The 71,846-nt window shown below is 39.4% G+C and overlaps 3 protein-coding genes and 1 pseudogene across 6 annotated transcripts; 2 read left to right on the top strand and 2 right to left on the bottom strand.

The window, feature by feature from the left end:
- Positions 1-11,522: 11,522 nt before the first annotated feature.
- LOC148867918 (protein transport protein SEC23 A-like) lies at positions 11,523-19,487 on the bottom strand. Of its 2 annotated transcripts, none has more exons than XM_088978194.1 (7): positions 19,217-19,487; positions 18,797-19,028; positions 17,981-18,642; positions 15,964-17,784; positions 12,397-12,513; positions 12,206-12,306; positions 11,523-11,937 (listed from the first exon to the last, which is right to left on the bottom strand). In XM_088978194.1, exons 3-6 carry the CDS (start codon positions 18,455-18,457, stop codon positions 12,238-12,240), a joined length of 2,484 nt encoding a protein of 827 aa, XP_088834320.1. In that variant the 5' UTR covers positions 18,458-18,642; positions 18,797-19,028; positions 19,217-19,487; the 3' UTR covers positions 11,523-11,937; positions 12,206-12,237. The 2 variants fall into 2 exon arrangements, with proteins under 2 accessions (XP_088834320.1, XP_088834319.1); XM_088978193.1 differs by having other exon boundaries at positions 12,206-12,277.
- Positions 19,488-19,799: 312 nt separating this feature from the next.
- LOC148867917 (small ribosomal subunit protein eS28 pseudogene) lies at positions 19,800-20,099 on the top strand (annotated as a pseudogene).
- A 21,044-nt stretch (positions 20,100-41,143) lies between these two features.
- Positions 41,144-61,781, top strand: LOC148867916 (L-cysteine desulfhydrase-like). 3 transcript variants are annotated; one of them, XM_088978190.1, is made up of 2 exons: positions 41,144-42,973; positions 61,539-61,781. In XM_088978190.1, the coding sequence occupies exon 1, from the start codon at positions 41,593-41,595 to the stop codon at positions 42,967-42,969; it is 1,377 nt and encodes a 458-aa protein (XP_088834316.1). In that variant the 5' UTR covers positions 41,144-41,592; the 3' UTR covers positions 42,970-42,973; positions 61,539-61,781. The 3 variants fall into 3 exon arrangements, with proteins under 3 accessions (XP_088834316.1, XP_088834317.1, XP_088834318.1); XM_088978191.1 differs by having other exon boundaries at positions 41,234-42,973; positions 61,528-61,781; XM_088978192.1 differs by lacking the exon at positions 61,539-61,781 and adding an exon at positions 60,292-60,859 and having other exon boundaries at positions 41,234-42,973.
- Positions 61,782-64,077: 2,296 nt separating this feature from the next.
- On the bottom strand, positions 64,078-66,148 carry LOC148867915 (diacylglycerol O-acyltransferase 3-like). The gene is made up of 2 exons (XM_088978189.1): positions 65,654-66,148; positions 64,078-64,879 (listed from the first exon to the last, which is right to left on the bottom strand). The coding sequence occupies exons 1-2, from the start codon at positions 66,059-66,061 to the stop codon at positions 64,130-64,132; spliced, it is 1,158 nt and encodes a 385-aa protein (XP_088834315.1). The 5' UTR covers positions 66,062-66,148; the 3' UTR covers positions 64,078-64,129.
- Between the last annotated feature and the right edge of the window lie 5,698 nt (positions 66,149-71,846).

Here is a 71,846-nt window from a genome sequence, read left to right as displayed (position 1 = left end):
ATAGAAATGAAATATAAAATTTAATAATAATAATTATTATTATTAGTATTAGTATTAGTATTTGCTACAAGCATTTAAGTTTATTTTTAATAATATTGTTACTTTTGTTAATTTTCAATTTCTATCTTAACTATGATATATATCTAAAATTCAAGAAATTAATATGAAGAAAAATTTCCCATGTACCACACATATACCTAATTACTAATCTATCAAAAAGGCACCAACATATCAATAATAGGATGTCTATTCTAGTGGAATAAAAAGACAAAGGTAGAGCCCGGAAAGAAAAAGAAAAGGTGAGTTGCGATTTGTGAGTGTGAGACTGAAACTAAACATAAATAAGCCCCGCGAGTGGAAGAGACATTGGTGGGTCCAAGGTGTTGGGTAGGGTTGATTTTTGGTTCGGGCCATCATTGACCCAACACTTTGTTACAGAATAGTTAAGCAGTTTGTGTGATTCACCCGTCACCCATGCTTGGTAGCCCAACACATGCGTCTGTATAATCCATTCCAACACTACTCAAACTAAAAATGTTTTTTCAACACTCATCATCAACAGCCAGTGAGCCAACAAGAGCAATCATGTCTTCATGGCGGATCCTATGTTAAGCCGCTCTCTGGTTAGTCAATACTTGGTCATCACTCATCACATCTGGCCCCGCCCTCCTTCTTTGCAACCAAATAAGCCCATTATTTTCTTTAAAATTTAAACTTTAAAACCCCCTCCATTCGCCCATTCTCTAATCCAATCTATTTCTATGACTCCTTCAATGGAATATGGTATAATATTGTTTATTATTATTATTATTATTATTATTATTATTAAGGTTGTCTTTGGTTGCAGTGCAAATTTATTTGCACTGATACAAAATTATGACAGTACAATTGTTTTGGGTGTAAATTTTGATTTATTTTTGTTTCAAATTTTATCTTATTTTATTTGGTTACAGTATAAATGAATTAAAATAAGACATAAAGCAGAATAAAATAAAATCTAAAACAAAATTAAATCAACTTTTGCATTTTTTTTTCATCTGTACTGATGCAAATAAAATTGCACATCAACCAAACATAGTCTAAAGAACTCCGCCCTTAACCCTTCAATGGGTACCCATATGTCTAGAAGGGGATTGATCTCACTCTGACCTGTTCAATCCTCCCGTCAAAGTTGAATCTATTTAAAACACATAGAAAGGGTTTTTACAGTCAACGCTAGACCCATTCATTGATAAAGATTGTAGGGAGAGTTGTTTTTGGGCCCGAACTGCAACCAACTGGCAGACTCGAACTCGAATAGGAAACCCATTCATTCCTACTATATATAGAGAGAGGAAAGAAATAATTCAAACCACATTTGTTGTTTTGACTGTACTTTAGTATACAATTTGACAATAATAATAATGGGGGTATGAATCGCTCTTTCAGGCCCATAAATCATAAATGCATTAGCTTACATGGACACAACATTTTGGGTATTTAAATCAATGCATCTTCACTCTGTGTCCTTGTTACACAACACAATCACATGTGATTTTTCTTCTCTTCTTCCTCAAACTCAAACTCATACTCATACTCATTATGATTTTGCTTATTCTTTACTAAAATGTGTACAGTTTTGTTTTAGGCCCATCAGTTAATTGTTCTTCCAATTTCAACTTCCAATCCACTATAAATAATATAAATGCATGGGAGTGCAAATTCTCATTTCATTTTATTTTAGGTTTTACTTTATTCTGCTTTAGGTCTTAACTTACTTCATTTGTACTATAATCAAACAAAATAAGTTAAAATTTAAAATAAAAATAGATCAGAATTTGCACTCAAATCATTTGCAGTTTTGTAGTAGTGCAAAGTTATTTGCATTGCAACCAAATACAACATGAGTCGTAAATGCATTTCCTTAATATTTACATATTGGAACATATTAGGATCTTTACATCTTAATTTTATAGACGCTATGCCTTAATTTAAAGCATACTAGCGGGGACCCGTGCAATGCACGGGAAAATCTGAAAGATTTAATAATTTTATTTATTATTATCAAAACTTGTTGTTAATTAACTAAAAGTATTGAAAGTTGTTATTAATATCTAAAATTTTAATAATTTTATTTTTCATTTAATGTTGATTTATAGAAAATAATTATTGTTAATTGAATATGAATAAATATTTTTTAATGAATTTAGTGTTATTAATAATTTCTAATAATTCAATGATTTTTATTAGTTTTAAATGAAATTTTGATTAACTTTAAATAAATAAAATAATTACAAAATCTGACATTTTTTATTAATTCCACTAATAATTAACAATTATATAAGAATGACAACGGGGTGGGTTCATGGCGGGGCACCCCATCCCTATCCTTGCCCCATAGTCAAGACACTCTACCCCATCCTCGCCCTGTCCCAAGTGTCAGGCGGGTTCAGAGCAAGGCAACCACTCCTCATTAAGGATGGGGAATCCTTGAATTTCCCCGCCCCGTCACTGCAAATTGAATTCCCCCCCCCCCCCATCCCTTGAATTAATACTGAATTTTTCTAATACTATTAATCAATAAATACTATATTTTTTAATAAATATAGTATTTTTAATACTATTAATACTGTAATTAATATTTTTAGTTAATTAATACCCTAATTTTCTAATACTATTAATTAATTAATAATGTTATTATTATTATTATCATTATTTTGTTTTTATCGAATAAAATTGCAACAACAAATTGAAAATAATAAAATAAAGTTTACTTACACATCAATCACATAAATAACATAAATGATCCAAACATTTTGAAATAGATGGCAACATCAAAAAACACAAAGTATCTAACAAAATTGCAACAACAAATTGGAAACACATCAATCACATAAATAAAGCAAGTGTTTTCTATTATAGATGGTAACAACAAAAACACAAATAACCTACACCAAGCATTTTAAACACAAAATTATAATAAATAAATGCTGTAATTAATAAATAAAGCAAGCATTTTCAAATAAATAAACCAAGCATTTTAAACACAAAATTTTACTAAATAAATGTTGTAATTAATAATGTTAATTAATTAATACTGTTAATTAGTAAAAATACTATAATTTTGAAAAATACTATTAATTAAACCAACCCGTACCTGTACGGGTTGTAGAACCTCAAAACCCATTCTTCAAGCAAAAATACCTGCCCCGTTGCTATTGTTGGGGAGGGTAGGGATGGGTACCCACCGAGTAGGGTAGAAATTGCCATCCCTAGTTTAAATGTTGCATTTACTTGTCACTATATCAAAGCATGAATTGCAATACCTAATTATTAAAAATACTGTAATTATATAAATATAATTAAGTATAATTTTTAAAAATAATTACTGTTGATTATAAAATAATATATAATGTAATTAAATGTAATTTTTTAAAAATAATTACTGTTAATTATAAAATAACCATATGTAATGATTTTTTAATTATAAAATAATTACTGTTAATTATAAAAAAATAATTACTTTTAATTTTCTGATAATTACTGTTAATTAAATATTTTCATATTTTCAGAAACATAGTTACATTGTTTTTGGTTTTTTTTTTTGAAAATATTGTTATTTAGTAAATACATTTTTTAAACAAATACTGTAATTAACAAAATATTGTATTTATTGAAAATACTCTTAATTAATTAAATACTGTAATTATGATAAATAATGTTTGGTGACCCCCCCGCCCCAAAGTTCAAAATGCCTGTCAATAAGGCTACGTTTGGTTTGAAGGAAAAGGTAAGGAAATCTATACAAGGGTTGTAAAGGTTTTCCTACCTTTTCTTTCCTTTTCCTATTTTATCCTTCAAACCAAACACAGTGTAAGTGAAAAATCTTACTGCCAATAAAAATATGTCCTCGTTACTTAGACAGCCTTTAAGTAAAAAATCCAGAGAGCTCAAAATGCCTGTCAATAAGTCAGTTATTTTATTGTATTTTATTTTTGGATTGTCTGCAGTTTCTTTAAATAGTTTATCCGGAGTGTCTAAAAGCAGTTAAACCTAAGGGTGAACATTTGGTTTATTCAGCTAAAAATCGAATCAAATAAATCAAAAATTTTAAAACCGAAATAAAAATAAAAACCAAACCTAAACCAAAATTTTTTGTTTGAGCTTTGGTTATTTCGGTTAAAATTGAATTTTAATGATATATATAATATATAATATGGAAGTAAATTTCATTACATTATATATTACATATTATATATTACATATTACATATTATATTACCAAAGTTTGATTTATTCGGTTAACCGAATTTTTAATTCTAAAAACCAAAACCGAAATTGAATTATTCAAAAACCAAATTAACAGAACAAAAAAAGCACCAAAACCCAAAAAAAATCAAAACCAAAATTTTCAGTTCGATTTTTCGGTTTTAACCGAATTATGCTCACCCCTAATTAAACCAGCTTAGCTAAATGTTCGACTTAACAATCACAAACAGGTCCTAAAACGTCTTTTACTGGCTTCTCCAAAACAGCTTAACAAAGCTTTAGTCTACCCAAATGGCCAAATGGGCCCTTAAATCTTTGATTCGGCATTGCACCCAAGCAGTTGCTATACCGTTTGGCTTTCTATAATAGGGCCGTAGATGTATTATATACTCTATGCATGTAGATGTATCAAATTTATTCCGGATTTGCTCCTCGCACCGACGTCACAGCCACATTCAACGGTGTATTGAAAATATCTCCCCATAAATAATAATATATATGTACAGAAGATATTATTTATAGGGAGATCCATGGTATTAAAATCAGACCGAATTAAATGGTTGGACCAAAAAACCCAAGAACCAGTTAGGTAATTGATTTCATTTCACCCTAAAACCATTTTTTGGCTAAAAACCATTGATCTGGTCAGTGACCCATTGATAGGGGCGGTCAAATCATTGACCTGGATGATGATTTTTAGCCATTTTCATTTTTATTTTTTAAGTTAGAATGGGCCGTCAATTCGACCCATGAACCGGCCCCCAGAATGGATCCATGCCAGTCTGGTTTTAAAAAACCTTGGGAGATCCGGACTCCTCCCAAGAAGCGGTGTTGGTGTAGAACGTACCCTTCTTATAGTACTACTATATGCCAGATATCATAATCTGTTTAGTGTTTTTCTTTGCAGCGGTGTTTGGTTGCAATGCAAATTTAATTGCACTGATGTAAACCAAATGATTTTAGTGCAAATTGTGATTTATTTATATTTCAAAATTTATCTTCTTTTATTTGATTGCAGTACAAAATAAGGCCTGAAGAAAAATAAAATAAAATTCAACAAGAAGTTGTATTCTTTTCATTTGTATTCCTATTTAAATAAAATTGCACTGTCTGTAACCCAACACAACTGTTTATTGATAGGTGTAAGTGCAGTGAGGGAGATCTTACTCGTTTACTCAAATCCATAGAGAGGTATCATTGGTACGGTTCTTTGGTCTTTTCGTAAGTCAAAACTCAAAAGCATCGGATCGTATCTTGATTAAAATCATACTTTGGATAAAGGTTTGTCCAGTCCAGAATATATATATATATATATATATATCTGAGTCTGTCATGTAAAATTAATTTATTTCTGGGTTAAGATAAGATGGTTTGGTTTCTTTGGGTGTTGTAGCATTCACGTGACCATGCATGCTGGAATTGTTCTGCACTGATGATGTTATCAACAAAATCCTTCTGATATGTGTGGGGCATTATGCAGCAACAATTTTCAATCGGGTTCAATTATGCTCATTCGAGAAGTTCTCTTCAAAAGCTAGTCTTCAATATTAGTCTCCTCTGGACTCTTGTTGTAAAGGCTCCTTCAATTAAGCTTCAGGTCTCGGTTACCTCTTCTCTTTTCTTCTAGGTACCTCTTCCTCTTTTTTCGTGTATACTTCACTTTCTTTTGTCATCGTAAAATATCTGATCTACGTACTTGAACATCTAAAGCGTTCTAATTAGTCCCTTCCATTAGCAGTTTGTTGGTGGTACGTGCGATTTCAAGTTTTTTAAAATATCAAAATTATTTTTACAAGTAAGACATTGTTCTATCATTTTCTTCCTCAAGAATCAAGATTGAACTCAAGCAAAGGTGAACAACCACCAATTCAAAGATATTTGGGCATTTGGGTGGTTGACAAAGAAAAGCAGTTGACATTTTAGACTAAACTGGGACGTTTTGGGAGTTTAGGTACTGAATTGGCATATTTTGAAATTCATGTACCAACCAAAGTACAGGGTACTATGAAACATGCCTTCAATCACATTGATTTTGTAGTTTCCCATGTCTAAGAACATATCTCCAATTTCAGTTGATTAATCTCAAGTCACAAGGGAAACCACCCTTTACTTTACAAAGGCAATAGTTAGTACAGGTGGTTGTCAGTCAGCACACAAAAACATAGTGAAATCCTTATGGCAACTCCAAAGTGCAAGTGCACCGTTGCAACTGACACAAATATCCATAAAAACCATCTTGATTTCTTTGTATCGTTATTACAATTTTATTTATATATCACATTTCTATCATTCTTTGTCTTGCCATTCATATATCTTGATTTCACTCATCTTATAAACATGTTTTTACTTGATTACATGAGACTCCGTTCCAAAAAGAAAAACAAAAAATATAAACCAAGTATCAATGAATACATTGGAACCAAACTAGAAGATTGAGGTGAGGAGAGCCATGATATATAGATGAATCCCTTAATAAAATCTTTCACAGTCCACCTAGAAATTGACCAAATACATTCAATAGATTATTATTGAAGTTCTTTTCTAAATTAAAATATAATCAAGAAACTGATTTTAACTTCCTTGGACCCTCTAATTCTAATTTCTAATTTGCTCTTGTTATGGATGTCAACTGTACTGTTAGCATCAGATTGCAACCCAAGGTGGCTGACAAGGTATCTTCCAAGCTTGTCCTCTTCAAGGAGAAAGTCCCACTAATCTTTGTTAAAGATCAGAAAGGCGGTTCATTGAGATTAGGAGAACTTGTGAAGCTAAAGACACCTATAGCAATTGGGGTAAAGATTAATACTCACTTTATCCTGATCAGTACTGTTCCTTCATTTTTTTTTTAATATAAGGTTTTGTTGGTCTCTCCTGATAAGCTAAAGAAAGTGGCATTGATAAGTTCTTCAAGAAACAACAGCTGATGGGACGACTGGTTTGCCTGAAGTAGTGAAAGCTAGTTTAGAGTTTTGCAGAAGCTACCAATGGCCTGAACTATTTCTTCTGGACCTAGTATGCTTTGCATGCAAGAATGGAAAGCAGAAGCTGAGCCAACCAAACCGGGGATAATTCAATGAACCAAAAACATAAGCATAAATTTCAGAGTTCTAATGTTGTATATTTTTTTAAAGCACTCAAGTGCCAAGTCTGCATTAGTGCATTACCATCCGCTTCCCTGTTAAGGTATGGGATAGACTTTCCATGCTTAAATGGGCAGTCATCCATGAAATAGGATAATAATCTTTTTCACGACTTCACAAATGAATGGTACAATACTGTGTGCAAATCAATGAGCCTGCAAATGAATATATCTAGGTATCCTACGATCCATATGCAACCCCCAAGTAAAATACAGGCAATGAATGATTTTCTAAAAAAAAATAATTTTCTAAATTCCTAGTGTCTAGATTAAATTGGAAAACAAATGTTAATGGGATTAATTGGATAACAAATATTAATGGTTAAGAAACACAAGCGTACAAAGATGTGAGTAATGGTTGATACTTCACTTGGTTTCTACTCTGAATTGCTCTGCTCCACAGCTCTAGTTCTCCTCATTTAACAAAGTACTGTCATGAAATTCACTAGTAAATTAAAAAGAGAGCTCCAGTGTATGCTAGAAAGCTGGTTCTCCTGCAATGAAATAAATGACAGGAACCAGGCAAATACTTTGCTCCTAAGACCACCATTAGACAAGAAACAACTCTAAAATAGATCTACATCCTTTCCTAGTTTGACAAGGTTGAGAACTCAAAAGAACAATGAAGGAAAGTAATAAAATAGTGGTTTTGATGCAGCATGATCAGAGGATTAGGATATTAGCTGACAATATCAGAGGATTAGGATATTGGCTGACAATGTCTACATATAGAAAAAAATTAGGGAAACAAGTGGGTTGAATAACATAGCCTTGACCTAGAGTGTCATGCATCTGACTTAAAATTCTAATTCCAGATTGGAGTCATACCAATTTATCAAAGATGCCACACGTACGAGATAGTTTGATACAAGCTCCATTTTCATCGATTGAACTCAATCCTTCAAGAGCTTGCATCACAAGTATCAGCACAAAACACCATAGGCTTATGAGAATGATAAAGAAGTTCTTTGTTTGTGCTCCAAACAGCCGAGCAAGCTGCAAATCATAGATGGAACCATAGACCAAGTATTCAAGTACCTCACCTAGAGCCAATAAAAACAGAAGACCAAGACAAAATTACTTCCTGCACGTAAGGATATGACCATGATTTGTGACGCTGCGAACAAAGTAACCAGCATAAAAAGAAAGTGGCCAGACAAAAGAGGAACAAGTGCCACAGTGATTTCTCGGGCATTATGCGCATGGCACAGCCCCTATTACTTATATGATCTACAGTGAGCATTTTGTTAAGGAAAAACTCAGAAGAAAGCTTAGAAGAAATGAAGATGAAGACATTTTTAGATCAAAATCAGAAGACTCCATGACACTTCAAGCAAGGGCTATGTAAAAATACTTGACCAGAACTTCCCTAGGGGTTTCTCTTCACAAGTCACACCATACTATATCCCTAAAACCCCAGTAGATCAGTGGCTTCTCTACTCAGTAACAGCCTATACGAAAGCAGGAAGTCGAAGTGACCTTGCTAGCATAAACCATGAAGAAATCAAATTGTTCCTACCAGCTTAAGTAGACACCGTAAAGCCTTGAACACAAGGAACTGAACCTGCTAAAACTGCTGCAATCTATCTTCCCAAAATATGACTCTGGAACTTTCTCCCACATCAAATTAAGTCAAAGGAGTATAATCATCATAAATTTTCATAATAATCTTCTGAAAGCTAACAACATAAGATAAGTAACTAGCTTAGATGCTCATCCATTCATTCCTTGAGATTATCACAAGTTTGCAATTTCTATCTGCAAATATTCAAAACAACTAATCACCAATTCACTTGACAACATACTTACTCAAATCCTAATTCTGTTCCATTTGTATTGGGAATCTTATAATCTTTGTGGTGCTGTTCTGGAGCTATAAAAATAGTTGGAAGAAAGAATTGTTATCTGTAATTTGAACCCATATACAGCATGACTCTACAGCATAACAAGCATTGTTAGAATCCATAACCCATCTAAATGAAATAGTTCAATCCAACAGATTGCTTCTCCTAAAGTACATACTACTGGTTACTTTAAGTAAAGAATTTCTGAATTAAATCTGCAAAACCACTAGAAATTCAAATTCTGCACAAGCTTCTTTTTTCTTTTTTTGATAAATATCCTGCACACTAGAATATGTCAAAAAGGAAATAGCCATTATTTGGAGGTTGCTGAAGATTTACCAATTTGACACTGGAGGTTTTTGTCTGTGACAAAAAAGACAGATTGCCATATCTTAATAGTTAAAACAGAATATTTGAGTGATATTTCTAACAGAACTGAGAATCAACCATTTGGTATTTCACTAGCTATTGGGAGTTAGTTTATCTTGCTTCTTACTGTGTTGTTAATATAGAAATCATCTAAATGCATCTATAAAATTTGACAAAAGTTTATCCATATAACCAAAGACAATATCATCTCTAACAATATATTCATTGACTTATCCTTGTGGTCATACTTCTCAAAAGTTGTTAATATAGAAATCATCTAAATGCATCTATAAAATTGGACAAAAGTTTATCCATATAACCAAAGACAATATCATCTCTAGCAATATATTCATTGACTTATCCTTGTGGTCATACTCATCGAAGTCTCTATTTTGGATTATCTTTTTAATCAGCTTATCAGATATTGTTTCAAGAAAATTGTAGCTTCTAAAGTCAATCTAGAGCTATATTCTTTGAATTAATCTTTTGTGCACTATGGTCCTTGTTTATCTACTGACCCAAATATGCAGCTTTTGTTTGATATCTTGCATTTGTTGTTTTCTTTACATTTATGTTTATAAATTGTTTGGCAGGATTGATTTATTATGGTTACGGAACTCAAAATCTTAATATACTTTCTCTCTTGGCAGGTATTTCTAGCAACAATGGGTATCATAAAAAAGATTCAAGACATTGAAGCTGAAATGGCACAAACACAAAAAACAAAGCAACAGGTTCTTCTTTTTGGTCCCCATATATATATATATATATATATATATATATATATAGTACGAATGAGAGTGTGGAACTTTTCTTGACTAAAATGTCCATATTTCTGTATTTAGTCCATCTCTAATTATGAGGGTTGAAAATGTAATTTTAATTATGTTTTTCACCCTATTTAATCCCCTCTCATTAAGTCTTATATTTAAGGTATTAACTCCCACTATCTCTTATTAAATCCTATATTTAAGTTGAAAATGTAATTTCAGTTAATGCTTTTCACCTCATTCAACCCCCTCTCATTAAGTCTTATATTTAAGTTATTAACTACCATTCTCTCTTATTAAATCCTATATTTAAATTATTTTTTCACTAATAAATGCAGTATTAGATCTATGTCCAATACTTTTAACAATATAAATCCATATATTTTAAAACTTACTAAAAAACAAAACCATTCTTTATTCAAGTGATGACTAAGCAATTCAACTATCCAAATCAAATTGGTTAACTCATGAAGTCATAGTTAGATAATAAAATTTTTAAATAGAATTAAATATAAAAAAAAAAAACTACAAAAAAATGTAGAAAAATTAGACACATTTATGATATTTTTATTAATCGAATTAAAAATTAACTGTAATGAACAAGAATTATTCTTATTGATGATGAAAATGAAATACATAATCTAAAATTAACCAAAAATGAAATTATTTTCTTGTTTAACAAAGATCAATAGTTCAACTTTTGTGTCAAATATGTCAACCTTTAATGTCATAATTAAATAATAAAAAATAATAAAATATAAAAACACAAAAATGAAAAGAATACATAAAATTTACAAAAAAAAAACTTTTGGGCACATGTATAATATCATATATTTATCATATTAAACAAAAAAATGTGTACATAAAAGAATTATTTTTACACATAGAAATAAAAAAAAAATTGGACACATCTATAATTCTATATTTACACTACTATTAAAAATATGAATAAGACTGTTGAACTTTCTTTTGAATAAAATACCCATTTTTTTAATTTAATCCCTATTTAATTGTGAGGTTTAAAATGTAATTTGAACTACTACTTTTTACCTCATTCAATTCTCTTTAAATCTTATATTTTTTTGATAAATGAACAAAAAAGGATACGCTAAGAAGATAAAACATTACAAAAAGAAGAGTCCGGCCAAGCAAGTAGGCCTGTCAATGGTACCCAAAACCTTGCAGCCCAATATGAGGTGTTTACATACTCGGATTCGAATTTTGCAATCTGCATCCAATTAATAATGAAAAACAAAAAATATAAAAAAATAAAAAATACATGAATTTTATAGAAAATTTTGGATACATTACAGCCCTTGGCCATCATTCCTAGACAAAGCATCCTGTCACCCAGTCAGAAGTACCCAATGGCGCTTCTTGGATGCAAATAGACTTTTTGAAGTGCAAAAATATTCCATCTTCTCATGTCACTAGCTCGGTTCAGGAGGCACTAATTTTAAGCTGCGCATCCATTCACAGAAGCTTGGATCATCAAAGTGAATAAAACCACTTTTGAGTTTGACTCTCTGGTCTGATGTTAAAGATCGAAGCTGGGGGAACCTTGCCTCCTGCATTTAATCAACAATGTTCACATTATATACTGCAGGCTATTTCTTATTCAGTCAAAACATTTTCTTCTTGGTCGGTCAATGTCTCTGGAAATATAAGTCTATTCAGAACATTTTTTCTTGGTTGATCAATATCTCTGGAAAGACAAGTTTATGATGGCCTCAGCCACTTTGAGATTGAAAAGCATACTTTTGACTAATTAACACAATATGGGTAGAATAAGTTCACAAGGATCAAACCCTCAAAAATAGAACAGAACAACTATACCTGCTCATAAGGTGGATCTTTGTGTGCTGGTATTAACCGAGAAACGAAGTATCGAGCCTGAGAACTGCCCTCCTGTAGCAAATCCAAATAAAGATATTTGTCTGTTTTAAATGAAAGAGAAAAAGAATACCAATGCATCAAATTATTGAATGGATGAAACGGGAAAGAATGAGATCATGAAGAAAACAAACCTTGAATGCAAGGATTCGAGGAGCTGGAAACCGAAATTCAGTGAGCTCCTCCACCAATGTTCTGCAAGCTGCTAAAGCTGCTGCACTTCTCCCTTCCTGAGCTGCTAGCTCTGCACCCTGAATGCCTAGGTTTTGTAAATGGCCAATATCCACAAGCATCTTTTATGTTCAAAAGATATTTCTTACATTATAAAAAAAGAACCAATCTCATAATATTATGTCTTTCAAATACATGCTTCCATGAAATATTTCCAGGAAGTACTTTGATATTTTCGGAGCAAAATCGTAATCATCACCTCAGAGTCTAATTGGATAACTATTTTTTGAAAAGTTTATGGTCCTCTTCATTGTCTTACTTTTATTTTAATATCTTGGAAAGGTCCACACATCTATTGACTTTATTCTACTCTCTGTGTGTAACTGCTTTGGTAGGCTGAGCATTAGTTAGGACTGTCAACAAGTCAGATGACTCAGATGCAGGTAGGATATACTAAGATCCGAATATTCAGATTCAAAAAATGTATTAGTCTGATTCAAATAGGATTCTGATCATATTCAAACACTATACATCATTAACAAAGTAAACTAAAAATGACCTAAATATTATATAATATAAATAAATGAACTGGAAATGATGTTATTATTATATACCATTAATCAAATAAGTAAATATTGGCCTAAACATTATACCACATCCCATCTTTATAAAGGGGGCACACCCCTACTGAATAGACCAATAGTGATGTTTTGAAAAGACAGCCACCCTTCTGCACCTCTGTACTTTGATAAAGGTACTTGTCTTTTCACAAGGGATGTGCCCCATATATCAAATTTGGGATGTGCCCTAACCAGCACACATGTATACTTGTCACAATGAAATTTAACAAAGGATGGGATTTTTAAGTATGCTTTCCATATTGACATGGAGAACATTTATGCTTTTTTATTATTTTAGATTGAAATAATGATAAAAAAATAGACAACAATGTGCACATGATAAATCAGTGCTTACTTTTAGTCATTAGTATCAATGTTCCATACAACATAGTACAATACAAACAATTCTTATATGGCAATGCATCCAAAAAAAAAAAAAAGAAAATAAGCAAAAGAAAAACATAAAATTGCATATAAAAAAAAATATTTTTTTAGAAGTAAAACGGACGACTAATTGGGTTTAACTTGTATTTATACCTTTAAATATCACTAATATTTTAATAGAAAAATGAAATGGAAATTGTGCATAAAGCAATAAGGGGATAAAGACTCTTTTCTGTTTGCAAAGAGGGAAGTGGCAGAAAAACATAATGTTAGAAAATTAAATATGAATAAAACAAAATCAAAGGGGCATAGCCTCTATTGAGGGAGAGCTAGACAGAGAAAGATATAGTAAAGAAAGAAAAACTTGTCATGAAGCCATCCTCCCTTTCTCCTCCTCCTCCTCCTTCTTCCTCTTATCCTCTCCCTTATATTATCAAAACCCTCACATGTCTCAACTTTTGACAGCAAGTGTATAAACAACTTTATTGGATGTATCAATATCCATGCATGCTACTACATTATAGGTGATGACATAAGGTGAGAACCCCGTCATTTGGCATGATTAAGCAGGTGCCTTGTGAACTAGTTAGCTACTGTATTTGAACAATTTGAGGCATCCACACAAGGCAACCCCACCCCCTCAAAAAAATGCTTTATGCCTAGGCAGGGTCTTGACAATTAATGATAAATGGTTAATATTGTCAGATACGGTTTGGTTCAGATCTGATTTGTCTGTAAACAGATCTGGTATCCAAGATACAGATTCAGTTTAACCAAGTTGGATTTTGTATTAGAACCTGAACTTCATTGGCAGCCCTAGTTATAATGTTGTATAACCTCTTGTGTGTGTGTGACTCTCTATGTCTTTGACAAATTTAGTAATTCATCTATATGGAACCTAAATATTCTCATGGATTAAGTGAACAACTTTAAGCACTTTGTAAAGGACAAGCCACGTGGGAGCCTCTATATAGAAGGACATAAGAACCCAAATTACATTTTAATAGACTTCTCCATTCCCCTAATAAAAGCCACATGGAAGGATCTTATATAGGATATAGGGTTTTCCCTTGAGGCCCTCTTTCCAATTCATCCCTTTGATATGGCCTAACAAAAGAACATCCTGAAGCTTTTGTAGGAGAAAGGCACATTCATCAACCCCCTACTAAGTGGTTTCTATAAATCAGATTCCAAAAAAAAAGTGTCACCTTGCATTGTTCCTATAACATGCATATCAAGAAAAAAAAATTGGGGAATTAGATCTTTCCTGCACTCAATAAGTATTTATCTCCCTTTCTATCTCTGATTTCTCTGTCTGGTCTCCTTCATCCTCAAGTACCTTTACAGCAAAGTTTTTCTTTGAGTCCATCATGTCTAACAATGCTATCAGTGCTCTTACAGTTAACAGGATTTGGATCCTCACCACTCTAAGAGTATCCTTTTATTTTTATTTTTTTTTTTGAATCAACACCTGTGACTTCCAAAGAAAGAGGATTTTGTGTTTTTACATTTCTCCTCGTGTGTTATGTGCCTGCAAAATGGAGAATCTGCTACCAACTGGAACACTGGAGGACTGGGGGCTGGGGCTTTGGTGGCAAATCAGATAAAAAATATACTGAACAATTGTCATTTATATGGTCTTATAGGTAGTGTTAGAAGAGAGAAACAAAGAGACTTTTGAGAATAAATCATTCTCATGTGAAGCACTAAGAAGCTTTGTCCTCTTTCTTCTAAGCACTTGAATGCTGGCCTCTGAAAAAATCAAAGAGATTTCCTTTGACAATAAGAGATATTTCAGACCTCTCCCAGTTGGCAGGTTGCAAGAATCCACTCTCTCGCCTTTTTTTTTTTTTTTTTGAGAAAAGATAACTGGTTGTATTAAGAAAAGTGAAGGCACGTGAGAAGATGGCAATTAGATCACCTGCTTAATGAAATTAGATAACACATTCTGTTGTTGTCAGATCAAATCAGATGGATTGCTAAGGAGCTAATTCCACAGTTGATGGGTTAGCCAAGACAGGGATTGAGAGGGCTATTTTGTATAGTTGATAAGTCCATGCCTAAACTATTTTTGTTGTGGGTAGAACTTTCCAAACTTATATTGTATATTCGTGTACATACTCTCGTGTACATTTTTTGCTATACAACCTATGCAAGTGATATAGTTGCCTTTCTCAAAAAAAAATGTACTAAGATAAATAAAATGTTCCTTTTGATAAAAAATAAACAAATAAATTGATCCACCAATCTAAGTAGAAACCTTCTAGAACATGCATATCAGGTGTTTCATATGAATAAAAAGCTTTTTTTTTTTACTCTCATACTTTCACAAAGGGATGGTGTTTAACATATAAAAAAATAACTTTTTGAAAATGCCTTAAAAAAAGCATATCAATGAGTTCCAATATGATACAATCATATCGAATTTTGAATCTTGGATTGAACTGCAGTGCTAAAAGGGAACAAAAAGTCAACAGAATAAGATAAATCTAGTTAAATAATGAAGTTGAGACTTGAGAACCATACCAACCAAATGAAAACATCTGTCCCGTGGTCAAGGACAACTGCTGCATCAGACTGCATGGCCAGGTCATATGCTGGTAGTTCCTCGAAAGTGCCTCCTTCCCGATGCATTAGACAACGAGGAGCAACCATACGAAGTGACAAATCAAATGATGCATTTAGAAACAAATTCCTCAAAACAGACCTCTCATCCTCATGACCAACAATACATCCTAAAAGTGGCCCCCTCCTAAGATGGAATAAATTCTCTGGCAATGAGGAAAGTTCCATGGGGAACTGATAAAGTTTTGACTTTGGTAATTGGGATCCAAATTTCAAGGCAATGTCTTTAACTCTTTCATCTATCACCATTCTCATATCAATTGCATCAGAAGATGTTTTGGCTTGCAATAATGTCCTCTTTGCAACAATAACTGCTGCTACTTGATCTTGAACACTCTCCAGATAAGCTGAAACACTATCCACAGTTGACAATCTGACAGTAATCACTCTAGAAATATCAACTTGATAAATGTTTGAATATCGAAACACAAACTGGAAGAAAACATAATCACTTTTGATGTCTGCTTTTGTTTCCATGGAGAGTGAAAAGCTCTGTGTTTCTTCAACACTTAACATTTGGATAGAGATAGAAGTATCATTCTTGAAAGTTTCATGAGAGTCTGAAAATGCCTCTTCACCAGGCCCTATGACTTGAGTAATAAGAATATCATCAGAACAGTGTATCTCCAACAAACCATGGGAGGCTCCTGCCCTGGTAGATGCTCTTTGCAAGTTTACACCAAAGGCCTCCCCAAAATCATCATGAAGAACTAGAACACCACCAGATGTTTTAGCAAGAGGTTGTATAACAGGAACTCGTATTGGACATGTTCCTGCACACAGGATGTCAACCACTGTATCATGTCGATGAGCCTCACGACCTAGATTCTCCATCCACTTCAATGCTGTTTTCTCCATATAAGGATAGTTTGGATGATTGAATGAATGTGGTACTGACCCAGGGCCATAAGTATTAGGTCCACCAGCACATACAATGATTCTGGAATTACCTCCAGGCCTTTTCACCACTCCTCGAGATATATCAGCTGATGGCCCTTGAATTATTGCTAGAGCTATCTCAACCGCTGTACCCAGACACCTGTCTCTCAATGTTTCAGGCAAATTCAGTTTGTATGGTCTCAGAGATGAGAAGATGGTGTGTGCAACGGGCAATGAAGCATGAATAGGTGTCAAGTATACACCAGTTTCATAAATCAATGATTTCAATGACTCCTGACTCGGCGATTTGTCACCAGGAAGAACATCAGCTGACGCTGTTGATCCCTCTGAGATGTCATATACTGACACTGTCCGACCATAAGATATGATTCCAATTCTTGTGGTTGGTGGAAGGGAATCCACAAAAGCATGTAAAGTGCTCTGTAAATGCTGAAGGTGTGCTTCATCTAAACACTCATCTATGACAAGAAAAATTGGCGCTGACATCCTGGAGTCAGATACAGGAATAAACCCAGGTCTTTTACTCCCAGTTTGAACATAATCAACCAATGGAGATGAGAGTTCTGGCCAATTACAAAGGTCTTCCCTGCTTGGAGCCACATATTGCCCTTCACTTCCATTAAGTTTCCTACAAATTATACACTGCCACTGCCCCGAGCCTAGTAAGATATTGCAATAAAGATTTGCATAAGCTCCACAATTTTGGCAGCGATGAGGATCCCGTTGTATTATTTGTGGGCCCGGTGAGATCTCTCTCCCAGAAGAAACTAACACCCCAAATCCCAAGCTTGGGACATTCGCCTGTTTTTTATGTTTCAAAACCTATAAAATAAAATTGACAATGTGTAATTAAGAGTGACAGAAAAACTGCTAAGCCCACAAAACATGAATGGAACCATTAGCATACTAAGCTCTTTATGACCAAATAAAATGATATGGAGAAAATTATTCAAAAACTTAAGCATACAGTGGTACAGATCTTTATAAACAGAGTGAAAGCATAATCAGAGATTGATACCTTGTGAGCAGAGAATAGAACATATGGTGATTCCCTAGCTAGCATGGAAAGCTTCGTGCCATCAGAAACTTCTGGCTGCAATTCAACTGACCCATTTGAATAATGGGAAGGAGAAGATGTGGGCAAGGATGAACCTGAAGAAAATGGGACCAGCTGAGGTGATGAGGAAGAGGTCCAGAAAGGCACAGATACAGGCTGGGGTAGTGATGAGAACAAAGGGGGGCCAGGAGGAGTGCTAAACTGAGGAACAGGACTTGCAGCTTTAATTCCATTGGCTGGAGCTGGTATACTAGGGGTATAGCTTGATGAAGAAGGTAGTTGATCTTGTTGTGACAATTGCGGTGAAATCCTGGATACAACAGGAGAGGAGAAGGGAGGGGGTGTCAATCTTTTCTCGGGGCGAGGTGTTGGCGTGTTTGGGTGTGGGGGAGAAACGGTAACAGTGTAACAAGGAGGAGGTGGTGATGGAGTAGCCATTGATGTTCAGATTTATCCCAATAAAACAATGTAACGCTCTAGAATCTTGAACTGCAACCCAACTTTTGAAGGAAGCTAAAAACACTTCAAGGGAGACAAACCCAATTCAGATAAGCGGATACAGATGAGATCTTTGAGCTTGAAGGGAAGTGAGGTGTTCGATGCGATTTTCAAATGTCAATGAACTGCTCAGTAAAATAAACAAAACAAAGAATTTCAACAATTCACCATCTAAACCTGGAACCTGAAGTTTCAATAAATTTATATAAACAGATTTATAAGCTCTAAACCATTGCAAGTATATAATATCATCAATTAGAATCCAACCTAAAACCATACCAAATAAAATCCTAAATCCAACGACGCAACCAGGAAAAAAGAACAGGTCTTGATTGAAACCCAGCTCAAAATCGTCCGAGTACAGCTACAGACATTGATGAAGAACACTGAAAGATCTGAAATTTCACCTCCCAGATCAACTTCCAGTACAAGAACAAATGGGCCTTGACCAAACCAACTCAGAACAAAAGAATATAGATGGGACGTATGAATCTGCACTCTCAAGAGATCCCTGTTCCAGGTAAAAAAGTGTATCACGATAGAAACCCAAATAAGAAAAGAAAAGAAAAGGATTGACCGTGACGGTTGAAACATTCTCAGGAAAAATTATCTAAATTTGCAGCGTGATCTGAGCTTATTCTGATAAAAACGGTATCAAATTGAACAGAGTGAATGGCAGAATTCGATTAAGAGCATTACCTGTTGAGAGTAAAAAGAGCAAGATTCAATCGAAGGAGCCAAGCGTCGACAATATAAGTCACATATAAAAGTTGAATTGACCTTTCCTTTCTTTTTGTCTTTCGAAGCTCCCCTCCACCCCTTCCCTCCTAGTGTTCTTGTTAGAAGGGACCAGGACCAAGACCAAGGCATTGGCTCGAAAACGGAAGCTGTTAATCAGTGTGCCTTGTGCGGGGGAAGACTTTCTTCTTACCATTAGTGACGCGCTCGTTGACAGTGCATTAAAGTGTCCAACTGCCAAAGTAAGGCCTTCGGCTTCTTTTGTTTTTTTGGGTAAATTACAAAGACTCCCCTGTATTATAGGGTCTGTGAGTGACAAATACCTCTTATACTTTGCTTTGCCACAAAGACCCCTTATACTTTCACCGTGAGATGGACCCCCTTCCGTTAATCGTCCAAAAAGATTATAATTCTGTCGTTGCAACAAATTTTAATCTCCATACTGCCCTTGTGATAATTATTTGGATAATTTTAACCCTCTTTCCATTTTTATACGTTGCCTTAACCTTTCTTTATTTCTCCCTCACGATCAAGTTTCAGTGGCAAAAGCTCCCCCGTGACACGGAGTGCGAGTTGCGACTTGCGAGCAAGCGGCCTCAACGTCTTCTTTCTTCTCTCACCCGCGCTTTCCGTTCTCAGCTCAGGATGAATTCTCATGTGAAACTTGCCATCGTGGTGAAGATAATGGGACGAACAAGATCAAGGAGGCAGGTGACTCAAGTTAGAATCGAGTTTATGGAGGACCAGAACAGGCTTTTATCATGAGGAATGTAAGGGGCCTGTTAGGGAGGGTGATATCCTTACCTTGCTCGAATCCGAATGGGAAGCTAGGAGGTTGCACTGAGGCCATGGGCATATTCCCCTCTGAAAGATTTTTTTTAGGTGTATCTCCATTTCAAAGCAAATTTTGAATTTACATTAGTGCATTTCTTGTTCTGATTCGAAATTGGATTGGACTCTGCTGGATTATTTATTTGGTTGAGCCTTAGAGAATAGAGCAAGAATTCATTTAGAGCCAAATAAAAGCTTCATAGTGAAGCTAGCTACAACAGTGATCACCTGGGCAAAGGCCAGGTGAAGCTAGCTATAATTACCATAATATGGATACTAAGCCATGGTTATCTGTTGCCATTTCGAGACTTGTGGGAAACAAGTGTTTATAAACTATTCTTCTTCGGATACAATAGATGATTCACAAACCAGTAGCTAGGGCTGTTCATGGATCAGGTTGGGTCAGTTTACTATTTTTTTTTCAATCGATTCAACCTGGTCGGGTTACCTTAAGATTAAACCGAAACCGACCATCTATTAAGTAAAATTGACTTAGTCGGTTTAGGTCAGTTTGGGTCGTTTTGGTTTAGATATATACATTTTTGAAATATATATTGCAGAATATATTTTCTAAAAATATATTTAAAACTGAAATATACATTTCAGAAATATATATATATATATAGCCAAAAATATATATATTTAAAACTGAAATATACATATTATATATAATATTTCAATGAGAATCTAAAAATACATTTAAAACTGAAATATATATTTCAGAAATATACATATTATATATAATATTTCAGTGATAATATATTTATAGATAACTTGGTTCGGTTTTGATTTTCATGTGTAAAAACTGAAACCAAACCGAATTATCGGTTTACCCATCTTTCCAACCCGAAACCGACTGATGGTGAAGAAAAACTGATTAAATCAGATTGGGCCAAACCGGTTTGGTCGATTTAAATTTATTTATAAACAGCCCTACCAGCAGCAACAAGGGCTAAGGTGACAATTGACAAATGTTTGTGAATCATTGGGAAACAAATCGCAAGGATGGTTAAACTCCAAGCCTAGGTATACACTCCAATGGCTCTAAGATTTGGGTAGGTCCTAGTAAGACCTAATTGTTTCGGTTGATGCCCAAATTGCAGGCAAAAAGAAATTGATTGATCATTCTGAATGGTGATCTTCCTCTGTGAATTTTGAAAACCCGATCGTATGTTTGAAAAAAAAAAAATATGTGAACTTCCAACAACTGTCTACAAGAAATTACATGAATCGTATGTTCATGAAGTGTACAAAAAATTTCAGCACTTAACAACTATTTACAAAAAATGTCAGCACTTAATCACTATCTACAAAAAATTTCAACAACCTGACCCTATGTGCTTCTATGTCAGATTGGGTGATATTTCAACCTGTATCGTATGCTCATGAAAATAAACAAAAAAAAAAAAAAAAAAAGGTCCAATTGACCCATAAGTTCCTCACCATTCCATCATTCCAGCCCAATGAATATCAATGGCTACAACTTCATTCAAATTCAATGACCCTTGTCTAAATTTTGATGAATTTTATAGGATGCTTCATGCACCATTGGAGAAAAACTGATGTTAGGCAATGATTATGTACATATAACTTACAATATAAATCCAACAAACATGATGCACTGACAAATTAGTACATCGCACCTAAGGAAGATACCAAATTATAAAACAAATCAGAATATTATTTACTGACACATAAAACCTGATTATGAAAGGAACTGAATGATAAACGGTTTGAACAACTTCCCTATTTAAGAAACTTCAAAAGATCAACCATATAACTGTTTTTGTATTACTTTGTTCATCAGTAAATTGATCAGTTGATTATCAAACCATTATCACTGTTTGCTTGGGTTTTAGATGGTGCAACAATGTATAATTTCAACGAATTAGATACTGTTAAATACCTCAATCTGGACCTCTCATGACTCAACTAATGCCCATGTCCATAACAGGTCTACTGCTATACATTGGGCTGAGTGTTGAGGTTTGAATACCAAGGACTTTTACACTGATTGTAAAGCTATGCTTAAGACAGTCAACATTCAATTAATGTTGGGCTCAGTTCATGTTTATGGTCTCAGTTATAGGTTGGCCTGGTACAGTAATCAAATGTATAGACTATTTGAATGAACCATACTACTGAACATAGAATAATGGAATATTGGTTTTGTATCTCAATTTCATATGCACCTAAGACATTAAACAATAATCAAATCTATTTTTTAAGACAATAATTCATTTCAATTTAGATGTTTCCTACCACTTGATATTCAACATGAAATGTGTTCTCTTTTATTTCAATTTGGATGAAAGATTCACTGCCATGGATGGGAATGATGTATCTGTTGGCCATGTGATTAGGGGTGTCAATTGGATTGGATTTGGTCCAATCTGATCCAGTCCAATGTGAGTCCATTATAAATGGACCAGGTCCAATCCAATAAATGTTTTGGACTAATTTGGACCGGTCCAATTCAATGTCTGGACCATCCAATATGTTCAAATTCATTCTGATTTACATTGATTTCAACCCAAACCCAGTCCATTGACACATATTCTTATCTTATATCAATGGACCAGATATTGGCTTAATCCAACCCAACCCAATATAAATTTGTTATGGACGGACGAGGTCCAATCCAATCTAATAAATATTTTGGACCGGATTGGTCCAATCCAATATGTCTTGTTGGTCCATCCAAATTGATTTTGGACTGGACAGGGTCCAATCCAAAACTGATCCATCGACACCCTTACATGTGATTGCAGAACTGATTGAGATGGGATTTGACTTTTGTATAGTTACAGAAGCTATAGAAGCAGTTAGCCCATTCACTAGACAATGCTATTGAGTTCCTCTTGAATGATTTTTGCAGAAAGAAAGCATGTGTATCATCTGGTTTAAAAAGTTCTACCAGTAATGCACATAGTTCAGGTGAAAGGGTTATTCAAATCTTCAAAATCTCTGGCCCGGATGAAACAGTCTAGTATCATTGAGCATCTCCAATCATCAGGTAGAAGCAAAAGAAGCAAGATTCACGATGCATCCAATACATCCCATTCTAGTTCAAATCATGGAGCATCTTCCTAATATGGATCAAAATGTTAAATCACCATCTCCTCAATCATCCCTACATCTGGATTATAGTACACAAGGCCAAGTTTTAGGACTAGATTGGGAGCAGAAAGTCAATTACATATTAAACAAGCATTATGGCTTATCATCATTTAAGAGTTTCCATAAGGAAGCCATAAAGGCTTGGTTAGCTCACCAATATTGTCTTGTTCTTGCTACAACAGGATCTCATCAAATGTTTTCCTTACATATTTAGTTACAATTATTATCAGTAATCAGTAGAGCTGATTTAACTCTTGTTTTAACAACTTTTATCCTCTTCATCCACCTGCCGAAGGTGTTCCATTGGATCTTTCACTTGTTCCAGAAAGCTTTGTAGATACCCTTCGTTCCCGATATTCTTGTACTGCCTTCAGACCTGGCTCTATTTGTGAAGGTAAAATATAGGCCTCTGTTTTCACTCTTCTTAGAACCAATGTATCATATATTGACATATCCACCTACTGAAAAGAGATTTTCTCTTATGGCAATGGCGACACAGTTTTTCTTCCCTAGCAACAATGTGATATTTCAATCCCTTTCTTTTATGTTCGGTGATATTGGTGCGAACTCTAGCAGAGATCGGACTCGAAGGAGTTGAGATGGATTACATGAGGGTTCTCGACTGGGTTTCAAGCAGGGCTTAGGTCAAAAGTGAAAATCTATTCGAAAACAGTGAATTAGGGGTGAGGTGTCTATTTTCATCATTTTGAAAATATTAATTCAATTGTGCAAAGGATATTCTTGTCAAATGACCCCTTCTGTTAGCCGAGTTAACGGGGAAGGGGGTCTTTGTCTCACAGCCAAAGTACCGGGGGGGTCTTTGTCACGGACCCCCTAATTTATCCTTTTTTGTCAAATTTTTTAAAGTGCCACTAAGTTTTTAAGAATTTGATTTTTGGGAAAATTCTACATCAGTACCATGTACTTTGGACCTAATGCCACTTTGGTCCCCCAAACTTTAAAATGTGACAATTCAGTATCCAAACTTTCAAAATGTGTCAATTTAGTACCTACCGTTAACCAATTGTTAATTAGTCGTTAAGTGGGCTTTTGAAAAGACATAAATGCCCTTCAAGTGTCATCTAATTTTCTCTATTAACCATCCAAACGTTGACAAAAAAAAATGAATAGTCCAAAATCCATTTCTCTTCTATTAAAGAAAGTTGGGGTCACGTCTCAATGGGCATTCTGGTGATCCCAACTTTTTTTAATAGAAGAGAAAAGGATTTGGGACTATTCATTTTTTGTCAACGTTTGGATGGTTGATAAAGGAAATCAGATGACTCTCGAAGGGCATTTGTGTCTTTTCAAATGCCCACTTAACGGTTGGTTAATAACTGGTTAATAGTAGGTGTTAAATTGGCATGTTTTGAAAGTTTAAGTATTGAATTGTCGTGTTTTAAAGTCCGGGGACCAAAGTGGCACTAGGCCCAAAGTACAAGGTACTAATAGAGAATTTTCCCTTTATTTTTTTACTCCTATTGTCTAGAAATTGCTTTAAATTATCCTTAAGTTTTATAACGATTGACAATCGTTGATTACCATTAACACAAAGACTAAAAAGGCTATTTCACCCTTCAATCTCTTTAAATTTTCAAAATGGAAACAACCACTTCTCAATTTCTGCCTTTCCAATATAGAAGGGAGAAAGACAAAGCTCTTAGTACATAGAACCAATTTGACTACAGTTTCCGCCACCAAGTTTGGTCCGAGAATATGATTCATCTTATCAGAACTTTGAGAAGCTATCATGAACTTCCGCGTCCCCTCTTTGATGAAGATCATAAGCAAAAATACATCATTTCTCAACAAACTCACCTCTTGCACTATGTTCCATATTTCGTCTACGGTTTGGGTCATCAAAATTGTTGGAAACTATTGAAAATCAATCACGTCAGAGAGAGTTCTATCACCCATTCCAGTGATGATATTTACTTAGATACACAATGCAACTGAGGTTATGGCATCAATAAGACGAATGGAAAATTTTATGTATCTTTTTTTTCGACAAATGAACAACCTATGTATTTGATTCCAATGCTAGGTACTATGTATCATTGCCTAACTTACATGCTGAATTGGTATCCCTTGCTGAGCTCTTAACCAAGCACGAGAAAGATGTAAATAAGGCAGCAATATATAGCAGGCTTGCTTTTGAGAATGTTGCTAGTAAATATTTGCATTTTGAGAATGTTGTAGATGCTTCTTTCTATCGGCAACAAATCTATCATTTTGTTTTCTTTTACGGCACATCTCTTAAATAGAGGAGTTACAACCATACCTATACCTTCGATGGAGTAGTAGCTGTAACTTCTCACAATGGTTAAACAGAGGAGTTGTCTCTCTTGTTGATTTCCCCTTGCTAGATGCCTCTTGGACTTTTAACTTTTTTGCAGATATTAAATTCCTTATCTATCACATTGAATAAACAAAGTATCCTGGCAGGATTGATTTTATAGTAGTTTCCTACAATTTTTATGATATTAAATCATATCCCTCATCCAAACCATATTTGAAAATGGAAACAAGGCAAAACTGCATTCAAACACAACTCTCCATTCTAATTATTAAAAAGGGATTCATACAGCTCCCCTATAACCTCTAAACAACCGCAATTTGACTACAAAGAGTAAATGTATGGGCATTTTTAGCCTAGAGAGTAATGGGGTCTCTCTCTACTGTTGAAACAAGACTGAGAATTGTCAAATCCCCTATTTAAGGTTTTTGGTGATAGGAATAAAATTCTTTAAGAAAGCAGAGCATCATTCACAAAAGGGGTTAATATTGGGTTTTAAAAAAATTCTATTCTTCGTGTGATGTCACATCTGAACAGATTGTGATGGAACACTAATGGATTTTGTTAACGGGAGAGGAGGATTTAGTCAATTATCAAAAAACTTAAGGATACTTTAAGACAATATATAAACAATAGGGGTAGAGTAAATTATTTCCTAAACATTATAGGTACTTAAAAAATTTTTCCATTTTTTTTTTTGGATTTTCATCTATGATACCAAAAAATCTTAAACTTGTAACCAATCAATGAGGGGTTTCATAAATGTGACAAGTAGTAATATTTCTCAAAATTCATGGAGGATTTGGTCAAAGCTCTTCCATGTCATGTATATCTGGCAGTATACTAGATTTTTCCTTCATTTAAAACCAAATTGATTAATATAATTTAGATTAAATTGCAAATAGGTTTGGGGTAGTTTCACCTTGGCATGAACTTTCAATGTGTCACTTTGGTATTTTAGTTTTAATAAATATATTGGTAAAAGACTTGAACATACCCTAAATTTTCATCAATTGACTTAAATATACCCTAGGCTTTTCAAGCCTTACTCTTTTACCTTTCAAATTTTAACAAAGTTCTGTTGACACTTGTCAGGTGTTGTGTTGAAGAAAAACTTATTAGTCATCACCATTACAACAATTCCAGGGATTACTCTAACAACTTTGAGTTGTTTAAGCTGATGAAAGCAGAAAGTCAATTCCTTCTCGCAATAACTCGTATGGTATATTTTAAAGATGAATTTGGAATCACCATGAGGGCAAAATAGGATTATATGTGACTTTTTTTTTATGGAGGGTATGTTTAAGTCTTGTGGCGTCAGCGTATAAGGCATATCTAAGTCTATTTTAAAACATTAAGGTATGTTTAAGTCAACTTTTGAAAATTCAGGGTATGTTTAAAGTATTTTACCCTAAATATATATTTAAGTCCAACTCTTTTAAACTAAAATTTGTTGATTTTAAATGACTTTGTTAAGTTAAGAATAATGGTGAGTTAGATGATTTTTCAAAAAAAAAAAAAGATAAATCTCTTAAAGTATCTCTAGTGATCACGAAATTGTCAAACTGTATTCTTATAGTTTAGATATTGTCTTGCGATATATTTAAATTTTCTAACAATTGTCTAAAACCTTTTTTTACCTTAATTTTCCATCATACTTCGTTTACATATGACATCATGTAAGTGATAATTATTTTAAAATTCTTAAAATACCCTTATTATTCGAAAGTTTTGGTGGCTGCCATTATTGCAACAATTAATGCTCAGTCTCTGGGCATTCAATATATATGAATAAGCCCTTCGTCAATTGTAGATCTTTGTTCACCGAAGACAATTAACAGATATGAAATGGAGGGAAGGAGACGTTGCTGCTCTTCCACACTGGTTCTTGAGTACAAAAATTTGTGTAGACCTCAGCTCTCAGCTTTGTGCAAAGTACCCATCCTCTCCCACCGCCATAGCTTTGATTGAGAATTTGAGGTTCAGACCTTGGCTCTCAGGCACACTACCAGAACCATGCCATGGGTTCAGGGGTTGCAGGGGTGAAGAGAAGAAGAAGAGGAAGGGTTTGTTCACGCAGGGGGATCTCTCTTCTCCGTCTCCCTCTTTTTGTCACCGATTATGCCATGATGCCATGGGTTGCAAGGGTAAAGAGAAGAAGAAGAGGAAGGGTTTGTTGAAACCCTAGAATTCCCGTTTCACAAATATTCCATCTTCTTAAACACATTTGATGGTGCGCAATCCGGCCGGTCCTAGCTATCAATGACCTTGCCTCTGACTAGAGCAACAGGGAGCCTGAAACGGAGAAGATGAGGGAACTCTGGGGGGAACCTAGTGAGATTGCTCCGAAGCTCAAGTTAGTATTCTCTCAAAGGCAAGATAAAACCAGATAGCGCAAAGTTTGCATACCTTGTTGTTGGGGGTAGGGGGCCTTTTATAACCACTTCGCGCACTCACTCCGAGGCTTCTATCAGGTCGGGTATGATTACTTCTGTGCTTCTCCCAGTTCGGGTGTCATCCCTTCTACTGGGACAGAACCGCCACTACTCCTTGTCGGAGCCGTCTCTGTAACTGGAGATGGCGGTGGCAGGTGGCTGTTTGAAGTGCGGCTGTCAAGCGTGAGATCCCAAATCAGTCAGGTGCACCACCCCTGGATACAAACTTTCTCGGTGTCAGGCATGGTACGGTTGTTCAGTTTGGCGTCCTGGAGGCGAAGTGCTGGAGTGGTGAGCGAGGTGAAGTCTTGAGTTTGGAGGTGTGTCCCGAACTGCCATAAGGCAGGCTAGTTCGGAGAGGTGTGTCCCGAACTGCCATAGGGCAGGCTAGTTCGGGTTACTATCTTTTGAGTTTGGCTCAGGACCGAAGGGAGAATTCGGGCTCCTAGTAAGGAGTTCGGACTGCTGGTAAGGAGTTCAGACCGTTGGTTCCTTCCCTTGGTGCTCTCGCCTTAGGCGTGCTGTTTGTGTCAAACTGTTGCCTTTGCCATATGTTGCGTAATTACGAGGTCGGGCCAAATCTTCCTTCATCAATTGCCCCCCACTCCTCGTGCCAAGGGTCTTGCCCTGGCGCAGGGAGTTTCGTGAAGTGGTAGGTGGATTTGTCTCGTACTTCGAATCTTGATAGCGCGAGGTGCGTTGTCAGGGTTCTTTGGTTTTCTCGAGCGTCCAAAAGGCGGGAGACGTGCCTACCTGCTTACAAATGCTGACAGACGTGGTGGTGTGCGCTTATTTTGAATTTCAAAAAAGCGTGCCACTGGGAGATGTGACAGCGGTTCTTTTCGATTTTGAAAAAACACGCCGCTGCCGTTTGAAAGGCAAGGAGACGTGCGCTGGTCGTTTTGTTAGTTTCAAAAAGACGTGCATGGCATTTTGTCAGATTCAGAAAGACGTGCGCCAACATTTCATCAGTTTCAGAAAGACATGCGCCAATCACGTCTCAGTCTCAGGGGAAGTGCAGTCAGCGCAAATGAGGGTCATCAGATTGGCTCTGATCTGCACTGTTGGTTCTCGATTACTGTGGGTATAAATAGTAGGGGACTCCAGTCGCTTTGTCACTTCTGCGTTTTGCTTCTTGAGCTCGCGTCCAGGTCTTTTAGCTCGCGTCAAGGCTTTTTAGTTCGCCTTCAAGGTTTTTTGCTTGTTCCAGTTTTCAGAGTTTGTTCAAACCTTTTTTCGGGTGAGTACTTTCCTAGAATCCACCTTTTCTCCTTGAAGTCTAGCTTGGATAGATCAAACGGTTCTTCTAGTGGGTCTGATGCAGGTTCTACGAACCGAGTTGCATCCCCCGATGGCCTTAGCGATCCTGAGGTAGAACTTGAGGATGAGTTCGAACCCGTAGGCCGAGCCGCTTTGGGTAGTTTGGCGTCTACCTCTCATCGAGGTCGAACGCTAGACAGGTTTGGTCCTTCGACCATGACGCCCGAGGGGCTCCAATCCCTTATTACCTCTTACAATTTTCCTGGGGAGTACGCCTATTTCATTCCTTCGGGTAGCTTTCCTTGGGAACACAGTCCTGATGAGATCGTGATATTTCAGGAGCAGCTCGCTGCGGGGCTGCGACTGCCTTTCCACCCCCTTCTTGTCGAGGTCATAAACCACTTCGGCGTTACCATCGGCCAGCTTCACCCAAACTCAATTCGTAACTTGGTGGGGACAATCTCCTTTTTTTGCGAACAGGGCTTTCCTTTAGACTTGGAGATATTCTCCTCTATTTTAATGCTCAAGAAACAAGCGGGTCCTCTTCCTGGGAGTAGGCGGGCGTATTACCTGTCTCCTCACCCGGGTTTTAAGCTTTTGCACGAACTTCCCAACAAGGTCCCAGCGTGGAAGTGGGACTACTTCGGGGTGCGAAGTGCACAAAGGTGGCCTTTTCAGACCGGGTGGGGGATGGCCGCCCCCGACTCCGCTGTCACTCTTGATAAAGAGACGATGAAGGGCCTCTGGCAATGGGCATGGCTAGGACTAAAATGTCATCAGTACCTGACGGAGGCCAAGCTCATTGCGGCTGGACTGAGTTCGGGTAGGTTCCTTGCTCAAGAGGTTTTGTTTCGCTTTGTTCTTTCATTTTTTTCTGATGCCAAACTCTTTTTTGCAGGTGTGATGGACTCAGAGAGGACTCGCGGTGGGCACCTGTTCCAAGGTATGAAAAGGAAGTGGGTCGCCAAGCGAACTTGTGCCGAGCTGCCCTAGGATGCGGAGCCTCATGTACCAGACTATAAGTCGGAGGATCCGCCCAGGGAACCCGAGGTGGCTCCTTCAATGCAAGAAGCGGTGGGGGGCCCTTATGCGGAGACTACTCACACGGGTGCCCCCGCCTACTCTGGGTCCGCTCGTACGCGAGTTGGGCCCTCAGGCTCAGGAACTCAAGGGGAATTTAGGAGTGTGTTGTCGCCGAACTATGCCCTTCAGAAGAGTAGGGAGGCCACCTTCCCCGAGGAGTCATAGCATGGACTGATCTTCCCTTGAACCAGATCGTCTGTCGTGCCACTACTCATGCTATGGTGGTGAGTCAAATTTCTTGTCGGGCTTCTTTGTTTTTATCCCTCTTGTTGTCGTTCTCTTAATCACTTGTTCCTTTTGGTAGGTGAACTCTTCTCTTCATGCCTTAGAGGCCCAGGTGGAGAGGAGCTCGAGGCAGGCGCAAGCTGTCGAAGAGGCTTTTCGTGCTGCCGAGGCGACTACCCGAGCTGCTGAGGCGGCTGCTCATGCTGCTGAGGAGGCTGCTCACGCTGCTATGGCCAAGCAGGCGAGGTCTCAGAGGGATGCCGAGGCCATCGGTGTGGTCGTGAAACATATGGCAGACCTGAGGCTGGACCTACAACATCAGGTTGAATACCTTCAGGGGGACATAAGGGAAAGAACGCAGATCTTTTCCCAAGGCATCGAAGATGCCAAGAAGAAGGTCGTTGATGAGTACATCGCCTCGCTGCGCTTTGATGACCTGATGGTGGATTCGTACAGAAGGGGATTTAAACTGAGCTGGTGGATTATCAGGAACACGTACCCCGAGATCGATATTAGTGCCATATCCACTTCGCACATAACTCAGGAGATGGTCAACGCTGCTGATGGCGAACCGGATTCCGAGGGCGAGGCAGGACCTTCGGGTGTCATTGAAGTGCCTTCTGATGAGGAAGAAGTAGCTCCGGGCTTGTGAATTTTTTTTTAATCAAATGTACGCTTCCTTGTCTTGTAATGGGATGACTTTTCTTTTGGTTAAGTGTTGGTTGTTCTCTCCCGAACTGACATATTTGCCGAACTGATAATATGCCCGATCTGTTTCTTACCTGAGTTATTGCACTCCTGTGACCTGTTTCGGTGTTTAATACTCGATCTCCGCTTCGCTTGAGTCTTTAGCTGACTTTTCTTTGCTTGCCTATGTCGAGGTTCTTCCGTTATCTTGGCATCCTGGCCCTTAGGCTCTTGTAGCGATTTCATCCACTTCACTTTGCGGTCTATAGGTAGTATCGCCTTAAGTTCACGATGTTCCACGCTCGGGGTACTTGTTTGCCTTCTAAGGTTTCGAGCCCGTATGCCCCTTCGAGCGCTCTCTTTAATCTGTAGGGCCCTTCCCAATTTGGTCCAAGTTTGCCCACGCCGAGTTCGGGCACCATAATCTTACGGAGAACCAGGTTGTCGACTCGGAAGTTCCGTTTTTTTACTCTGGCGTTGTAGTACCGAGCTACTTTCTGCTGGTAGGCCACTGTCTGAATGTGCGTGAGGTCTCTTACCTCATTCAGTAGGTCGAGGTTGGAACGTAGCCGTCTCCTAGTGTAGGTATTTTGATTTCCGCTGGGATTACCGCTTTAATGTCGTAGGTGAAGTTAAAGGGGATCTCTCAGGTGGCAGTTTTTTCTGTAGTCCAGTGAGCCCATAAAACACTTGGTAGCTCATCCGCCCACAACCTTTAGCTCGGTCTAGTCGTGCTTTCAGTCCGTGTAGGATGGCTCTGTTCATTACTTTTGTCTGACCGTTTGCCTGCAGGTGTGCGACCAATGTGAAGTTTTGACGAATTCCCATATTCTGACACCATTCTTGGAACTTGATATCCTCGAACTGTTTGCCGTTGTCGGAGATTAGTAGTCGAGGAAGCCCGAAGCGACATACTATGCTCTTTCAAAAGAAGTTCTATATGTTTCGAGCTGTAACTGTTGTCAGAGGTTCAACTTCTATCCATTTTGTGAAGTAATCTACTGCCACCACTAGGAACTTTCTCCCACCTATTGCTGGAGGGAATGGCCCCAGGAGGTCGATGCCCCATTGCGCAAAGGGCCATGGGCTGGTGAGGTATTTGAGATCGGAAGTAGGCTGATGGTGGATGTTGGCATGCTTCTGACACTTGTCGCATTTTCTGACGAGCTCGACGGTTTCTGCCTTCATCGTTGGCCAGTAGTATCCTTGTCGAAGTGCCTTTTGGGCGAGTGCTCTGCCCCCAGGTGTCCACCACAGAGTTCTTCATGAATGTTGCGGAGTACGAGCTCGACTTCAGTAGGTCGCAAGCAACGCAGGTAGGGGAGCGTGTAGGACCGTTGGTACAACCGTTCATCTATTATGACGTATTTGGCTGCCTAGCGCTGCACCCTCTTAGCTGCATTGCGATCCGCAGGGAAGGTTCCATCTAGCAAGAAGCTCGCGAGTGGATCGATCCAGCTCGGCTCTGCTTCAAGGACGGGAGTGACCTCCTCTGCCCCACCGAGAATGCTAGGCCGAGGTAAGTCCTCTATGTACACGGTTCTCATGGCGTTGTGACTCGTGCTGGTTAGCCGGGACAGGGCGTCGACCTCAGTGTTCTCTGACATTGGGATTTGCCTGATGAAGTGTGACTAGAAGTTGAGTAGGGCCTCCTTTACTTTTGTCAAGTATGCGATCAGGGAGAGCTTGCGTGCTTCGTATTCACCCGTAACCTGGTTGACCACGAGCTGGGAATCGCTGCAGATAACTATGTGCTTCGCTCTTACCTTTTGCGCTAGGTTCAGTCCAGCTATCAGTGCCTCGTACTCTGCCTCGTTGTTGGATGCCGCGAACTCAAAGCGTAGTGCGTATTCCAGTTTCGTGCCACCCGAGCCGCATAGGACTATTCTAGCCCCACTGCCCTGCTGGTTCAAGGAGCCATCTATGTGAAGGATCCAGGGCTCCTCGTCCCAATTCACACTTGGCCTAACCAGGAGAGATGCCACACTGGCTGCTACTTCACAGGGTTCAAACTCTACCGGCTTGGGAGCTCCGGGTTCACCCGAACTGGGGATCTCGCGCTCAACCGGCTCGGGGGCTTTGAGGCTGAATGTGCACTCGGCGATAAAATCTGCTAAGGCTTGGGCCTTAATGGCGGTCCGCGGCTTGGACTGGAGGTCGTACTCGCTGAGCTTGATGGCCCACTTCGTTAGCCGACCGAAAACCTCGGGCTTGAGTGAGACTTGTCTCAGAGGTTTGTCAGTCAAGACGACGACGGTGTGAGCTTGGAAATATGGGCGTAGTTTCCGAGCTGCAACTACTAGTGCGTATGCTATCTGCTCTGCTCCCTGTAGGATTTTACTAACATAATAAACGGGCCGCTGGACCCGATCTATTTCTTTTATTAGCACCGAACTGACCACCTCGTCGCTCACCGAGAGGTACAGTTCTAAGACCTCGCCTTCCTCAGGCCTGGCTAAGGTTGGCACAGTGGCGAGGTAGCTTTTTAGCTCGTCGAACGCGAGCTGGCAGTCTCGGGTCCATTCGAACCCTTTGCCTTTGATCGCCTTAAAGAAAGGGAGACAGTGGTCTGCTGATTTGGACATGAAATGGTCGTTTAGCCTCTGAACCTCTTTTACTTTTTGGAGTGGTCTCATATCTAGAATGGCCTTTATCTTGTCGGGTTGGCCTCAATACCGCGCCGGTTGATAATGTACCCTAGGAACTTACCCGATGTGACACCGAAGACACATTTGTTGGGGTTCAGTTTCATGCTAAATTGACATATCATTTGAAGACAAAATATAAGTCTTGTATTAATTCCTATGAGAACTGTGTCTTGACGACCATGTCATCTACATAACATTCTATTTTCATGCCAATTAAGGGCCAAAAAAGCTTATTTACAAGTCTTTGGAAGGTCGCCCCAGCATTATTTAATCCGAAGGGCGTGACCTTGTAATAGTACAAGCCGAACTCGGTTATGAAGCTGGTTTTTTCATCATCGGACTGGTCCATCCTGATTTGGTTGTAGCCTAAATAGGCGTCCAAGAAGCTTAGCAGCTCATGTCCCGAGGTCGCGTCCACTAGGCGGTCAATTTGGGGTAGGGGGAAGTAGTCTTTTGGGCAAGCTCGGTTCAGGTCAGTGTAGTCGATGCACATGCGTCACTTGCCATTTGCCTTTTTCACCAGCACTGGGTTGGCTACCCAGCTCGGGTAATGAACTTCCCTTATGAAGTCCGCTGCGATGAGCTTTTTGACCGTATTGTCGACCGCCCTCTAGCGCTCTGGGGCTAAGTTGTATTTCTTCTGTCTAATGAGTCTAACTACAGGGTTAGTGTTAAGTTTGTGAGTTATAAGGTCAGGGTCAATACCGGGCATATCGGCCGCGGACCATGCAAAAATATCTAAATTTTGAAGTAAGAAACTCACAAGTTCAGTTCGTAGAGGCTCTTTGACGGAAGCACCGATCTGTAGCACTCGAGTCGGATCTATAGCCGAGGTCGGGATCGCGAGCGTTTCCTCTAAGGGCAAAGCTCGTTCCTCGCCCCGCTCCGTAGGCTGCTCCAGTTTGAGGTCATCGGTTGCCTTGGTTTTTCCCTTCAGGGCGGCAACATAACACTTGCGGGACTCAAGCTGGTCGCCCCGCGCTACCCCCACACCAAAGTCTGTGGGGAACTTCATTGCCAGATAGTAGGTGGAGACCATTGCCCGCAGAATATGCGTAATTGGCCGCCCTATTATGGCATTGTATGGGGAGGGGGTCGCGACCACCAGGAAATCATGGTTGAGTCTGACTGCGCAAGGCCATGTGCCGACTTCCATAGGTACTGTTATCCTCCCGAGCGGCCTGACTTCCTCTCCGCTGAAGCCCACCAGAGGAGTGTTTGCGGGGTTCAACTCGCTTCTCTGCAATTATAGCTGGTCAAACGCCAACTTGAAGAGGATATCCGCCGAACTACCCGAGTCCACAAGTACGCGCCGGACTTCGAAGTCGCTGATCCTTAGTTGTATGACGAGCGTGTCATCATGGGGATAGTGGACACCTCGCACGTCATCTTCTGTGAAAAATATCGGTTCTTCTATTTTCGACCTCTTTGGAGGGTTCTGTTCTTCTTGGGCTGCCTCGCGAACTGACGTCCGAGCTGCTGCCGAAGTGCAACCTGCTACTACCGAACCTCCCACTATCACATGGATGGTTCCCCAAACTGGCCTCTTCTGGAGGCGGTCGCTGGAAGGCTTCAGCCGATCTGCTGCTGGATTCGGGGGCATCCTTTCCGTGCTCCCCTTATCAACCTGCCTTATTATTATTATCATTATATTGTACAAAATTTCTCAAGTATCCGCGACGGATAAGTCCCTCTATCTCATTCCAGAGATTATTACACTGTTCGGTACTATGACCATGATCTCTATGGAAACTACAGTATAAATTCTTATTTCTCTCATTTGGATTACTCTTTAGGCGAGGTGGCCACTTTACGTAGGGGGCGTCCTTGATCGTCATCAAGATCTCGGTCTGCCTTGTGTTTAACGGCGTGTAATCCGTCCGAACTGCTAAGGGAGCTCGGAACGGCTGGCTTGGCTTCGCCTCTCGGGCCTGGTTTCTTCTGTCGCCTGGGTTGGAGGGCTCACCTTCCCTTTTTCTTTTCTCGACCTCGCCTTCAGTTATTTGGTTGATTTCTTCCTCTGTTCTCATGAACTTGTCCACGAGCTTGAGGAAATCGGCCACGATCGCTGGCTGGCTAGCCACCATGTGCCATTTGAACTCCTTGTGCGTTACCCCTCTCTTGGCTGCCGCGAGCTGTACCGCGGGGTCTAATCGCAGTATCTGCAAGCATGCTTCATTGAACCGCTTGATGTAGCCCCGTATGGATTCTCCTTCCCTCTGGACTACCCCGAAGATGCTTTCCTCGGTTCTGGGGCACCGCTTGCTGGTAACGAAGTGTGCGGTGAAGACCTACACGAACTGGGCCCAGCTTCTTACTGACCCAGGGACTAGGTTTCGGTACCAGGTGCGGGCCACCCCTTGAAGGTGGTGGTGAAGGCCACACACATGCATGATTCACTGGCCCTAGCGAGGTGCATTTGGGACTGGAAAGCATCGACATGGTCGTTGGGGTCAAAGGACCCATCATACTTGTCCAAAGGTGGGAGTTTGAAGTCTCTGGGCATGGGGACTGCCATGAGTTCTAATGCGAGTGGGGAAGGAATTGAGAGAATTGGGGCAGCTTTTACCTCGTTCGAGCTCGTCTCTTCCTTTCCTATGAGCTCGAGCAGAACATAGGTGGCAGTTCGGCGACTTTGTCAGCGCCTTCATTGAGCGGGCCTGGTACTGGCACTGCTGGCCTCCGTGTTGCCGAGCTCGATGGGCCTGGAATGTTGGTCTGCTGCTAGGGCGTTGAACCGGTTCTCCGTGAGCGGGAACTCAGGCTTGGAGTGCCGAGGTGTCGACTTTGTGGCCGACCCACCTGCGAGCTGTGAGGCAGGGGTAATTTTTCTTTCCTTTCGGCCTGGGGATGAGGCCTGGCTATTAGGGGGGTTCTGGAGTTGGGAAGTTTCTCCTCGGTGAGGGCGTCCGCCTTGAGGGGAGGCCTTAACCGGCTTCGAAACAGGGTGCCGAGGTGGAAGCAGTGACTGGTTTAAGTGTAGCTGAGGGAACTGCTACTGATAATTGTGTTGGGAGAGGTGGTGTAGTACCTGGTGCTGCTGGAGTTGATGCTACTGGAATTGTTGCATTTGGGTTTGCATTGCCTGCATGCATTGCATTAGGTCGTCCAGCTGGTTCTGGCGGGTCGCCAGTGGGACAACAGTTGGTTCAGCGAAGGTTGCTTCGATAGGGAGTGGAAGAGGGACGTTCAAGGTAGGAAGGTTCAGGGGCACCACTGCTTGTGGCGCATTCAAGCTGGGGATCCCATCCACTGAAAGAGGGATGGTGAACTGCCCAATGCACACCACGGGAACTTGGAGTTGTTCCCCGGTGGTGGTCGTTTCTGTGCCATTCCTGGCATTGTTGGAGGAAGCCATGGGTGTTGGGAGTTTTTTGGAAGAAGAGGAGGTAAGAGAGGTAGGAGAGTTTTAGAGGGAGGCTTTTAAAAGCGTTTCCCACAGACGACGCCAATTGATGGTGCACAATCCGGCTGGTCCTAGCTGTCAATGACCTTGCCTCTGACTAGAGCAACGGGGAGCCTGAAACAGAGAAGATGAGGGAACTCCGAGGGGAACCCGGTGAGATTGCTCCGAAGCTCAAGTTAGTATTTTCTCAAAGGCAAGATAAAACCAGCTGGCGCAAAGTTTGCATACCTTGTTGTTGGGGGTAGGGGGTCTTTTATAACCACTTTGTGCACTCACTCTGAGGCTTCTGTCAGGTCGGGTATGATTACTTCTGTGTTTTTGCCAGTTCGGGTTACTACCATAGGGCAGGCCAGTTCGGGTTACTGTCTTTTGAGTTTGGCTCGGGGCCGAAGGGAGAATTCGGGCTCCTAGTAGGGAGTTCGGACTGCTGGTAGGGAGTTCGGACCGCTGGTTCCTTCCCTTGGTGCTCTCGCCTTAGGCGTACTATTGTGCCGAGCTGTTGCCTTTGCCACGTGTTGCGTAATTACGAGGTCGGGCCAAATCTTCCTTCATCAACATTGAAAACCAAAATCTATCTCTACATCCCTGATCTGATCACCCATCTCCTTGAACCTCCCTTGCATTTCTTAACGAAGCTTATTGAGAAAGAACTTTGAAACCAGATCTATCTCCAATCTCCGATCTCCGATCTCCTTGAACCTCCCTTGTGAGCCGTCATCTTGCTTTTCTGTGTGCAACTCAGGTCTCAAATTTTCTTGATTAATTTGGCACAGATTTTATATATGTATTTAGCTCGCTAAATGATTGTGTGGGTTGATTATGTTGATTGCAAGGAAGGGAAGAACTTTGAAATCATCGTACTTGGGTAATATTCCTGCTCTCAGTTAATGGAATTTATCAGTTCTAATAAACCCATATCTGGATTTCGAATGACTTCCGAAGGATTAGGATTTTTGTTTTCACTTTTGTTTCTACTTCTCGTTGTTAAGAAGCCACTTCTTGCTCTTTATCAATCGATTGCACTATTTGTTTGTGGTGAGGGGTGATTTGGCACGACCTAGGAAGAAGGGGATACGTAGACGTGACCTGCTCTAGGGGTGACAATTCAGCCAAACGAACCCATTTTGTAACATTCGGAGCTCGAGTATCCAGTCACCTCGTCAATAAAAAACCACCTCGGCATGGAGACACCTCGACACCCAATACAGTTCGGGAATAAAGAATCGAAGCGCCAACTCGGAGCTAATGAGCTGAAACGCCACATAACTGACTCCAAAGGCCTTCCCAACAGACCCTGAATTTCTCGAGATCACGATGAGGCTCGTCCTAGCTCTGCTTGAATCGGGAGTAAACGATAAACCTTGTCAACATATTGCTCTCCTTCAAAAATGAAACAAACCTTATATGCACAACTTAGAGATCCCAAAGCTCTTTCTTAAGGCCCACGGCTACTCCATTATATAAGGACATGAAATTTCAAGGCAAAGGTACGCGTAATTATTTTACTCACTAGCATTCAAGCACTCAAGATTCAACTCGCATTTATAGTAAAAGTACTGAGTTAAGCATCGGAGCGACCTCGCCGGGTCAGCTACCCCAGGTTCTTTGATCTACTATTCTGCAGATTGGCCCAGCTCGCCGCCCAACCAGAGTTTGGGTCATCTTCCAGCTAGGAGTATTTAGATCACGCACCATAAATTGGCGTCGTCTGTGGGAACCGATCGAAAGGTCATCCCAACCTCAGTCGCAGTTTTATCTATCCCAATGGGCTTTTCCAGCAACACCGGAAAAAGCATCAAGATGAACATTACCGGGGGGCAGGATCAACAATCAACCTTCCCCCAAGGCCCTATGGTATGCATTGGCCAGTTTACTATTCCTCTTACCGTGTTCGGAGTCCCGTCACTATCCGTGCCGCAGGGTGCTATGCAAGTGAGCATCCCACTCCCAATTCCATGACCTTGTCCAGTGCATTCGGACAATACAAATCCAGATGTAGTAGGTCCAACAATTTCAGCAATACTATCTGTACCAGCAGTATCAGCACCAGTTCCCACCACTATAGTAGCATCCGGTTCCACCTCGGCACACAGGACTGTGCTAGGGCCAAAACCCGAATTGACTTGGAACCAGCCAGAACGTCAACCAATCCCCTCATCAGGGTGAGGGGACCTCGCAAGTACCGATTCCTCCCAGGGGTCAAGTCTCGCCCTGTGGAAGAAAAAACGGTCAGCACACTCCTCCAGTCTCGTAGGGAAATTTTAGGAGCAAGTCCGGGGATAGTCAGCTCAACAGGACCAATCCACCTCGGCTCTCCTAATAGGAAAATGATGGCTCACGAGGAGATAATAACCAGCTTGGAGTTCGGGGAGCAAACTCAAGGCAGGACCCTCCCGTCCCTCGTGAGAACCTAGCGAGAAGGAACCAAAGTCCACCCTAAATAATGCCGAAGTACCAGACTAGACTGAAGTCAGCAGCACCAACATCGAGCCGGTGAAGAAGCAACAACGGCAACGTTGCAAGACACGCCGCCCCTCGGCCAGGAACAGCCCGCTGACGAAGCCAAGCTAGCAAGCAAAGCAAGCCAAAGAAAAAGAAGAAGTGAGCTCGGTGGCTACGAAGAGTGCACCTCCACTACACTGTCGCTCATCCCCACTGTCTCCCAAGCTCTTAGTAACTCCGATGCCGAAAGATTTCAAGGTGCCCCCGTTAGACAAATATGACAGGTCATTCAACCCCAATGACCATGTGGATTCTTTCCAATCTCAGATGCACCTAGCTGGGGCTAATGAGTCCTGCATGTATGTGGCCTTTTCTACTATGTTTAGGGGGTAGTCCGAACCTGGTATCAGAACCTCGCGCGCGGGCTCCATCAAAAGCTGGTCCCAATTTGCCGACCTGTTTACTACACACTTCATTATAGGCAATCATAGCAATGGTAGTTTCAACCATCATCGGAAACTTGGTCAGTTCCCGACACCGTCATTGATTTGTTCAAATTTATTCTTGGCACCACTATCAATTCTTGACAATGTTGTAGCAATGGCACAACTCTTCAATCTCAAGGTAGAAAACAATGAACAATGTCTTCTTTCAAGGATAGTTTTGATATTTTAAAAGTTTTAAGTGGCACATGTCATTACATGATACTGACGAACTATTAACGTCAAGGACTTATTAGACACATTCTGACTTGACACAACCCCTAAAGTTCAAGATATTGATTATGAATTTTCCCATTTTTAAATTGTCACATCAACCAAAAAAAATCTTCAATTGTGGTTTTTGAAAATTAAAAGCAAGTTAGGTTTAGTAAAAAAAAATACATGTTTTTAAAACCACCAAAATAATGCTTTCTAGTTTCTAAGACAAAAAAATGTAGCATAAAAATTATATGGCTTATGGAACATGATATTAATTAACCATATAAAAACATGCTCTCATCTATAAAATAAAAAAAAAAGAATGAAAACATGTTATTTAAACCAAGAATTCAAGAAAATATATTTTTTATTTTTTAGAGACAAAAAAACATACATTACGAAAAACATGTTTTGTGTACTTGTTTTAAGAACCAATTTATTTACAAACTACATAACTTCATTTAATTTTTGGAACCGGTAACAAGAAAAACGATTGAGAAAAAGAAAAATAATTAAGGAGAACACCCCTAAATTCTCTCAAGTCTCAACTGAAATCTTCGCTTCTATCTACCAAAAAAACACTAAAATTTTGGCTCAAATATCTTGTTTAATACACGCAATGCCAGTTTTTTTTGTGTAAATAAATACATGCTTATTTTGGATATACATTCATATTTAGAATGTGTAGAATGTAAAACCTTATATTTTGCATGCATTTGTAAAAGTTATCGGTCGTCAGCTTCAATATATATATATATATATATATATATATTTGTTTTTCTGAAAAATGAAATTGAGTTTATTATTATATCTTTGAATATTTAATTATTTTATTCACTAAAAACAAGAGTTAGGGTCCGGTTTGATCAGGTTGGGGTCAAAGCCTACCTCCGCACAGTGCCACAGTCTAACGGCTAGACAGTGTTGCGCATTGCGCACCGGTGCGGATTACAGTCATCAGTCCCCTTTTCCGGCAACGGAAAAAGCTCGCTTGCTCTCTTTCTCTCTCTCTCTCTCCTCGCCTTCACAGTTCACAGAAACCTCTAAAGAACTGAAAATCTTATTTCATCGCTTGGGCTGATCCTCAACTAAAGGAAGAAACTTTTGGCTGCACAGCAACTATTAAAACGAAAACCAACCCTAACCCTAACCCTAATCATGGTTGTTCGGTTGTTCTGAAAACACTAAAAACTCTCTCCGGCCATGGATTCTCACGATCAGGACTTCAAAGAAAATGGGGATTCTACTCACGACGACAACAACAATCACGTTTCTAAGAAGATAAAGCTTTCCCCCTTCATCTCCGACTCCGAAATCCGCGAAGAATTCGCTCATCACGATCCTGGAGTCGCTCGGATCAACAATGGCAGCTTTGGCAGTTGTCCCGCCTATGTCATCGCCGCTCAGAAAGAGTGGCAGCTTCGGTTTCTTCGCCAACCTGATGATTTCTACTTCAATCAGCTCCAGAAAGGGATTCTTGAATCCAGAAAAGTTATCAAAGATCTGATAAATGCGGATGACGTCGAAGAGGTGACCATTGTCGACAACGCCACCACCGCTGCGGCGATTGTTCTCCAGCAGATTGGTTGGTCCTTCGCTGAAGGGAAGTTTCAGAAAGGAGACGCGGCTGTGATGCTTCACTATGCATACGGTGCCGTCAAGAAATCCATCCAGGCTTACGTTTCTCGTGCTGGCGGGTACGTAATTGAAGTCAACCTGCCTTTTCCCGTCAAATCTAATGAGGAAATTATCGTTGAGTTTAGAAAAGCTTTGGAGAAGGGGAAATCTAATGGTAGGAAAGTTAGGTTAGCTGTAATCGATCATATCACCTCGATGCCGTGTGTGGTAATTCCTGTCAAGGAGTTGGTTAAGCTCTGTAGGGAGGGAGGTGTTGATCAGGTGTTTGTAGATGCTGCTCATGCGATAGGTAGTGTCGAGGTTGACATGAAAGATATTGGGGCTGATTTTTACACTAGTAATTTGCACAAATGGTTTTTCTGTCCGCCTTCAGTTGCATTTCTGTACTGTAGAAGATCGTCCAAATTTTCTGATTTGCATCATCCCGTTGTTTCCCATGAGTACGGTAACGGGTTGCCTATAGAAAGTGCTTGGATTGGGACGAGGGATTATAGCTCGCAGCTTGTTGTTCCTTCTGCCTTGGACTTTGTTAATAGGTTTGAAGGTGGTATTGAAGGAATTAGGAAAAGAAATCATGAAATTGTTATTAAGATGGGGGAAATGCTCTCGGAGGCCTGGGGGACGCACCTTGGTTCACCCCCAGACATGTGTTCCAGCATGGTCATGGTTGGATTTCCTGCTAGTTTAGAAATATCAAGTGAAGTGGATGCTTTGAAGTTGAGGAAGCATCTTCGGGAGAGTTTTGGTATTGAAGTTCCAATATATTATCGGGTGCCAGAAGAGGGGGAACTTGAAGCACAGAACAAAGATAATTGTATAACAGGTTATGCCCGGATTTCTCATCAGGTGTACAACACAGATGATGACTACTATAAGTTCAGGGATGCAATTAACCAGCTCATCCAGGAAGGGTTTACTTGCAAGATGCTTCCCTCTAATTGATGAGGTATGATTTCAGCTTTGTTATGGTTCTTTGATCCATTTATGTTACTTATTTTTTTTTGATAAGTCCATTAAAATTTCATTGAAATCAATAAGGATAAGCAACTGTTACAAGCATCCCAAGGAGGAGGCGCAAGGTGCAGCTTCACTCTTGAATAAAAAACAGCACAAAAATTACAATTTCACCCAATACAACTGATCCCTAATTACCCCTTTCTTAGCTAAAGAATCAGCCAATGCATTTGCCCCCTCCCCACCCATTGTATAACCAAATTCATCTTTTTTCTGGTTCATTTTCTCTTGTAGCATCAAGTCCATGTGCTCATTTTTTCTTCTTTCTCTTCTCTCCACCTGCATTTTATTCCTGTCTATGGTTTCATGTTTGTTAACATACTTTAAATTGGTTTGCATGATGACTTTGTTCACATGGTCACATATGGTTTTGACTTTTTTATTTTTTTAAGAAATTGAACCACGTATTGAACTGAAAGGGGGATTTTTTCTGGTTTTCATTGTTCAACCAACTGATGTAGTTTTCAGAATTTTGATACACATACAGATACAAATACATATGCATATACCATTGCAGTTAAAGCTAAGGTGGTTGCTTTGCTTATTATTTCTGGAATTGCAAAAGGTTTGAGTCCCTTGTTTTGGTGCTTGGTGATATAGCCTCTGGGTCTGACCCATGGAGGTTGATGCACTATCTTAATGAGATGATAACCTTGTACGTTATGCCTTGATGAATTAACCTTGCCACTCTGATGGTCTCTTTTCCGAGAAGATATTGTTTATATCTTTTAAACTCTGCATAGGCACCTCTCTCTCTCTCTCATATAGAGTTTATCTCTATTGATACCATGCTGCTTGTGATTTTCTGGTTTTTTTGCTGATGGTTAAGGCTCTTCTTTTTCTTCAAGGCACTAACACTGATCTTTTCCAAAAATAGCATCTTACTAGATGTTAGAAACTTAGAATGATGCAAATGGCTCTAGGATTTAGTGAAGAGGACGATAGACATCTTATTTGTTCCTTGTTTGACTTCCAATAGCCTAAGTTTTTTTTTTCCTCTCTTGGTCAATATGCGAAGATGATGAGCATGGTTGGCTTATGAATCTGGAATTTCATGTTCTATCTGGGTTCCAATGTTCAGTGGTATACACATGGAGCACAGATGAGACAATAACTTCTCTCTCTCTCTCTCAACAAATTCAAAAGTGGAAAAGCTCTTCTCAAAAACTCCAAAGGTAAAGCTAACCCATCAGTCATCGAGTTTAGCTCCTTGGGATTCACTTCAACTTTACATGCATTGATGTTAATGAGCTAGCCTCCACGGACCTAGGAATAGCAATGGAGCGGGGTGGCGGGCGAGACCATTTTTGTATACCTTCTCCCCGACCCCAAATAGATAAATAGGGGTGTAAACGGATCGGATCAGGCAATATCCGAATTCGAATCCAATTAAAAAAATCCAATATCCGAATTTGATTCGATATCCGACGGTTATTGAAAACTAATAATCAAATTCGAATTCGATTAAATATTTGAATGTTCGATACGATTCGAATTTGACCAATTAATTATTTTAGGTAATTAAAATAAATAATTTATATTTAAAGTATATAAATATATAAGTTATTTATACAATTTAATTATTATATATATAAATTATATAAAGCATTTAAATATTTTACATATTATATGTAAGAATTAAATAAATGGTTGAATTTGGATATTTATCGAATTGAATCAGCTCATATCTGAATTCGAACCCAATTAGCTATTTGATATGAATAGGATATCCGATTTGAACTGATTAGATATTTGAATTATTCGAATTCGATTCAGTTATGTTGAATCTCGAATTCGAAATCGGATTTTCGAATACCGTTGACACCCCTACACATGAACCACACCCCGTTCCCACCCTAGTGTGGCTGAAAATCCCAACTCTATCCCCCTCCCTATGGGGACAAGGATCCCTGAATTTGCCTTCCCCCTGGGGCCATTCCTATGTGCAAAGATAGAGCCCTACTACCAAATCCAATCCGATCAAGGAGTTGTGAGTGTTCAAAGATGGAGCCCTACTACCAACTCAGTTGCATTAGCAGAAAATCCCAGGGTGAAAATCGTTGGGTTGCCATTCCATCTCTAGTCTGTCTCGAACTTTAAGAAAATAGCCCAGTTGTGTGGTGGTGTGCTCGAAGAGTTAAACTGATCAAACCTTTGAGCAGCTTCGTTCAAGCTGGTGGGGTCAAGCCAGAAAACGTCCCTCGAATGGTTGAGGTTACAGTAGATGGAACAGTCTATGAAGCTTGGATTCTTACAGCCATGGAGTCTGAGCTCTGGAAGGAAGCAGAGGGAGAAGATGATGACTTGGCATTGAGTGGCTTAGGTGGAAAAGCCTGGTTGGCGGAGGCAAGTGAATGGTTGAATACAGGAGAAGCCCAACCATCTAAATTAAAAAAAGGAAGAATGCAACTTACTAGTTTCTCCACACAAACTGGACCATCAAAGCCTGATCGTAGGGTTGGGTTTAAATCGTATGCAGAGATACCAGTTGTTGCTGATACCTCCTTCAGATCACCATGGTGTATGCAGCAAGGAACCCCCCCCCCCCCCCCCCCCCCACACACACACACACACACACACACACACACATGGGAAAAAGGAAAATGGTTAGTTGAACCCAAAGCTCCTTTGGTTGAACTGGGGAATGTTAGAAATAAAGATGAAGCAGGCAAGCCAGGGGCTTTGAACAAACATATTGCTGAACCAGGGTCGACCAAATCCGGGGATCACTTAAGTGATCACGTGACCCACTCGGTTCCTTTTGGGGGACAGTAACATGGGTCTATCATCGTCCCCAACAAAACCTTCTTCGAAGCAACTAGGATCTAAGGAACCCCGCCCAAACATTGGTGGTAAAATTTCAAAGCTCACTCATGAAGCTCTTGGGTGGAGACTGGTTCAATCAAGAACTCTACCACACCCGATAAACCAAACCCAAGGTATTGTAGAGAACCCAAAGAAGATTTGGATGGGGACAGTGACTGGGAGGACTGTCAAGGACTAGAGTTTGAAAAAAAGAAGAGTTTGCAGAGATAAACTAACCCTCGAGTATTGAAAGCATAGATTCCATAAAAGCTTGCAATTTTTTCGATGAAGATTGCTTGGGAACTGAGATTGTGTTTGAGGAACAATCTGTGGAAAGAACAGTGGAGCTAAAGGAAGCTGAGAGAGAAGAGCCCACCCCTCTTTGTGAGCCGATGCTACTGCAAGTAGAAGGAAACATTGCTATGCAAACTGTGCAAGACCAAAATCAGAATAAAAGTCTTGGGAACTTTAGTACCACCCTTGTATTAAGTGGAGGTGCACAGGAGGGACAAAAATAGGATGCTGTCAAGGTGATTTCTCAAGAGGAAGACAATCAAGAAAGGTCGGAGTCAAGGGATGCTTACGATAGAATGGAACAGGGAACTTCTAACCCTGGGTCCTCATCTTGTCCTCTTTGGTCCAGCTGATGTCAAAATGCCATTGTTTGCTAACTGTCCTTGTGCCACTAACACTGTAGCAGAGCTTTCAAGTCAAAAAGTTAGTGGTGAGTCTATTGAGAAGAGAATCTTAGAATCAAAAGGTTAGTAACCTGTCTGGTTTACTAGAAGAGGAGGAAAAGAGCTATGGGGAGAAGAAGATTTCAGTAACCCACAACAGGAAACCACAAAACTGGAAAAAGAGAAAGGACTGACTCAAGGAGACGAGGCACCAACTGAACCTGAGAATACTAAGGTGTATTCAAGAGAAAAAAAGGGTAGGACAAAAGGAAAGAAGACTAAAAAGAAAAAGAAAAGTGAAGTGGGGAAATTGGCTACTGAGATCTCTTATGAAAAAGGGGGCAGTAAGAGGAGGGGGGAAAAGGGAAGCAAGATAGGAGGGAGGAGATTGTTAGGGTCCTTCAAAAGTTAAAGAACGAAGATCACTAGCTAGAGTGTTCGGGGCTTAGGGAGTGCAAAGAAGAGGAGACTGATTAGGAATGCATTACAGAAAGAGAAGCCAGATGTGGTCCTAATCCAAGAAACCAAGCTCTCAGAGATAGACAAAAGGTGGATTCAAAGCATTTGGGGAACTAGAGGCTTAAATTGGGCTTTTGCACCTTCTTGGGGAGCTTCAGGAGGCTTACTAACGATGTGGAAAAATGAGGAAATGGATTGCTTGGAGGAACTCATTGGGAGTTACTCGGTCTCTATAGAATTTAAAAGAGAAAATGATGGAAAGGAGTGGGTCCTAACAAATGTGTATGGCCCCAATTCCTACAGAGAAAGAGATCAATTCTGGGAGGAGTTGAGTGCAGTTAGAGGATTGTGGGAGGGGCCTTGGTGCCTAGGGGGAGATTTCAATGTTCTTAGGTTCTCTATGGAAACAAACAACCCAAATCAGAGCATTACCCTTAGGCCTTAGCATGAGGAAATTTAACAACTTGATTGAATCTTTTGAGCTAAAAGAACCACCTTTGTTACTTGCTGAGTTCACCTGGTCAAAATTTTCAAGCAAATACAATTTTATCCAAGTTGGACAGGTTCCTCTTTACAGTAGATTGGGAAGAATTGTGGTCCTTCCCCTTTCTCTAGGACAAGAGGCGCTTTTTGGTGGTCCTTCCCCTTTCCGGTTCGAGAACATGTGGTTGGAAGATCCCTCTTTTAAATTAATAGTAGAAGATTGGTGGGAAGAGGGAAGACCAAGAAATAGAAAAAAAGGGGGGGGTTCAGATTTTTGAGGACTTTGAAAACTCTCAAGGGGGAAATTAAAGATTGGAATAAGGATCACTTTGGAAGAATTGAAGAGGCTCAAGAAAGAATTTCTTCTAGGATTGAGGAGTTAGACAGAAAGGAAGCACAAAGGAACTTTAGCGAGGAGGATAGAGAAGAGCGGTGGAAGCTTAAGGTGGAGCTAGAAGAGATTTTAAGGAAGGAAGAAATTTCTTGGAGAGAAAAGTCTATATGTAAGTGGCTTTAGGAAGGAGACGGAAACACAAGATTTTTTCACTCTCTAGCAAGTGGGATGAGAAGCAAAAGCCTCATAACAACTATGGAAGTGGATGGGGTTGAGGTCAGGAGGGAGGAGGAGATAGTCAAGGCCTTTCTTTATCACTTTAAGGGCATTTTCTCTAGAATGGAAGGGAATAGGCAAGACCTACCTGAATTGGAGTGGGATAGGGTGACTGATACCCAATCTAGGGCCTTGGAGGAAAATTTTAGTATTGAGGAAATCAAAGAGGCTGTCTTCTCCATGGAAAGATCAAAAGCCCCTGGGCCAGATGGTTTCACCATGGCTTCACCATGACATTTTTTCAAGAGTGCTGGGAGTTTCTAGAAAAGGACCTAAAGGAAGTGTTTGATGAGTTTCACCAAAATGGGGAGGTTTCACCAGGAACAAATGCCACATTCATTGTGTTAGTGCCTAAGAAAAAGGGATCTAAAACCCCAAGGGATTTTAGACCAATTAGTTTGGTGGGTAGCCTATACACAATAATTGCAAAAGTCCTTTCAAGTAGGCTAAAAGGGGTACTGTCCACAATAATCTCACAAGCTCAAGGTGCCTTTGTGGAGGGAAGGCAAATTGTTGATCAAATCTTGGTGGAAAATGAATGCGTAGCTGAAAAGAAGAAAAAAAAAGAGGGAAATGCTTTGTAAATTGGACTTAGAGAAGGCTTACGATTTGGTGGACTGGCTTTCCTTCTTGAAGTTATGGAAAATTTTGGTTTAAGAGAAAGGTGGAGAAAGGTGGAGAAAAGGGGTACTGTTCACAATAATCTCACAAGCTCAAGGTGCCTTTGTGGAGGGAAGGCAAATTGTTGATCAAATCTTGGTGGAAAATGAATGCGTAGCTGAAAAGAAGAAAAAAAAGAGGGAAATGCTTTGTAAATTGGACTTAGAGAAGGCTTACGATTTGGTGGACTGGCTTTCCTTCTTGAAGTTATGGAAAATTTTGGTTTAAGAGAAAGGTGGAGAAAGTGGATAAAGGGTTGCGTGGACTCGGTGCATTATTCAATTTTGATTAATGGGGCTTCTAGAGACATCTTCCTAGATAAAAGAGGTTTGAGACAAGGGGATCCTTTATCCCCCTTCCTTTTCACTTTGATTGCAGAGGTCCTAAGTAGAACGATTAGTAAGGCTGATTTGGATAATGCAATAAGGGGCTGGAGGGTGGGAAGGGCTGAGGTTGTGGTTACCCATTTACAGTTTACAGATGACAATGCTTTTCTGTGATGACTTTAGCCTTGAGGCCCTTGGGAACTTGAAAAGCCTTATTAGCTCCTTTGAGAGCTTGTCCAGTTTAGAGGTCAATTTGGGGAAAAGCTGTCTTGTAGGCTTGAATTTACAAGAAGAGGAAATCATTAGAATAGCAGAGGTCTTAGGTTGTGAAGTCAAAAATTGGCCCCTAGAGTACTTAGGGCTCCCCTTGGGCGGAAATCCACGTAATGAGAGTTTCTGGAAGCCTGTGGTTGAGAGATTTTCCGAAAAATTGTCACTTTGGGAGAGGAGTTACATCTCGTTGGGAGGTAGGATAACCTTGATTAAAGCCACTTTGGCTAATCTTCCCATTTACTTGTTGTCTACCTTTCGTATCCCAGTCAAAATTGCTAGGCAATTAGAAAAATTAATGAGATATTTTCTATGGGAACCGGGAGGTGATAAGAGAGACCATTTGGTGAATTGGGAACAAGTTAGTAGGCTTAAAGAGAAGGGTGGTCTTGGGCTTGGAAACTTAGTCAAAATTAATGAGATATTTTCTATGGGAACCGGGAGGTGATAAGAGAGACCATTTGGTGAATTGGGAACAAGTTAGTAGGCTTAAAGAGAAGGGTGGTCTTGGGCTTGGAAACTTAGTCCAAAAGAATTTAGCTCTCTTAGGAAAGTGGTTATGGAGGTTTCCCCTAGAAAGTGACAGGCTCTGGCACAAGGTCATTGCTAGCATACATGGTATTTCAGACAATGGCTGGGACTCAAAGGTGGCACTTTCAACAAATTCAACATCTCCTTGGGAAGCAATTTATGAGGTCTATCCTTTCTTCCTTAATCTCATTCGGTATGATGTGGGAAATGGCCAAAGAGTCTTGTTTTGGTAGGATCTTTGGATAGGTAAACATCCATTAAAGGTCCAATTTCCGTTGCTCTATGCACCTTCCAATTACAAATCTGAACCCATTTCTAAGTTTGTGAGATTCTCAACTTCAGGTTTAAATTGGTACTTTAGATTCAGAAGGGGTCTTGGGGATTCGGAATGTGAGTCTCTCATCTCTCTTTTGGCCAAACTTGACTCCGTTTTTTTTTTGGATCAATTTGTTGAGGATACCAGGGTATGGTCAATCTCCCCCAATGGTCTTTTCACTTGTGCTTCCTTTTTTAGCTTCTTAACTCAGCCAGCTACCCTGGGGGCAATGTTCCTGGTGAAAGAAATTTGGAGTAAGCCAATCCCTCCTAAGATTCAGGCCTTTTGTTGGGAAGTCTTCCTTGGAAAGATAAACACTTGTGATATGCTGCAGAAAAGAAGTCCAAATAAGTGCCTCTCCCCTCATGTGTGCAGCCTATGTAAATGCAATGGTGAAACTGTTTCCATATCTTTCTATTCTGCCCTTTTGTGCTTTGTATTTGGGAGCATCTTTGTTCCCTTTTTGGGTGCAGGTGGAATCCCCCACAGGAGGTGGTGGGCCTTTTTGACCCTAGCTTCATGAGGCAACCAAAACAAAGAGGAAGATTATTATGGAAAACAGCGAGGACTGCCTTGGTTTGGACTATTTGGGAAGAGAGAAATGGAAGAATTTTCAATGAAAAAAGCAGATCAGAGATGGAAAATTTTGAAACAATAAAGTTAAAAACTGCTCACTGGGTAAAAACTCTGGAAGACGTCTAAGTCTTCCCTTTGAATGACATCCTCAGAACTTGGAAGGAAGTGGCTATATCAGACCAAGGAAAAGAAAAGTTTTTTATGGAGTGGAGACCCCCAGAAACAAATTTTGTGAAGCTGAATTTCGATGGAAGTTTCCTTGGTAACCAAAACATAGCTGGGATAGGAGGTGTCTTCAGAGATTCAGGAGGAAAGGTGTTAGCTTTGTATTTAGGGCCTCTAGAAAATGGGGACGCACTGACTGCACAGCTAATTGGACTCCTGCAGGGATCAAAATTTGCTAGGTACTTTGGGTTCCTTAATTTGGAAGTGGAAGGGGACTCTCAAGTGGTCATTGCTTGGGCAAGATGTAGCACCCAAATCCCATGGATCTATAGGCATACTTTTAGGGAGATTGTGAGCATTGTAAGGGAGTTGAATGTTACTTTCAATTTTCCAATGGGTGAGAAGAACAGCAAATGGGATGGCAGATACTCTAGCTAAACAAGGGGCTAAGAGACCCCAATTGTTTTGAGAATGTTTGGCTTCTTCAACCTAACTTTGTGGCATGGGTAGAAGAGAAGTGGAGAGCTTTTCAGGTAGAGGGATCAGCTGGTTTAAGGGTGATGAGGAAGTTATAACTGCTCAAAGAGGAGCTGAAAGGAAGGAGACGTGGAGTATTTGGGAATGAGGAAAGTAGAAAGAAAGAGGTGTTGGAGAAGCTGGCCAGGCTGGAGAGGCTGGAGGAGGAAGAAGAAATCTACCCAAGAGAGGCTGGAATGGAGAAGGAAGGCCTGGAAAGAGAGTTAGAGAGACTGCTTGTGAGAGAAGAGGTGAGTTGGAGGCAGAAGTCAAGGGCATTATGGTTAAAAGAGGGAGATAGAAATACAACCTTCTTCCTCAAAACCCTTTGATCTTTTAGTTTCAGTAGTAAAACATTAAAACAAAGTATAATTGATTTATATAGCACCTAATAAAATGTATTAACACATACATTAATATGATACAACAATATAAATGATATTATAAAAGGTGCCCGCCTTGTCACTTTTGTCGCCTAGGCGGGCGCTTAGTTGCCTAGGTGGGTGCCTAGTTGCTAGAAGTCAAGGCGTTTGGGCGAGGCACCAAGCCAAGGGCACCTAGTCGCCTGACAACTATGATGCAACCCTTATAAAATTTTTGCCAAAGCGTTACCAAATAGGCTGAGAAAAGTGCTTCATGAAGTAGTAGGGGAAACTCAAATGGCCTTTGTGGAGGGAAGACAAATTCTAGATGGGGTGATGGTGGCAAGTGAGTGCATAGATTCAAGATTGAGAAGTGGAAGACTTGGTCTAGTGTGCAAATTAGATATAGAGAAGGCTTATGATCATGTGGAGTGGGGATTCCTAGAAGAAATTCAATGGCTGATGGGATTTGGAGAGAAATGGAGGAGCTGGATGTATGGGTAGATCTCATTCGTGTCATTTTCAGTGATCTTTAATGGGGTTTCATCGGAGTTTTTTTCAAATCTCTAGGGGGCTGAGACAAGGGGACCCTTCGTCCCCATTTCTGTTTGTGCTGGTAATGGAAACTCACTCTAAATCTGTTGTTAAGAAGGGGAGTTCAGCAGGGCTGGTTAGAAGGTTTCAGTGTTGGGTCAGAGGGGCCAAGCATTTCCCATTTAGAATTTGTAAGACAATACTCTTATTTTCCTAAATGTGGAGGAGGACCGAGTTCTGAATTTAAGAGCAATACTAGTCAATTTTAAGTTGCTAACAGGTATGAAGGTGAATTTGGAGAAGAGCACTCTATTTGGAGTTGGAGAGATTATCCAGGAAGAGATGTCTCAATTTGCAACAGCCTTAGATTGCCGGATAGAGGAGCTTCCCTTTTCCTACTTAGGCCTCCCAGTTGGGGCTAGACCTATTCATGGGCCGGGCTCGGGCCTGGCTTTCACTCTGTATTAACAGAATTTTCTAATGCTCGAGCCCGGCCCTCATAAAAAGCCCGAAGCCCGGGCCTGGGCCCGAGCCCGAAATTTAGCCCATACTGTTAGCGGCTGAATAGAGAGAGAGAGAGAGAGAGAGAGAGAGAGAGAGAGAGAGAGAGAGAGAGAGAGAGAGAGAGAGAGAGAGAGAGAGAGAGAGATTATAAAGAAAAGAATAAAAATGTATATATTAAATTATAAATATATATTTTAATAAATATTATATTATTTATATATTTTTTATAATATATAAAATACATATCATATATTTTATAAAATATATAATATTGAGTCGAGCCGGGCCGGGCTCGGGCTGGGCTTTTTTGACAAATCCCGAGCCCAGCCCGAAACACAGTTGGGCTTACTGTGTTAGGCCCGAGGTCAGGCCCACGGGCCTAATTACATGACCAAGCCTGACCGGGGTGCGGGCCGGGCTGAGCCGGACCATCGGGCTACCCAGCCCATGAACAGGTCTAGTTGGGGCCAAATATGGGTCAGCAAGTACATGGAAACCCCTTATAGAGAGGGTGGAGCTGGGTCTGGAGAAGTGGAAAGCAAGATATCTCTCATTTGGGGGCAGAATTACCCTCATAAAAAGTGTGCTCTCGAGTCTGCTCACTTACTACCTTTCACTGCTAAGAATACCAACTACTGTTGCCAACAAGATTGAAAAACTTCAAATGGGAAGGGGCAAAGAGATCAAGGAAGTTTCACCTAGTTAAGTTGGAGAAGGTATGCAGACCGAAAGCTCTAGGGGGTTTGGGGCTCAGAATAAGGATTTTCAACAAAGCTCTCATGGGGAAGTGGCTATGGAGGTTTGGGCTAGAATAAAGAAAGGGAGAGAGGGTCAGTAAATTGTTGGAAGAAGTCTAGACCATTGATGAAGAGGATAAGGAAAAGAAAAAGTCTTTATCAAGAGTTTATATTAGGAAACAAAAATATAGAACCAGACCTTTACAAGAGGTTGCAGGATCAGATGAAGCGAATGGAGCAATGGGTACAGAGGAGGAAGATGTAGCCATAGATGATACTCACGAAGTAGAGAAATCTGTAGATGTGAAAAGGGTGCTCAACACTAGGGTGAAGGTCAGTAAATTGTTGGGTTTATTCTTCTTGGGGGGGGTGGATTTCGCAAAGGAAGCTTTTAGGGAGGTGGAAGAGAATAGATTCCAGACAAAAGAGAAGATTGAGGGGGCGGCTGATTCTGGTTCAGGGACCACTAAGAAAATTGGAAGCTTAATTATAGTTGGAGATGTAGAGGAGGGGAGTTGTAGAGAAGACCTAAGTGCTGAACAATTGTTTGAGAAATTACCATATTTGAGTTAGAAAGAATAAATGCTCAAAGGGAGGTTTCTACGAGGGTGGAGAAATGTTCTAATGCAGTAAGAAGATTTAGAAAACAGAAAACCAATCAAAAGAGACAAGTTTCAAATGTTTTTGCCAGATTGAAGCTGGGAGTATATGGACTGGATTAAAAAAGAAAGTTACCCAGATGAGACAAGAGATTTTTATATTAGACAGTGGGCATGATGAGAAAATGGATAAAGTTCAAGTTGAGTTTTCATCAGTTGGATTGTTTGGTTTCAGGATGTTTTTCGTATGTATCTTTGGAAGGATTTGGGTTTCTGGGTTATTCAATCTATTGTGTGTTTTAGTGTATTTGTATTTGGATATGGGTTGTTTCTTAAGGTGCTTTGGTATGTCTATAGTTTTTTCCCCCTGTTTTTAGGGTCTTTGTTAGGGCGGGTCTGTTGTTTTTTTGGATCTGCTATTGATGGGTGATTCCTTATCACCCTGTTTTAATCTCCTTTTCCTTTTTTTTTTCTCTAATAAACATAGTTTTCAAGGCGCCAAGGTGAGGCTAGGCGACAGGGGGTCTAGGCTATGGATTTTTTTAAGTAAAAACATGTATCCTAGGGTAGTTCCCTAGGTTCCATAATCTTATTTCCTTAATAAATATCCATAATTTTCATAAGAAAAGTATAAACTTCAGGTTGAAGTATAGAAAATCAACATATTCCAACATATTCATGAGAAGAAAAATAAGAACGAAAAGAAAATTCAAAAAATATAGGGGCTGGACCCTATGAAGAAGAAGAAGAAGAAGAAGAAGAAGAGGGTTCAATACAGTGTTTAGCAATGTTTGTGTTGATTAAACCCTAACAAATGAGAAAGTAATAAAAAGAAATTAGTGTATAAACACACAAAATGAATATTTTAGTTTAAAAATGTCTATTTTATAATTATAACCTCAAAAAATTAAGAATATAAAAGTTTTTTTATAACACGCTATAGAAAACTGCTTGGCTATTAGGCGAGGCGAGCCTCCAAGGGCGCCTTGTCGCCTAGGTGTTGCCTTGACAACTATGCTGCTAATAAAGTTTATTTTTATTTATCTTCAAAAAAAAAAAAAAGAAAGGGAGTCTTTATGGAGAAGGGTGGTGGTAGGGAAGTATGGGGTGGTGAGATTTGGGTGGGAGTCGAGGGAGGTCTCAAATTCCTATGGGGTGAGTGTTTGAAAGGGAATAATGAACTTTAATCAGGATTTCAGAGGCATGGTAAGTTTTCAAGTGGGTGTTGGTTCTAGAGTGAGGTTTTGAGAGGATGATTGGAGTGGGGTAGGGAAGTTGTGTGAAATTTGTCCAAGACTGTATAGACTGGCTGATCATCAGGTCTTGGTAGTCCAGCTATGAAGTTAGAGATGCTAAGGTGATCTGGAGCCCTATGTTCAGAAGATCACTTCTTGATCAAGAGTTGGAGGAATGCATCTTTATGCTGGACAAAAGTTCAATATCTCTACAACCACTGAAGATGGACTGTGGTGGAAGGAGTGCGGAAATGGAAAGTTCACAGTGAAGTCTTTCTACATGGCTCTCATCAAGGAGGATGTATCTACTGATCAGTTAGGTGGGATTTGGGGAAACCCAGTTCCTCTGAGAGTAGAAGCATTTGCTTGGCTGGTTGCACTCAACAGTGTTCTCACAGCAGATCACCTGAAAAGTAGAGGATTTAGTCTTGCTGGCTCATGTTACCTGTGCAAATCTGAAGAGGAAACTGCTTTCCACCTGTTTTTCACTTTGCCAAGTAGCAAAGTTTATTTGGAGATTCTATTTGTTCCTGTTTGGCGTACCCATTTTCCAACCTTCCTCAGCAGCTGAAATCTTCTCTGGTTGGCCAAAATTCAGAGGAAGCAGGAGAGCAAAAATTGTTTGGAGCTGCATCCCCTTTGCAGTGTGCTGGTCTCTGTGGTGGGAGAGGATCAGGAGGCTATTTGAAGGAAAGAAAAAAGAAATATTGAAGTGCTTGTGGCTTCACTCGGCAAACTTATTACTAATTGGGTTCTTCCCCTTCAAGAGTTTGAGCGATTCAGCTATTCAGATTTTGCAGAAAATTTTTGGGACATTCTTGAGATGCAAGCTTGTAATGTGCACCATTTCAGTCTTGGCTGAAGTGTGTTTTTGATGATTGCTTGTAATGGGGTGTCATCTTGACACCTAAATAGATTGTACTTGTTTTTATTTTAATAAAATTTTCTTAATTACCTTTCATAGAAAATATTAATTAAAATGCAAACATTAATTTTAAACTAAATGTCTTAAAAAATTTATTAGCTCAAATTAAAATACATCAGCATAACACATAAAACATATGCAATCATGTCAAACTTTAAATCTCTTTATTTCTTTCTCAATCGCATTATTTCAAATAGCTAATGTATAATTCTACAAGCAGCCTTTGTACCAAGCCCCTTGAGTCAAGGCCAAGCAAGTCAATATTAGGATCTTAAATTCTTAATCTGTACAAAAATGGTTTTATAATTTTAATTATAGTTCACTGTTCTTCTTTTAAAAAATGTAGTGTATTAAGAAGAATGAATGGGCAACATGGGGCCTGGGGGAGGAGCCCCTGGCCCAGCCACCATGCTTCAAAAAGGCACAAAATTTAAGTATTTAACCGAGGCACATGCCTGAGCTGAGGCACAAGGTGCATGCTTTTACAAACGGGTGTACCTTTTAAACCACTGCAAGACCTCTTGCTTGCCATTGCCACAGAAGCAACCCAACCCAACTATGGATGTCTCGTATCTGGTGATTGAGTGATATTCAGCTTACTCTCCTTAGAAGCACATGGTGCATTGATGAGGGGCACAATCTGTCATGGCTTTTTCTTTGGATTAGATCACACATGTTTATTCTGCCCAAGCAAGGGTCCCACATGAAAAATGACACTCCTGAGGGAATAGTGAGATGTCAAATCTTCTTAAATGGGGACCCTGCAGTTTTTAGAATCTGAAAAAAATGCCCTAGGAGTTAGATGAGATCTTCACAACAGGGTGGATGCTCCAAATACATGGTCAAGGGATGAAGGGGAAATGTAAATCTCTCTCAAGGAGTCAAGGAGGTCCACAATTTCAGAAAACCCAGCTTCCCCAAGGGGTCTTCTAAGGCTAAGGTTTCATGAGGTCCTTTGGGTTAAGTGATAAGGCAAGAGGAGATAGTGGCTTCCTGGTTCAAGGTAAGATTATGAGGGTAAGTTTCAACAATAGGTCTCTCACCCCACCAAAGATCAGTCCAAAACTAAATTGTGTCCCCATTCCCCACTTTGTATCTAGTGAAAGCAAGACTAGGGGCGATCCCTGGGCCAGGCTGGGCTTAGCACCTATGGAAAGGGCTATGGTCTGGTCTGCGCTGAACCCTGGGCCTCAATACGTGCCTGGGTCTAGGCCAGGATTTGGGCTTAGTCATCTAGTATAATGACATATGATAGATGCATAAAATATATGCTATAAAAATCTATGATGCTGGAAAGGTATGATACCGGGAGATCTTTGACCAATCAACCCTCATCCTGGTGAATTTTGATGAATACTTGATTGGTTACCACTTTTATGATACTGCTTGATTGTTACAAAAATTTCCGGGCCAGTCTAGGCTGAAAATGATCACCCCTACAATAAACGGATCATAAATAGAGTTAATTAATACCTTTCCAGGGGTTTGTAGCTCTGACCTTGTTCAAGTGGACTTTACTATCCCAACCATACCAGCCCTTCTATACTTGCCATTGATGAACAAATTATATAGTGGTTGGAGTAATCTCTCTCTCTCTCTCTCTCTTGTTGGAGTAATTTATCCCTAAGATTTTTTTTTCAAATTGTTCTAAAGCTGTTAGCATCCTAAATTGTGTTTGCTGTTGCTTAACATTGTTTAAAAATGTTGTTTACCATCTTGGGTGTAGGTGTCTATGTATTGTAACTAATTTCAAAGAAAGAAAATTTCCCCATACAAGTATTAAAAACTAGCGAGGCTTCTTCCAATGAATTTTGCTTTTTTTCTTGGATAAATTCCCACAGGATAAGGAAATTCTGGAAACAAGATGAATGTGTTCACGTAGATCCTGCCTATATTACTTGGTCTTTGCTCAAGTTTAGTGATTAGCTTGTATAAGATTATTGCTAAGGTTCTCTCCATGAGGCTAAAAACAGTTCTTCCAGTCTTAATCAGTCAGCATCAAGGGGCTTTTGAAAGCTTTTGCAAGATTGTGAGGAAGTGTGTTTGGTGTGGGGCCTGCCAAAAAGGTGAAGAAAATAAAAAAAATGTCAACAAGAGAGGGTGTAAGCTTGCAGTAGTAGATTCTTCAAAAGCCAAGTAACTAAGTCCAAGTTTGATGTGGGGGTTGGAAGTGGTTGAAATTGCTGTTTGAGGTTCAGTTTTGTAGGATGGTACTATTAGTTTGAGAAGTGGGTTGGTGGTGCATTAGGGGGATCGGGCTTGAAGTCTGTTTTTCATTGTTTTATTCATTTTAAGGTGTGGAGTAGCTCTCCTGACCAGCTTTTGAAAATTTTAACTTCTGGAAATACCTTGCCACCATCATTACCGTCTGGCTGTTTGGCAAGTCTTTCTAGGTATATCTTTCAACAGCCCAATAGATGAGAAGACACACTGAGCTTTTGCGGTCTTGTCTTTAAAGACCAAGACTGTTTGGTTTGCATCATGGTCTACCAGGCTGTTAAAAATGGCTAGGAAGGCTATTTCAGTGCAGAAAGACCAAAAGCTTAGCTTCCCGATTTTTGGCTTTTTTTGGTCTTTCCATTTACTCATCATCAGGTCTTTCGGTCTACACAATACCAAATGGGAAAAGACCATTTTTTTGGTCTGTTGAGCTTCCTGCAGACTGAAAAATGCGTCAATACCATCCAAGTCTATGGTTGAGGTCCATGGGCGTGTCAGCCAACTTGGACACCGACTTTCCAGTGTCCTTGAGAAGATCAAGGATGTACTTCCTCTGGGAAATTTCTGTCACTGTACAGACAATCCCTTTGGACCATTGGCTAAACCGTCAGCCAGTGTGCTTAGCTCCCTGGGGAAACGTAGCGTGCAAAGAATCAGCTGTATACCTGGCTTCTGACAGGCAACAGATAGTGTGCCAATGGCCCACTCCCTTGCTTCCCCATCCAATTAACAGTGTTCTTTGAGTCCCCTTCTATAGCTAGGGGAGACAGGCCTGTTTGGTATTTCTTAACTCCATTAAGAAAGTCAAGACCTCAACCTTTGTTAAGTTTGCAACCCCTATGGGCCACTGCAAACCCAACAAATACTCCCATCCCTCTTGAAGAAGACACCACCTATACCTGCCTTCCTAAGGTTACCAAGAGAACTATCATTGAACTTGAGTCTAAAGCCAGTTTCTGTCTGATGGGCCAGTTAGAGATCTGGCTAACTGGTGGAGAATTTAATCTCCTGGAGGCTCTTTTTGAGGTCTCCAAGAGATGCCTTGGAAAGCTTCATAGGTAAGGACTAATAGAGGATACATACTTTCCAACTCTTCAATGGAACTGGCTTTGTTTTCAAAATTTTCTTGTATTCCTTTCTTCCCACAAACCCCACATCACAGCAGGAGTTGCTGTTTTCCAGTAGATTTTCCTTCAAGTCCTTTCCTTTGCCATTGCAGAAAGAGGTCAACAATATGCTCTGGGGCAGCTCCCCTCTAACCAATCTCATTAATTGACAGTAAGAGTCTGACTATAAAATTCAAGCATGAAGGTGGAATGGTGTGATCTACCATGTCTGTGGCTCAAAAGGCTTGTTGGGTAGCTCTGTTTCATGATATTTACATTTTCCAAGGTTATGTGCCATATCAACATGTGGAAGTTGAAAGATGGATCTAGGGCTGTCAATGGGTCGGGTCAGACCCGATAGACCCGATGGAACTGAACTGATTGGGGTGGTTCTGGTTCCAGAACTTGTCCCGATGGGCCGGTTCCGGTTCTTAAAAAAAGTTCCCGATTATTATTGGGTCGGAACCGGGTCCACCTTGTCCCGAACCGATTTGGACCCGACCCAACCTATATATATATATAGTTATTATTGTTTTTTATCAGTTTCCTTTTTAGCAGGTTTTTTTTATTATTTTTAGCAGGGTTTTTGTTGCATTTTAGGTTTTTACAGGGTTTTTATTGCATTTTTTTGCAGGGGTATTATTAGCATACATATCAAAACCGTGATGGACCCACTTGTCCCAAGAACCGATCGGTTTAGTTCTGGGTCCAGAATTGCAGAGCCTATAGGGTTTGGGTCGGTTCCGGGTCCGGTTCTACCTGGCTCCGACCCAGAACCGATCCGTTGACATGTCATTTAGATGAATTGTTGTTTCAATTTATCCCTTTGGCTCAGTTTGGAAGGAGTACAAATACAAACATGTAGAGTGCAAAACCTTGTATTTGTACTGTACACGTTTGTATTTGTACTCTTTTCAAACAGAGCCTTTAGGAAGTCTCATTTCATTGTAAAAAGGGTGGAAAGTTTTCAATTTGAAACAATTAATTCAATTTGTGTTGTTCCTTTTGGGGTCAAAACTTTGTTCTCTATCCATTTTATAGAGAAATTAACCCATCCTCAGTTTTTGTGCATCATCTATGATTCCAAGCTACAGATAGGGACTCGGACACAGATTCGGGAAATGGGGATGTGGCTTTTTATTTTATAAAATCCTGGACATGAATACTGGTACGGGTATCCAATGTAATATGCTTATTTAACATATACAGTTTTTTTAGTACATCTAGAATCCATGCAGTATCTAGTATTGTATCCGAAACTGGTACACTAGTAGGTGCATGGATCCAGGTATCATTTCGTTGATCTTTTGTGTTGCCCGTTGTAGGCAGGTTCAAAGTATTTCGTATGTATCTTTTGGTCTCGATATACCTATTTACAGGTGTTTTGGGACCCCCATTTATTTCAATAAAAAAAGACATCATGCGGTTAGTTTTTAGTACCGATACGCCCCTGCCAATACACGGGCGTGTCGATATTTTTAACCTTGATTGTAGCTTTCCAAGTGAGGAGTTGGAACGTTTTGTGTGCTTGATATCTGTCTTTAGAGTTCAAATTATCTAAGTTTCCCATTTTTAAGTGAAAATGTTGGGAGAAGAAAGGATTTCGTTGAAATAGAGACTTGACTTTTGTGATGCAATGTTTTTCTACTCCACAATGTTGTGCCACAGTGGAGTAGCAACTATTTTAGATGAAAATCGAGGTCTTAAGAATGGGCAGTGTCTTGGAGTGATGTTGGATGTTTTGTCATAAATTCTTGTATAGTTGCATCTTGCATTGGAGCCAGAATGTTGTTTTTGTGCTTATCAGACACTGAGCTTATCGACCTTGTAAACGTCACTCAGGGATTCTTCTCAAACTAACGGTTTTCAGCTGTTCTGCAGCTTGATAGAGATGGAGGTGCTACAGCCATCTATCGCGAATAATGGTCCCTCTTCTTTGGATTAAGTTATTCTCATGGCTTGTAATTTCCTAGGACCTATGATTTAGGAAACCACGCTCGCAAGCCAAAGTGCAATTCGTTGTATTCAGTCCAAGGGACATAGCGAGTGTCTTTTAGTTTGGTGATCTTAGACATGCGACGGGCTTATAATTATTTTACAAATAAAATAAACGTTGGCATGCTCTCTCTCTCTCTCTCTCTCTCTCTCTCTCTCTCCTCTCTCTCTCTCTCTCTCAATTTACTCATGTTCCATGAAAATTAAACTATTTCTACGTTGCTCCGTTGTTATATTTCCAATTAATTTCTACTCATTCGTTTCCTAGCAAGTTCTACTTATTATGAACCATGATTGAGGAGTGGTATTAATTCAGATTCTCATTAAGGTAAATAAGTAATCTATATCAATCTCAATTTTGACGTTGTAATCCATATAAATATATAGTGTAACGAATTATTTAACTTGTATCACTAAGCTTGAAGCTGCATTTGAGAAGAGAGAGAGAGAGAGAGAGTACTGAATGGATTGATTTGTCAGCCCTAAAGAGTAAAGATGTTTTCAGCAGCCAAGGTTGAACCTGCAAAACCACAAAAATTACAACCGTCTATCCAACTGAACTTAGGGCTTGGAGCATGGGGTGCAAATTGGGTACCAGAGCTGTTGAACACCCAACCCTAGGGGTCAGGTTGATTTTGGGTTGGCCCGACTTCTCGATAAAGTTCAACTTCTATTTTCTTTTATTTTTAGTAAAAAAGAAGGTTAAGGTCAATTAAGTTTTAACATTGTATATATGTAAGGGCGGGCACAGTTGTCAGCTTATGATAGGGATGTGAGTTAGGTGCTCGATTTAAAGATTTCATCACTCTTATAAAATAATAAATAAATAAATATTTCATACTAACCTGAGGCCGCTCAAGTTGCACCCTTAAGTTATCATGACTTAAAAAACTTGTGTCCTTAATATTAAATTTGTTGATATACATATCAATACATCTATACTATTATAAGGTGATATGGTAATTTGTATCTCTTGTGCACGTGTATAGTACGAAGAATTTTTACCAATCAGACCTCTCCAGTGAATTTTGATTTCCAAATTTTTAATATCAGATGATTGGTTATCGGTTTTTAAGGTATCGTGCATTTTTGGTATTATGATTTTTTTTTTGCCGGGTGGGGGTGGGATGGGGTGTAAATTAGAAACACCCACCCTGTTCGTACTTCTTACGGGGGTAGCAAAAGCGCCCCAAGCCTTATTTTGCGACAAAAAGACAATGTATTTCTCGATTCGGTCCATTGCTGTAGGGGTGGATTCGAGCTGAGCCAAGCCGAATAGTATTAGGCTCGAGTTCGGCTCGAGACTATTCTACGAGGCTCGAGTTCGGTTCGAACCAGAACCTTGAGTCCAAAGTTCATAAGCTCGAGTTTGGCTTGGCTTGGCTCATTTTATATTTTATAAAAATATTTATTATATATTTTATAAATATTTTATTATAAAAATAAAAATTATATATGAAAAAATTTATTTTATATATTTGAGCCAGCTCGTGAGTCTCACGAGCCGAATTCTAGTGGGCTCAAGCTCGAACTCAGCTGAAATTGAGCCAAGTTTTTCACGAGTCGAGATTGAGTAGCTCGTGAAAAGCTCGACTTATCGCCACCCCTAATTGCCATTATCATTCATTCAGTTAATGTGACTCATGCCCTTTATGGGGAAGTGCTACTAAACAATCAAGAAGTGGTTGATCTTAAGAAATCGTGCTTTACAACGGGTATTTTCATAGCTTTTGGCGTTATCGTTGTTAGTCCATAGGATCTCAAGGGGGCGGGGGTAACTACAAGGGAAAATTGATAAAAATCTAAAAGTACAAGGGGTTTTTGTTGCAAAACAAATGTTAAAAGCATATGTACTGAAGTAGATACAAATTTGGTAAAAACTGCAATGCAAAATTGGTTTGATTTTTCATTGATAAAATTTGTATTGTGTTTGGTTGTGATGGTATAAACACAAACTCCAAGACTGAAAATTACCTATTTTACTTTTATTTTCATTACAAAGAGAAAGAGGTATTCTTACCAAATAATTTCCAATCAAACTGGAGTGCAAATTTGACTCAACTCTTCATTTGAACTCTTCTCAAACGCAGCCGTAAATTCGGAGCCTCGAGCTGTTGGACTAGATTGACCGAGAAGAGTGTGTTTTTGATCAAGTCAAAAGTGGGCTTCAGGGAATTTGTCCTCGACTCGAGTATTTAACATCTGCTGAGTGGTAAGATACCAATGAAGCACATTAAAAAACAGTTCGTGCGATGTTAATGAAAATTTTATTTCCATTCGGAATGGAATGCTGCGAAGATGGGTTGTAAGAGGAAGAGCTTAAGTGAAAAACGATTCCTAAAATGCAAGGAAATTGAAGAAATAATCAGTGAAATTTTACCCAAAAGAAAGAACATGAAAGAGGAAAAGTTGCACAAATTCAAAGGACTAAATAATGAACAAGTATTTCATTCATTACTTAATTTGTTTAGGGAAATTTACATTCGGGTTGCAAGACTAAGATCCTTTCTCTCTTCCCCAAAGAAATTTGCCACAACCATACCTACATCCTCCAAGCCTACACCAATGCACAAAGGATTGCTTGGACGCCCATCATCCACTTCCTCTGTGCCTAATTGATTAAAAACCCTTATATTAGGACCTTCCCTGCATTTGCCCATGCACTTGCAGCCAACAACAACACCTTCGACACCAACCCTCTTTCCAAATTCTTCCAACAGCATCTCTGCACCCATTTTCTTGCACTTACCACCCATGCAAACTTCAATTCTCTCGGTTGATGCCTCCCCAACAACTACTGGCTTACTTTGGTGGTAATCATTACTGCTAACTTTGCTACAGCCACCACTATCCTTTTGGTTGCAGCATCCTTGCCTGCTGCAAGTTTGTATGCTGCAGTCTTCAATCTTCTCTATTCCCTCTGCTCTATTTTCCTGAATCAGCAAACTTGGGGTAGTTAACACTGCACTTGTGTCCTGTTTTGATGCATCTAGTTTTGTTTCTACGAGAGCTCTGTCTCTCAGGCGGCTCATCTTCATGCTAACAACTTCTCCACACTCTCTGTCACTTGATTCTGAAGAACTCCCAGAAGATTCGCATTGGGCCCTGGTTTTGGTTTTCATCTGTGTGGCTTTTAGCCTGGCTTTCTCTTGCTTCCGTTTTTTCTTCATCTCTTTCTCTTTGGCTCTTAATTGTTGTAGTTGTGCCAATAGAACCTCTCCTGCTTCCTTCATAATAAAAACAAATATACTTGATTATAGTTTTCATTTTTTTGGTTAAACCTCCATTAATTTTCATAAAACCAAAATATCTTACACCCATAATAACATTATAGTTCAAAATCAGAGACAATTTCTCTTTTGTCCTTGAAATCAACTTCCCACCAAAGGCTTTCACCCAATAATAAATAAATAAATAAATAAAACACAAGGTGGGAAAGAAGGAAAAAAAAATGGTCTTTAAAATTCCACAAAATATTGGTCTCTGTCCAATGCACCAACAAATATGGATATACTGAGCTGGAAATTCAGGTAAACAAATTTTCTTTAGAATTTTCTAAGAATGAAAATTCAATCTGTTTGTAGGCTTACATCTGATACTTGATAAAATTGATCAAAATGTCGACTAATCCATCTCAGAAATTTTGGCGAAAGGTATTCTTCTTATGTATAAATAGACGTAAATAATCTAAACAATAATTAGAAATAAAATAGCTTAATTTTATCGGTGAAAATTTCACTTCTTCATTGGCACAACAGGATTTATTTCAAATATTGAAAATAAGATAACAAAATCCAAAATTCGGCATTCAAAACAAAATTTCATTTTTCAAAGTTTGGGAGTGAGGATGAAAACAACTGAAGAGGCTATATTTATAATCTACAGCTCAATTCATTTGATACTATCCTCATCCCCACTAATGGTAAGAAACCATAACAGGGGAAATTCAAATGACGGTGTTGAAAGAAACACACGAAAGAAGCTGTAATCCGGAATGTTACCGTGATCATTTTCAGGTTATCTTCTGTAACAATTCCATTTCCAACCTCCAAACCAAAACCCGTTCCAGAAAACATCAACAAGTCCCTCGACAATTCTTTGATCAATTTTGATTTCTTCATTGTTGCCATTTCTGAACTTTTCTCCTTCTTGTTCCCGCCTGATCTCGGTGATACATAATACTGCAAATGACCATCATTGGAAAACCCAGAAACCGAATAGGCTGAAAGCCTTCCAGCTCTCTGAAAAACCTTGGCATCTCGAGAACCAGGAAAACGGAGGTTGCCGGAGAACGAACTTCCGGCATCTGCGCACAGACCAGAGGAGGAGGAGGATATTAAAGACTGGTTATCAAATCCAGCGCCAGGCAAGCATGGAACCTGCCGGAGGAGAACGCCGGAGAGTTCCATTGCTTGGACTCGACGCCGGGAAATTTTCTACGAGAACCGCTGATTTTTCAAAACGGTTTTTATATCGGAGAGAACGCGTGGGGAGGGGCAACGAACAATGGTATGCGTGGCATCTTGGTATTGGTTGTGTGCAAGTGGATCCGATGTGGAGGGGAGCAGCTGCCTGGCACCTGGAGACCTGTGACCGGATTCGGTTTTCCACACTTGTTGCATTTCCGACATGCGTTTTTGTCATGCAGCCACCGTTGGATATATCTATGAAGTATCGCACGGCTTTAATCAAGCCATGTAGGTCCAAGTCATCTGCCACGTGAACAACCGCAACCGTGTTTTTCGTCCGAGTAGAGTTACATCTTTCTAAAGACCGATAATACCCTTACACTTTTCGTAATAGGACAAATGTGTCCCTATCGAAACAAAATAAACAATGAACAATCGATTGTCTTCTTCTAACTCCAACTTGATTTGAGCTTTCGTACGAAAAAACGGAAAAAAAGGTTTGTTTCTTCTTTGGGCAAATTTCTTAGAGTAAATTGACTAGTTCTACCTTTATTATTTGCATATCATCTTGAAATACTCTTAATTTTTTTTTTTACAATTGATATTATCGTTAATTACTAATGAAAAATGAAATACCAAATTTATCCTTCAATATTTTTCAAAATTTCAAGATAAATGAGAGAATTCTTGGGTGCAAAGTCACTCTTATCCTTTTAAGTCTGGTACAGTTCTGGTATCACAGTTCTGAATGCCTACAAACGGACTCACCTGGGCGAGCGATTTTGACAGATTAAGAGAACCCGAAAATCTTGCAACTTTCAGCATTTGATCCATTAAAGTCTGGGTACAGCCAGTAAACTCACACTTGATTTTTTAAGTCTGGTATAGCTCTGTATGCCAACAAATAGATTCACTTGGACGAATTTATTATTAAATCGTAGGGATAGTAAGAATACAGCTAGTCAATTTATTAAATCATAAGGATATTTTAAGAAATTTATCCATTTTAATTTTGAGTTACCACCGACCACTAAATTTTCTATTTTTTGGATGTTAATTTTTTGATAAATTACCCTGTATTTTAGTGGTAGTGATACTTAAACCCCTAAACTTTAACAACTTTCATTTAAAGACCCTCTAAACAACAGTCTTGTACTAACATAACACTTTGGCCCTTCCTTATTAACAGGATTGACAAAAAAAATAAAAAAAAGAAGGTCTTAATTACTAAAATGCCCTTTTAAGAGTCATATGGGCGGAGGGGACCCATGATATTTCCAAGTAACGGAAATGAATAAAACTGAGCAGGATAAATCACATCATCTCTTTCGCACCCACTCTTCTCTGAGTGAGGAAGAAAAAATAAATATTAGGGTTTATACAAATGTTTAAGAGAAAGAATAAAATGGACCTCAAAAATTAAGAAAATAACAGTTTGGAGATTTAAAAATGTTTAACAAGCACAACAATCATATGATATATTTTTTCTTTTTTCTTTGAAAATTATGGAATATACTATTAGAAGGAACAATCTAAAATTGAGTGGGGTCTTTGTTGAAAATATAAGTTTAGACGCTAAGTATCAGTATCCCCAAAGCATAGCTAGGGTGGGAATAATCTTGTTTAAAGGAAAAAAAAAAAAAAAAAAACTTGTTTTTTTGTTTCCTTAGTTTTTGGGAGGCTCCGTGAACATTTGTCATGTGATTCCATTGGTTGTCCTTGTACATTAAAAGTCATTAAAAGCCTAAAACTAAAAGTAAGCGAAATTGATTTCTCTACAAATAAAATATTCTTTCTTTTCCTTCCCCCCTCCCCTCTTCTTTCCAAATTTGCTTCCAAGTCCAAAATATCGAGAGTAATACGTGTATTATTACACGTGTCACGTTTTAAAGTTTAGGGCAAAATACAAAAATCTCCCCTGCTGTTTTTGACTATCATAAAAACCTCCCCTTGAATTTCACTTTAACAAAAACCTTCCCCGAACTTTTGAAAAACTCAACATATACCTCCCCTCCGTCATTATCCCAAACGGAAAACGTTTGTTTGATGCATTAGTTTTCTTAAATGCCCATTTTACCCTTTTTTGTATAGGATGTCACATAAAATGAAATAAACTTTAAATTGAATTTAACCCATTTGCCACCCTTTTTTCTCCCATTTCAAACTCATGGACTTCGATGCTTCTTTCTTTTGGTGTAAAATAGGTAAAATCACGGCATTTGGTACTTCTTTTATAAATGGTCTCTAATCGCTGGCTGAGTGCTAGGTCAAACTAACAACCAAGTAAAGAACCTTTAAAACACGCATTTGAGCAAGAAGCTTGAGATAAGAAAGTAAAAGGGCAAACTTGGTGTCTCTTCATCACTAACAAGCTCGAAAAGATGCAATAAAATAGAGGAAGTTCTCAAACTCTCCACGAATTCAAATTCTGATCTTCAACTACTGGTGACAACAATAGTGCTAAGCCCATCCAACCCAAAGTGAACTAAGCTTTCAAAACACTGTTGAAACATTGAACAAACAAGATCCAACTGTTAGTGAATGTTTTGAGAGTCCTTTTTGGCCTTTCACATATGATTTAAATTCAAATGCCCCTAGCTTGGCAAAGCTTTTTGATGGATATCACCATGATGCGGCTTGGCATGCCTTATAATCTCAATCTCTCTCTCTCTCTCTCTCTCTCTCTGAGCAAGAAAAAAAAAGGTAAATATTCCTTGCTATCGGTTTTAGCAGCCTTCCAAAGTACTCCATGGGTGTTATATTAACTTTCCATCTTTGAATAAGAGATGCATCCAAGCACTTAATTTTACTAGATAAACAATGACTTGAATTCAAGCTAATGCAAATGAAATTGAAGAGGTTATTACGTATAATTAAATTGTCAAATAGCCAAGGAGAAGGGTGCACAATGCACTCCTCTTTCCACACAAAATGGAGAACATGACGGTTCTGAAGGAGTTGTGGTTCAAACTGGTTGATTCAGACAAGACAAGGAGCATCATTAATTGCCCCTCAGCTCAAGAAAGCTCTGGCATTTGGAAACCTAGAATTTCCTCTCTACATTTTCTATAGATGATCAGAAATGGAACAATGAGCTTTGAAGAATTTGTTCCTTTTAACAAGTTTCTTCGTAAGGTTCTGCAAGCTTTTTCAAACCTAGAAAGAGGTCGTGGATATTTTGTTCCTAATGACGTTTATGAGGCTTTGATAAAAGTTGGGTTTTCCCTAGACTCTCTTGCTTTTTATACAGTCTCTGAGACCTTATATCAGAAGAAGAATGGAAGATTCCGGGTGAATGATTTTATAGCACTTTGTATATTTTTACAATTTGTTTACTACATGGGCTGCCAACTATAGAATATGAAAAATCAAAGTACTCCACCATGTTCTCCTCCTCATCTAAAGATACCCTCAAAATTCCTTTGGTATTTGAGGAAATTGTGGCAGATCTAAAGCATTTTGTGTATGCATGAGTGTGAAGTTCTTTCTTCATGACTATTCTTATTCTAGTGCTTGGATTGAAAGTGAATACGAGATCTGACATCTGTTGTCCATATTTCTATAAGCATTATAAGTGTGTATTAATTGTTGGATTTCCAATGAACTAGTGGACATGGTTGAGGTAAAAAAAATGGAGTGCTCTCTACCAAATTGATTTATCAACAATAAGAACTACTTGCTTTTACCGTAACGGGTTTGTATACCATCTCCATGGCATGTCTGAACTTGGTGAAGTTTCAGGTAAGGCACATAATATAAAATATAGCCTATGTTAAGGTTTATCTTTGTTCTAAATAGTAATTTATTCTAAGTTCAGAAAACAAAAGAGAGAAAAGGAGGAGCAGGTAGGCGTTGCACTATTGTGTTTTTAATATATTTTTTGGGCTTAAAAGATGGAGTTTATGTGTTCGTGTCTTCTCGATCCCCATCAACCTCATATCATGATGAACCATCTATCGCCAATGCAGCTTCAAGGAGAAAAAAGGGAGGCATGAATTTGAACTCGTTGGAGTTTTTAGGGAGAAAAAAGGGCAGCAAATGGGTTACTCAATTTAAAGTTTATTTCATTTATGTGACATCTATACAAAAAAGGGTAAAATGGACATTTAAGAAAATTAATGCATCAAACAAACGTTTTCCATCTGGGATAGTGACGGAGGGGAGGTTTATGTTGGGTTTTTCAAAAGCTTTTGGGAGGTTTTTGCTAAAATGAAACTTGAGGGGAGGTTTTTATGATTGTCAGAGGCTTTTGTATTTTACCCTAAAGTTTATATCTTCTTTTTGGAATAAATAGACTGTAATCCACTTCAGAGTTATAAAATTACAGTCCTCTCTTAGTCTATTAATAGCCCCTTTATAAATTACTTCCTGCCCATGAATTTAGCATCGGTCCATGGTCAAGATTCATCCAACCCAAGATTCAAATTATCGATACTGGCCGATTTTGGTTCCACTTTTTCTTTTAGTTCTGATTTTGGTTCAGAGGGGCTGGTTTAAGTCCTGGCTACCCTCTGAATCAGGCCCTGACCCGATACAACCCCTGTAGAGGTGTATCAGGAAGGGCCCCATACGATACATAACTATTTTTTGAACCTTGACCCCACCTATGATAAAACTAAGATTTCTTGAAGTGAACTGAATAGTAAAAACCAAAACCCTTTTTTTTACGCCTTGCCCCTAAGACCATTATTTATTTATTTATTTTTTTGAAATAAATGTCTTCATTAAACAATCATCAAATAAAACATCTCTCAAGTATAAAAGACCAAGTAAAACAACTGGAAGAAATAGATATTTGAATGTCTCTCAGCCAAAAGATCGAAACAGAAACGCCAGTAGATAAAACTTCTTTTTTTTTTTCTTTGTTTGGTAGATAATGCGCTGCTTGGCTGAATCGTTTTCCCATTTTAAATTAGGAAAAGGAGGAGTCGACTTTCGTAGTGGATTAACTTGACCCCGTGTAGCATGCTGTGACTGTGATTTGAGGCCACTAGATTAGACTCATACATGACGACACATACCGTATTGGTGCACCATTGGTACCTTATCTCCTTCATTTTTCAAGCCGAAAAAGGTCCAGCCGCCCAGATAATTTGAATAGGTCTCAACCATAATAGCAAATCTGTGATTGCCGAGGGCCTAGGTCCAAAGCAGGTCCCTCAATATGCAGCCCACTAGTATGCTTACTTAAAAATTATGGCCCATCTTCAAATTCACAAACCCATATGTTTTTGTTTGGATAAAGCCTATAGGAGAAATTGATGCTTTTGAGTTCAAATGAGTCCCCCACAAGATTGTCCCCTACAACGTCCCACACGCATCCCCGCCATGTATTGAGAACATCTGCTGATGATGATAACATCAATACACGGCGGAGATGTATTGTGGGACGTTGTGGGGGGCTGATTTCATCTCCTGATGATGATAACATCTTGATTAATAATGCTCAGTACAATAAAAAAGTAGAGTGTCTAACAGTAAATTCGGGGCAAGTCCCAAGTATACATTCTGGAAATAAATAAAGCCTTTAAAGCCTTTTTTAGCAAGAATGTGAGCAGCTTTGCTACACTCTATATAGGAAGTAGGAACCCAAATTGACTGAGCAATGTGGGATCGAGACGATTCATGATGAGCTTGCAATCTGCAATAAGAGAGCCTATGCGCCATGGAGGGTCATAATTCTCCTCCAACAAACTCTTCATTACCACCTGACAGTCTCCCTCGATAACGATTGAAGAAACTCCAACCTCTAAAGGCAAATTGAACGCTAGTAAGATCTGCTTTT

Source organism: Nelumbo lutea, chromosome 3, assembly GCF_056320005.1.
Source record: "Nelumbo lutea isolate HS-2025 chromosome 3, American lotus-T2T, whole genome shotgun sequence".
Lineage (NCBI taxonomy): Eukaryota > Viridiplantae > Streptophyta > Magnoliopsida > Proteales > Nelumbonaceae > Nelumbo > Nelumbo lutea.
This window is presented reverse-complemented; position numbering and strand designations above follow the sequence as displayed.

Bases quoted from the DNA above. Each gene is read 5' to 3' on its own strand.
- LOC148867918 (XM_088978193.1), bottom strand. From the start codon at position 18,457: ATGGCTACTCCATCACCACCTCCTCCTTGTTACACTGTTACCGTTTCT. The intron at 17,785-17,980 runs GTATCAATCTCT...TTTATTTTATAG, and splicing joins TTCTATTCTCTGCTCACAAG to GTTTTGAAACATAAAAAACA. The intron at 11,938-12,205 runs GTATAGTTGTTC...GATTAAATGCAG, and splicing joins AAGATCCACCTTATGAGCAG to GAGGCAAGGTTCCCCCAGCT.
- LOC148867916 (XM_088978190.1), top strand. From the start codon at position 41,593: ATGGATTCTCACGATCAGGACTTCAAAGAAAATGGGGATTCTACTCAC.
- LOC148867915 (XM_088978189.1), bottom strand. From the start codon at position 66,061: ATGGAACTCTCCGGCGTTCTCCTCCGGCAGGTTCCATGCTTGCCTGGC. The intron at 64,880-65,653 runs GTAACATTCCGG...TTTATTATGAAG, and splicing joins ATAACCTGAAAATGATCACG to GAAGCAGGAGAGGTTCTATT.